At 41.4% G+C, this 72,089-nt stretch overlaps 1 protein-coding gene across 1 annotated transcript; it reads right to left on the bottom strand.

Annotated features, from left to right (window-relative positions):
• Positions 1 to 1,581: 1,581 nt before the first annotated feature.
• On the bottom strand, positions 1,582 to 57,608 carry LOC133537330 (nucleoredoxin-like). The gene is made up of 8 exons (XM_061878362.1): positions 57,534 to 57,608; positions 38,488 to 38,605; positions 31,653 to 31,789; positions 30,454 to 30,554; positions 30,273 to 30,379; positions 28,590 to 28,769; positions 23,843 to 23,967; positions 1,582 to 2,047 (listed from the first exon to the last, which is right to left on the bottom strand). The coding sequence occupies exons 1-8, from the start codon at positions 57,606 to 57,608 to the stop codon at positions 1,865 to 1,867; spliced, it is 1,026 nt and encodes a 341-aa protein (XP_061734346.1). The 3' UTR covers positions 1,582 to 1,864.
• Positions 57,609 to 72,089: the final 14,481 nt, after the last annotated feature.

Here is a 72,089-nt window from a genome sequence, read left to right on the forward strand (position 1 = left end):
ATATGTATATATATATATATATGTATGTATGTATGTATATCAAATAAAAACGGTCTAAAATATGTTGCCAAAGATGTTTCAGATATTGTAGATGATTTTGCACTGCAGGGAGGTTTTTGTGTTCACCTTTTGTTATTTTATAACTTTGTAATTAGTATTGAAGGATTAATCTGCATTTTCAGATGGCTCCAAAAAATAATTTGAGTGTATCCAGTTTAAAAAAAAAAAAAAAAAAATTCTCACAAATGGACATTCTTATGTGTGACAGGTGTAAAAGATCACTGAGAATAAAGAATAAACTTGTTATTGTGACACTGGAGAACTTTGTAGGAAGTAGTGTGCTTCAGAAACTGCAGGGTTCCTGGTTTGAATCCCACATTCTCCACCCGGTCACTGCTATTATGTGCTTGGACAAGTCATGCGCTTACCACCCTGATCCCCCTGCTGAGGACAATGTGTTAAATCCACATCCGCGTGACAATAATCCTGATCTTTCCCTCTTTTCAACTCTAGTCAAGTTTTTCTTTCCTTCCTCAGGTCATTATTTTGTAGATTCTCACATTCTCCTGGAGCCAATCCACAAACAAACCAAAGACAAGGACGTGTACACACCACATCTTTGTGGTGTCATGACACCACAAAGATGTGGGGTCATGCACTATGACATGTGCACACCACATCTTTGTGGGGTCATGCACTATGACATGTGCACACCACATCTTTGTGGTGTCATGCACTATGACATGTGCACACCACATCTTTGTGGGGTCATGCACTATGACATGTGCACACCACATCTTTGTGGGGTCATGCACTATGACATGTGCACACCACATCTTTGTGGGGTCATGCACTATGACATGTGCACACCACATCTTTGTGGGGTCATGCACTATGACATGTGCACACCACATCTTTGTGGGGTCATGCACTATGACATGTGCACACCACACCTGGAAGAGCTACCTTTATTATTCATGCACGACAGCCATGTTTGACTTTTGAATAAGTGTGAAGCCATGACTGGAGGAGGATTACTACACTTCATGTCCACCTGTCACCAGTGGACCATACCTGTCACCAGTGGACCATACCTGTCACCAGTGGACCATACCTGTCACCAGTGGACCATACCTGTCACCAGTGAACCAGACCTGTCACCAGTGGACCATACCTGTCACCAGTGGACCATACCTGTCACCAGTGGACCATACCTGTCACCAGTGGACCATACCTGTCACCAGTGGACCATACCTGTCACCAGTGAACCAGACCTGTCACCAGTGGACCAGACCTGTCACCAGTGAACCAGACCTGTCACCAGTGGACCATACCTGTCACCAGTGGACCATACCTGTCACCAGTGAACCAGACCTGTCACCAGTGGACCAGACCTGTTAGTCATGGACCAGACCTGTCAGTCGTGGACCAGACCTGTCAGTTGTGGACCAGACCTGCCACTAGTGGACCAGACCTGTCAGTCGTGGACCAGACCTGTTAGTCGTGGACCAGACCTGTCAGTTGTGGACCAGACCTGCCAGCACTCTTTGTAGTCTACTTAAAAGAGAGCGTGACAAGAACTGCTGCAATCACTTTATTCCTTGTTGAAAGTCCAAGTGCCAGAAGGCAAAATAGAAATGAGTAAGTAGGTCCGCTGGGCTCCAGAATCCAGAAGTGATGATGTCATGGAGTGGGCGGGGCATGAATATATTACTGTAGGGAGTGTAGTCAATGCAAGGCACCACAGGAGGAGAGACTCCATGGAGGCAAAGAAAAGAGCTAAAAAGTCAATAAAAAAGTGAAGGAGGATGATGATGATGAAGAATCAAGTCCACTATCGTCTTCATATTTGGACTTCTGGGATTCAGATCGGCTCTGGTTTCAGCTTCTCGGCCAGAAAGTCGCCAACAAACTTCTCCACCACCGCCGGCGTGATTTCCTCCACGTCACGGACGTACTTGGCCCGGGCTGACATGTCAAGTATGGTGAGCAGCGGTGCGGCCTCCGGCAGGTTGGTGTAGTCCCGCAGAGAGTCACTCATGTCGTCCTGAGGGGGGACAGTGAGAGGGTGAATGAGACACCGAGGGGTTAACAGTGAGAGGGTGAATGAGACACTGTGGGGGGACAGTGAGAGGGTGAATGAGACACTGAGGGGTTAACAAGGAGAGGGTGAATGAGACACTGAGGGGGGACAGTGAGAGGGTGAATGAGACACCGAGGGGTTAACAGTGAGAGGGTGAATGAGACACTGTGGGGGGACAGTGAGAGGGTGAATGAGACACCGAGGGGTTAACAGTGAGAGGGTGAATGAGACACTGTGGGGGGACAGTAAGAGGGTGAATGAGACACTGAGGGGTTAACAAGGAGAGGGTGAATGAGACACTGAGGGGGGACAGTGAGAGGGTGAATGAGACACTGAGGGGTTAACAAGGAGAGGGTGAATGAGACACTGAGGGGGACAGTGAGAGGGTGAATGAGACACTGAGGGGTTAACAAGGAGAGGGTGAATGAGACACTGAGGGGGGACAGGGAGAGGGTGAAAGACACAGAGGGGTTAACAAGGAGAGGGTGAATGAGACACTGAGGGGGGACAGTGAGAGGGTGAATGAGACACTGAGGGGTTAACAAGGAGAGGGTGAATGAGACACTGAGGGGGGACAGTGAGAGGGTGAATGAGACACTGAGGGGTTAACAAGGAGAGGGTGAATGAGACACTGAGGGGGGACAGTGAGAGGGTGAATGAGACACTGAGGGGTTAACAAGGAGAGGGTGAATGAGACACTGAGGGGGGCCAGTGAGAGGGTGAATGAGACACTGAGGGGTTAACAAGGAGAGGGTGAATGAGACACTGAGGGGGGACAGTGAGAGGGTGAATGAGACACTGAGGGGTTAACAAGGAGAGGGTGAATGAGACACTGAGGGGGGACAGTGAGAGGGTGAATGAGACACCGAGGGGGGGCAGTGAGAGGGTGAATGAGACACTGAGGGGTTAACAATGAGAGGGTGAATGAGACACTGAGGGGGGACAGTGAGAGGGTGAATGAGACACCGAGGGGTTAACAGTGAGAGGGTGAATGAGACACTGTGGGGGGACAGTGAGAGGGTGAATGAGACACTGAGGGGTTAACAAGGAGAGGGTGAATGAGACACTGAGGGGGGACAGTGAGAGGGTGAATGAGACACTGAGGGGTTAACAAGGAGAGGGTGAATGAGACACTGAGGGGGGACAGTGAGAGGGTGAATGAGACACCGAGGGGGGACAGTGAGAGGGTGAATGAGACACTGAGGGGTTAACAATGAGAGGGTGAATGAGACACTGAGGGGGGACAGTGAGAGGGTGAATGAGACACCGAGGGGTTAACAGTGAGAGGGTGAATGAGACACCGAGGGGTTAACAGTGAGAGGGTGAATGAGACACTGTGGGGGGACAGTGAGAGGGTGAATGAGACACTGAGGGGTTAACAGTGAGAGGGTGAATGAGACACTGAGGGGGAACAATGAGAGGGTGAATGAGACACTGAGGGGGGACAGTGAGAGGGTGAATGAGACACTGAGGGGTTAACAAGGAGAGGGTGAATGAGACACTGAGGGGGGACAGTGAGAGGGTGAATGAGACACCGAGGGGGGACAGTGAGAGGGTGAATGAGACACTGAGGGGTTAACAATGAGAGGGTGAATGAGACACTGAGGGGGAACAATGAGAGGGTGAATGAGACACTGAGGGGGAACAATGAGAGGGTGAATGAGACACTGAGGGGGAACAATGAGAGGGTGAATGAGACACTGAGGGGGAACAATGAGAGGGTGAATGAGACACTGAGGGGGAACAATGAGAGGGTGAATGAGACACTGAGGGGGAACAATGAGAGGGTGAATGAGACACTGAGGGGGAACAGTGAGAGGGTGAATGAGACACTGAGGGTGAATGAGACACTGAGGGGGAACAGTGAGAGGGTGAATGAGACACTGAGGGGGAACAGTGAGAGGGTGAATGAGACACTGAGGGGGAACAGTGAGAGGGTGAATGAGACACTGAGGGTGAATGAGACACTGAGGGAACAATGGTGACTTATTCCTGCCTCACTAAGATGATTATTCTCCTGCTTCAGTTTGTCTGAACACATTCAGCACTTCATGTTCAAAGATGGACTTCTTCTCAACAATCAATCATTCAATGTTTACTTATATATCTCTAAATCACAAATGTCTCAAAGGGCTGCACAAGCTACAACCACACCCTTGGCTCAGATCCCACATCAGGGCAAGGAAAAACTCAACGCAATGGGATGACAATGAGAAACCTTGGAGGGGACCGCAGATGTGGTGCAATGGACGTCAAGTGGATCTAACATAATAGTGAGAGTCCAGTCCATAGTGGATCTAACATAATAGTGAGAGTCCAGTCCATAGTGGATCCAACATAATAGTGAGAGTCCAGTCCATAGTGGATCTAACATAATAGTGAGAGTCCAGTCCATAGTGGATCTAACATCATAGTGTGAGAGTCCAGTCCATAGTGGATCTAACATAATAGTGTGAGAGTCCAGTCCATAGTGGATCTAACATAATAGTGAGAGTCCAGTCCATAGTGGATCTAACATAATAGTGTGAGAGTCCAGTCCATAGTGGATCTAACATAATAGTGTGAGAGTCCAGTCCATAGTGGATCTAACATAATAGTGTGAGAGACCAGTCCATAGTGGATCTAACATAATAGTGAGAGTCCAGTCCATAGTGGATCTAACATAATAGTGTGAGAGTCCAGTCCATAGTGGATCTAACATAATAGTGTGAGAGACCAGTCCATAGTGGATCTAACATAATAGTGAGAGTCCAGTCCATAGTGGATCTAACATAATAGTGTGAGAGTCCAGTCCATAGTGGATCTAACATAATAGTGAGAGTCCAGTCCATAGTGGATCTAACATAATAGTGAGAGTCCAGTCCATAGTGGATCTAACATAATAGTGAGAGTCCAGTCCATAGTGGATCTAACATAATAGTGTGAGAGTCCAGTCCATAGTGGATCTAACATAATAGTGTGAGAGTCCAGTCCATAGTGGATCTAACATAATAGTGAGAGTCCAGTCCATAGTGGATCTAACATAATAGTGTGAGAGTCCAGTCCATAGTGGATCTAACATAATAGTGTGAGAGTCCAGTCCATAGTGGATCTAACATAATAGTGTGAGAGTCCAGTCCATAGTGGATCTAACATAATAGTGTGAGAGACCAGTCCATAGTGGATCTAACATAATAGTGAGAGTCCAGTCCATAGTGGATCTAACATAATAGTGTGAGAGTCCAGTCCATAGTGGATCTAACATAATAGTGAGAGTCCAGTCCATAGTGGATCTAACATAATAGTGTGAGAGTCCAGTCCATAGTGGATCTAACATAATAGTGTGAGAGTCCAGTCCTTAGTGGATCTAACATAATAGTGAGAGTCCAGTCCATAGTGGATCTAACATAATATTGTGAGAGTCCAGTCCATAGTGGATCTAACATAATAGTGAGAGTCCAGTCCATAGTGGATCTAACATAATATTGTGAGAGTCCAGTCCATAGTGGATCTAACATAATAGTGAGAGTCCAGTCCATAGTGGATCTAACATAATAGTGAGAGTCCAGTCCATAGTGGATCTAACATAATAGTGTGAGAGTCCAGTCCTTAGTGGTTCTAACATAATAGTGTGAGAGTCCAGTCCATAGTGGATCTAACATAATAGTGTGAGAGTCCAGTCCTTAGTGGATCTAACATAATAGTGTGAGAGTCCAGTCCATAGTGGATCTAACATAATAGTGAGAGTCCAGTCCATAGTGGATCTAACATAATAGTGAGAGTCCAGTCCATAGTGGATCTAACATAATAGTGAGAGAGTCCATTCCTTAGTGGATCTAACATAATAGTGTGAGAGTCCAGTCCATAGTGGATCTAACATAATAGTGTGAGAGACCAGTCCATAGTGGATCTAACATAATAGTGAGAGTCCAGTCCATAGTGGATCTAACATAATAGTGAGAGTCCAGTCCATAGTGGACCTTGAGTTGAACACTGGTCTAAGATGTCCCTAAGACATCATACTGACTTCATTTATAAACTCCTTTAAAAAGAAGCACAGTTGCAGAACAAAGAAATAAGAGACAGACTACAAATAACATAATAAAATACAGATTGAAAAAGTAAACACAAATGATCTTAAGAACAATTTGTTAGATAAAATCAGTTAAAAAGTTCAAAACAATGAGTGATTCCATTGTGTGACTGAATGTGTTCCGGCACATTCTTTCTACTGTTTGTCTGCAGTGTTTGAATACTAAATATTCTGCTGATGTACAGTTTGAATCTACAGTGAAGTCTTCATGAGGGATAACATGCATGTACAGTATATGACACGCATGTACAGTATATAACATGCATGTACAGTATATGACACGCGTGTACAGTATATGACACGCATGTACAGTATATGACACGCATGTACAGTATATGACACACATGTGCAGTATATGACACGCGTGTACAGTATATGACACGCATGTACAGTATATGACACGCATGTACAGTATATGACACGCATGTACAGTATATGACACGCATGCACAGTACATGACACGCATGTACAGTATATGACACACATGTACAGTATATGACACGCATGTACAGTATATGACACATATGTACAGTATATGACACGCATGTACAGTATATGACACGCATGTACAGTATATGACACGCATGTACAGTATATGACACACATGTACAGTATATAACACGCATGTACAGTATATGACACGCATGTACAGTATATGACACATATGTACAGTATATGACACACATGTACAGTATATAACACGCATGTACAGTATATGACACGCATGTACAGTATATGACACATATGTACAGTATATGACACACATGTACAGTATATAACACGCATGTACAGTATATGACACGCATGTACAGTATATGACACATATGTACAGTATATGACACGCATGTACAGTATATGACACGCATGTACAGTATATAACACGCATGTACAGTATATGACACGCACGTACAGTATATGACACATATGTACAGTATATGACACGCATGTACAGTATATGACACGCATGTACAGTATATGACACATATGTACAGTATATGACACGCATGTGCAGTATATGACACGCATGTACAGTATATAACACGCATGTACAGTATATGACACGCATGTACAGTATATGACACGCATGTACAGTATATAACACGCATGTACAGTATATGACACGCATGTACAGTATATGACACGCATGTAGAGTATATGACACGCATGTACAGTATATGACACGCATGTACAGTATATGACACGCATGTACAGTATATGACACGCATGTACAGTATATGACACGCATGTACAGTATATGACACGCATGTACAGTATATGACACGCATGTAGAGTATATGACACGCATGTACAGTATATAACACACATGTACAGTATATGACACGCATGTACAGTATATGACACGCATGTACAGTATATAACACGCATGTACAGTATATAACACGCATGTACAGTATATGACACGCATGTACAGTATATGGCACACATGTACAGTATATGACACATATGTACAGTATATGACACACATGTGCAGTATATAACACGCATGTACAGTATATGACACGCATGTACAGTATATGACACGCATGTACAGTATATAACACGCATGTACAGTATATGACACGCATGTACAGTATATGACACGCATGTACAGTATATAACACGCATGTACAGTATATGACACGCATGTACAGTATATGACACGCATGTACAGTATATGGCACGCATGTACAGTATATGACACGCATGTACAGTATATACCATGCATGTACAGTATATAACACGCATGTACAGTATATGACACGCATGTGCAGTATATAACACGCATGTACAGTATATAACACGCATGTACAGTATATGACACGCATGTACAGTATATAACACGCATGTACAGTATATGACACGCATGTACAGTATATGACACGCATGTACAGTATATGACACGCATGTACAGTATATGACACGCATGTACAGTATATACCATGCATGTACAGTATATGACACGCATGTACAGTATATGACACGCATGTACAGTATATGACACACATGTACAGTATATGACACACATGTACAGTATATAACACGCATGTACAGTATATGACACGCATGTACAGTATATGACACATATGTACAGTATATGACACGCATGTACAGTATATGACACGCATGTACAGTATATGACACGCATGTACAGTATATGACACATATGTACAGTATATGACACGCATGTACAGTATATGACACGCATGTACAGTATATACCATGCATGTACAGTATATGACACGCATGTACAGTATATGACACGCATGTACAGTATATGACACGCATGTACAGTATATGACACACATGTACAGTATATGACACACATGTACAGTATATGACACGCATGTACAGTATATGACACGCATGTACAGTATATGACACGCATGTACAGTATATGACACGCATGTACAGTATATAACACACATGTACAGTATATGACACGCATGTACAGTATATGACACGCATGTACAGTATATAACACGCATGCACAGTATATGACACGCATGTACAGTATATGACACGCATGTAGAGTATATGACACGCATGTACAGTATATAACACGCATGTACAGTATATGACACGCATGTACAGTATATGACACACATGTACAGTATATGACACGCATGTACAGTATATGACACGCATGTACAGTATATGGCACGCATGTACAGTATATGACACACATGTACAGTATATGACACACATGTGCAGTATATAACACGCATGTACAGTATATGACACGCATGTACAGTATATGACACGCATGTACAGTACATGACACGCATGTACAGTATATGACACGCATGTACAGTATATGACACGCATGTACAGTATATGACACGCATTTACAGTATATGACACGCATGTACAGTATATGACACGCATGTACAGTATATAACATGCATGTACAGTATATGACACGCATGTACAGTATATAACATGCATGTACAGTATATGACACGCATGTACAGTATATGACACGCATTTACAGTATATGACACGCATGTACAGTATATGACACGCATGTACAGTATATGACACGCATGTACAGTATATGACACACATGTACAGTATATGACACGCATGTACAGTATATGACACGCATGTACAGTATATAACATGCATGTACAGTATATAACATGCATGTACAGTATGTAACATGCATGTACAGTATATAACATGTATGTACAGTATACGACACGCATGTACAGTATATGACACGCATGTACAGTATATAACATGCATGTACAGTATATGACATGCATGTACAGTATATAACATGCATGTACAGTATATAACATGCATGTACAGTATATAACATGCACGTACAGTATATAACATGCACGTACAGTATATAACATGCATGTACAGTATATAACATGCATGTACAGTATATGACATGCATGTACAGTATATAACATGCATGTACAGTATATGACACGCATGTACAGTATATGACACACATGTACAGTATATGACACGCATGTACAGTATATGACACGCATGTACAGTATATGACACGCATGTACAGTATATGACACGCATGTACAGTATATGACACGCATGTACAGTATATGACACGCATGTAGAGTATATGACACGCATGTACAGTATATAACACACATGTACAGTATATGACACGCATGTACAGTATATGACACGCATGTACAGTATATAACACGCATGTACAGTATATAACACACATGTACAGTATATGACACGCATGTACAGTATATGGCACACATGTACAGTATATGACACATATGTACAGTATATGACACATGTGCAGTATATAACACGCATGTACAGTATATGACACGCATGTACAGTATATGACACGCATGTACAGTATATAACACGCATGTACAGTATATGACACGCATGTACAGTATATGACACGCATGTACAGTATATAACACGCATGTACAGTATATGACACGCATGTACAGTATATGACACGCATGTACAGTATATGGCACGCATGTACAGTATATGACACGCATGTACAGTATATACCATGCATGTACAGTATATAACACGCATGTACAGTATATGACACGCATGTGCAGTATATAACACGCATGTACAGTATATAACACGCATGTACAGTATATGACACGCATGTACAGTATATAACACGCATGTACAGTATATGACACGCATGTACAGTATATGACACGCATGTACAGTATATGACACGCATGTACAGTATATGACACGCATGTACAGTATATACCATGCATGTACAGTATATGACACGCATGTACAGTATATGACACGCATGTACAGTATATGACACACATGTACAGTATATGACACACATGTACAGTATATAACACGCATGTACAGTATATGACACGCATGTACAGTATATGACACATATGTACAGTATATGACACGCATGTACAGTATATGACACGCATGTACAGTATATGACACGCATGTACAGTATATGACACATATGTACAGTATATGACACGCATGTACAGTATATGACACGCATGTACAGTATATACCATGCATGTACAGTATATGACACGCATGTACAGTATATGACACGCATGTACAGTATATGACACGCATGTACAGTATATGACACGCATGTACAGTATATGACACACATGTACAGTATATGACACACATGTACAGTATATGACACGCATGTACAGTATATGACACGCATGTACAGTATATGACACGCATGTACAGTATATGACACGCATGTACAGTATATAACACACATGTACAGTATATGACACGCATGTACAGTATATGACACGCATGTACAGTATATAACACGCATGCACAGTATATGACACGCATGTACAGTATATGACACGCATGTAGAGTATATGACACGCATGTACAGTATATAACACGCATGTACAGTATATGACACGCATGTACAGTATATGACACACATGTACAGTATATGACACGCATGTACAGTATATGACACGCATGTACAGTATATGGCACGCATGTACAGTATATGACACACATGTACAGTATATGACACACATGTGCAGTATATAACACGCATGTACAGTATATGACACGCATGTACAGTATATGACACGCATGTACAGTACATGACACGCATGTACAGTATATGACACGCATGTACAGTATATGACACGCATGTACAGTATATGACACGCATTTACAGTATATGACACGCATGTACAGTATATGACACGCATGTACAGTATATAACATGCATGTACAGTATATGACACGCATGTACAGTATATAACATGCATGTACAGTATATGACACGCATGTACAGTATATGACACGCATTTACAGTATATGACACGCATGTACAGTATATGACACGCATGTACAGTATATGACACGCATGTACAGTATATGACACACATGTACAGTATATGACACGCATGTACAGTATATGACACGCATGTACAGTATATAACATGCATGTACAGTATATAACATGCATGTACAGTATGTAACATGCATGTACAGTATATAACATGTATGTACAGTATACAACACGCATGTACAGTATATGACACGCATGTACAGTATATAACATGCATGTACAGTATATGACATGCATGTACAGTATATGACATGCATGTACAGTATATAACATGCATGTACAGTATATGACATGCATGTACAGTATATAACATGCATGTACAGTATATAACATGCACGTACAGTATATAACATGCATGTACAGTATATAACATGCATGTACAGTATATGACATGCATGTACAGTATATAACATGCATGTACAGTATATGACATGCATGTACAGTATATGACATGCATGTACAGTATATAACATGCATGTACAGTATATAACATGCATGTACAGTATATGACACGCATGTACAGTATATAACATGCATGTACAGTATATAACATGCATGTACAGTATATGACATGCATGTACAGTATATAACATGCATGTACAGTATATGGCTCAACTGTAACTCCTAAACCAAACATGCAGGATGTCTAATAATGCATGAAATATTGTATCATTGTGAGTTCTACTTGGAACATGTGCTTCTATGAGGTTTGCAAACACAATTAGTTTTTTTACTCAACATAAATGTTCTTAAAATCCTGAGATAATACATTTGAAACAATAAACAAATCGTTTCAAAGATAACTCCTAAACCAAACATTCAATATGTCTAATAATGACTGGAATAATGTATCTTTGTGAGTTCTACTTGGAACATTTGCTTTTGTAAGGTTTGCAAACACACAAACTAGTTTTGATGCAATATGACAGCAATGTTCTTAGAATCCTGACAAAATGCATTTAAGCAATAAAAAGTAGTTTGGAGGATCTCTGCTAACCAACCATGCAAGATATATATTGTTAAATACAAACCCCGTTTCCATGTGAGTTGGGAAAGTGTGTTAGATGTAAATATAAACAGAATACAATGATTTGCAAATCATTTTCAAACCATATTCAGTTGAATATGCTACAAAGACAACATATTTGATGTTCAAACTCATAAACTTAATTTTTTTTTGCAAACAATAATTAACTTAGAATTTCATGGCTGCAACACGTGCCAAAGTAGTTGGGAAAGGGCATGTTCACCACTGTGTTACATCACCTTTTCTTTTAACAACACTCAATAAACGTTTGGGAACTGAGGAAACTAATTGTTGAAGCTTTGAAAGTGGAATTATTTACCATTCTTGTTTTATGTAGAGCTTCAGTCCTTCAACAGTCCGGGGTCTCCGCTGTCCTATTTTACGCTTCATAATGCGCCACACATTCTCAATGGGAGACAATGGTCAATGGTCTGGACTACAGGCAGGGCAGTCTAGTACCCGCACTCTTTTACTACGAAGCCACGCTGTTGTAACACGTGACTTGGCATTGTTTTGCTGAAATAAGCAGGGGCGTCCATGATAACGTTGCTTGGATGACAACATATGTTGCTCCAAAACCTGTATGGACCATTCAGTATTAATGGTGCCTTCACAGATGTGTAAGTTAGCCATGCCTTGGGCACTAATACACCCCCATACCATCACACATGCTGCCTTTTACACTTTGCACCTACAACAGTCCTGAAGGTTTTTTTCCTCTTTGGTCCGGAGGACACCACATTCACCGTTCCCCAAAAACATTTTGATATGTGGACTCGTCAGACCACAGAACACTTTTCTACTTTGCATCAGTCCATCTTAGGTGAGCTCGGACCCAGCCAAGCCGGCGGCGTTTCTGGGTGTTGTTGATAAATGGCTTTGGCTTTGCATAGTAGAGTTTTAACTAGCACTTAAAAATGTAGCAACAAACTGTAGTTACTGACAGTGGTTTTCTGAAGTGTTCCTGAGCCCATGTGGTGATATCCTTTAGAAATTTATGTCGCTTTTTGATGCAGTACCGCCTGAGGGATCAAAAGTTGTAATATCATCGCTTACGTGCAGGGATTTCTCCAGATTCTTTGAACCTTTTGATGGTATTACGGACCATAGATGGTGAAATTCCTAAATTCCTTGGAATAGACCGTTGAGAAATGTTGTTCTAAAACTGTTTGACAATTTGCTTACAAAGTGGTGACCCTCACCCCATCCTTGTTTGTGAATTACTTAGCATTTCATGGAAGCTGTTTTTATAGCCAATCATGGCACCCACCTGTTCCCAATTAGCCTGCACACCTGTGGGATGTTCCAAATAAGTGTTTGATGAGCATCCCTCAACTTTATCAGTATTTATTGCCACCTTTCCCAACTTCTTTGTCACGTGTTGCTGGCATCAAATTCTAAAGTTAATGATTATTTGCAAAAAAAAAACGTTTATGAGTTTGAACATCAAATATGTTGTCTTTGTAGCATATTCAACTGAATATGGCTTGAAAAGGATTTGCAAATCATTGTATTCTGTTTATATTTACATCTAACACACTTTCCCAACTCATATGGAAACGGGGTTTGTATGCCAGCGTCTAAAAGCCAGGAGCAAACATGGCATCAGAAGTTACAGAATGTGCAGCATTGCAGTGTCAAAGCTCTGAAAGTTTTTAACATCCATTAAGAACAATTCAAGATCAGACTACAAATATGCAGTAATAGAGTGTTAGTGAACAACTCACCTAAGTGTCCAGAACCTTCAGAAAGAAGCAATATAGATGACTGATAACAGAGGGCAATATTCGAGTATAATATTGCAATAAAAGTCTGCATCATGCTTCCTGTCATCCCTAAACATGTCAGCATTGCAGCCTCTGGTTGCCATAGTTACAACAATCAAGTGAGCCAGCAGCTTTTAAAGCAGCATGAACGTTGTCATGAATTATTCAGGTTAAATAAAGACTGTCCACCTTGGAAGAGAAATATTATTGCAGTCACAAATGCATTTGTAACTATTAATAATGATAATAACAATAATAATACATTTGACTTTTTAGGAACCTTTCTGGGCACTCAAGGACACCGTAGACAATCAGAAGAATAAAAAGAACAAAGATGTCAGGACCAGGTGTGCTTAGAAGGTGTGGTGGTGATGAGTCCAAAGAAGAGGGTGGACAGTGGAAATAAGGACGGTGATGAGCAGGTGAGGGCGTGGCCACATGGAGCAGGTCAGAGGTCATGGACAGCTTTCAAAGTGAGGAGACTGATTAGAACGTGTGTTTGATGGCGAGTCAGTGGACTTGAGGATTGAAGAGCTTCTGCTGAGTTTGACTAGAAACGTGGGCTTTGTCTAGTGAGCAGTGTGCTAGTCCAGGTGAGAGGTGAGCAGTGTGGTAGTCAAGGTGAGAAGTGAGCAGTGTGCTAGTCCAGGTGAGAGGTGAGCAGTGTGGTAGTCCAGGTGAGAGGTGAGCAGTGTGGTAGTCCAGGTGAGAGGTGAGCAGTGTGCTAGTCCAGGTGAGAGGTGAGCAGTGTGCTAGTCCAGGTGAGAGGTGAGCAGTGTGCTAGTCCAGGTGAGAGGTGAGCAGTGTGGTAGTCCAGGTGAGAGGTGAGCAGTGTGGTAGTCCAGGTGAGAGGTGGCCCGTGTGCTAGTCCAGGTGAGAAGTGAGCAGTGTGCTAGTCCAGGTGAGAGGTGAGCAGTGTGCTAGTCCAGGTGAGAGGTGGCCCGTGTGCTAGTCCAGGTGAGAAGTGAGCAGTGTGCTAGTCCAGGTGAGAGGTGAGCAGTGTGCTAGTCCAGGTGAGAGGTGGCCCGTGTGCTAGTCCAGGTGAGAGGTGAGCAGTGTGCTAGTCCAGGTGAGAGGTGAGCAGTGTGCTAGTCCAGGTGAGAAGTGAGCAGTGTGCTAGTCCAGGTGAGAGGTGAGCAGTGTGCTAGTCCAGGTGAGAGGTGGCCAGTGAGGTAGTCCAGGTGAGAGGTGAGCAGTGTGCTAGTCCAGGTGAGAGGTGGCCCGTGTGCTAGTCCAGGTGAGAAGTGAGCAGTGTGCTAGTCCAGGTGAGAGGTGAGCAGTGTGGTAGTCCAGGTGAGAGGTGAGCAGTGTGGTAGTCCAGGTGAGAGGTGAGCAGTGTGCTAGTCCAGGTGAGAGGTGGCCAGTGAGGTAGTCCAGGTGAGAGGTGAGCAGTGTGGTAGTCCAGGTGAGAGGTGAGCAGTGTGGTAGTCCAGGTGAGAGGTGAGCAGTGTGCTAGTCCAGGTGAGAGGTGAGCAGTGTGCTAGTCCAGGTGAGAGGTGAGCAGTGTGGTAGTCCAGGTGAGAGGTGAGCAGTGTGGTAGTCCAGGTGAGAGGTGAGCAGTGTGCTAGTCCAGGTGAGAGGTGAGCAGTGTGCTAGTCCAGGTGAGAGGTGAGCAGTGTGGTAGTCCAGGTGAGAGGTGAGCAGTGTGCTAGTCCAGGTGAGAGGTGAGCAGTGTGGTAGTCCAGGTGAGAGGTGAGCAGTGTGGTAGTCCAGGTGAGAGGTGAGCAGTGTGCTAGTCCAGGTGAGAGGTGAGCAGTGTGCTAGTCCAGGTGAGAGGTGAGCAGTGTGGTAGTCCAGGTGAGAGGTGAGCAGTGTGGTAGTCCAGGTGAGAGGTGAGCAGTGTGCTAGTCCAGGTGAGAGGTGAGCAGTGTGCTAGTCCAGGTGAGAGGTGAGCAGTGTGGTAGTCCAGGTGAGAGGTGAGCAGTGTGCTAGTCCAGGTGAGAGGTGAGCAGTGTGGTAGTCCAGGTGAGAGGTGAGCAGTGTGGTAGTCCAGGTGAGAGGTGAGCAGTGTGGTAGTCCAGGTGAGAGGTGAGCAGGTAAAAGTCACTGTGTTGCAGGTCTGACTTGCTAACTCTGCTGGCTATGAAGATTGGAGATGATGAAGGTGAAGAGGAAGAGGAAGAGGAATGTTGTGTGTAAAAGACACACACTCACTTTAGGTAACACACTGAATTGTGCAGAAAACAAAACCAAACCAGAAAGATTTATCTAGAAGACAACAAATATTTAATTGCAAGTCTAATTGTCATGTGTCAGTCAGCCAAGAACCCAGACCCTCTGCTGGGCCATCTTGTGCTGCTCAACAGTCAACTGCCTGATAGGTGTGTGTGTGTGTCTGTTTGTGTGTGTGTGTGTGTGTGTGTGTGTGTGTGTGTGAGTGGGTGAGGGTGTGTCTATCTGAGAGTGTGTCTGTTATCCATACACTTATGTAAAAGGGAATCCATCCTATTTGTGTCCCACATCAACCTTCTTAAAGACAGTGACTTGACTATAAAAGTGGGTGACATCGTTATCACCAGGAAGGATGAGATCACCTACCTAGGTTCCATTCTAGAGGCTAATCTGTCCTGTGATAAAATGGCAACCAAGGTGATCAAAAAGGTCAACCAAAGAACGAGATTCCTCTACAGAATCTCCTCTCTGGTCAACAAAAGCACCTTGAGGATTCTAGCGGGAACTCTCATTCAACCCTTCTTCGATTACGCTTGCACCTCCTGGTACCCCAGCACCTCCAAAACCCTCAAATCTAGACTCCAAACATCCCAGAACAAGCTAGTCAGGTTACTTTTAGACCTCCACCCCAGATCACACCTCAATCCAACCCACTTCTCCAAAGTGGGCTGGCTCAGGGTGGAGGACAGAGTCAAACAACTTGCACTGAGCCTAGTCTATAAAATCCGCTACACCTCCTTGATACCGAAGTACATGTCAAACTACTTCCTTAACGTAAATGACCGCCATAACCACAACACCAGGGGGAGCTCCACAAACCACGTTAAACCCAGATTCCGATCTAACAAAGGTCTTAACTCATTCTCTTTCTATGCCACATCAATGTGGAATGCACTCCCAACAGGTATAAAAGTAAGTGCATCTCTATATTCCTTCAAAAGCGCTCTAAAACAACACCTCCAGGCAACTTCAACCCTTTCCTAATACCCTCCTCCATTCACATCCCATCTCCCCGGATTATAAATAACCTAATGTAAATAATCAAATGTACTTCTAATGTATATACTTGTTCTTATGCTATGTGAACTCACTATGTTCTCTGCTGGCTGTACATATCCTACTAAGTCACACCTACACTAGATGGATGGATGGATGGATGGATGGATAGATAGATGGATAGATGGATAGATGGATAGATGGATAGATGGATAGATGGATAGATGGATAGATGGATAGATGGATAGATGGATAGATGGATAGATGGATAGATAGATAGATAGATAGATAGATGGATAGATGGATAGTACTTTACTGATTCCTTCAGGAAAATGAAAATTCCAGCAGCAGTGGAATTGTTTCAATGTCCACATTTCTCTGTTGATGCAATTGTTGATGACTGAAGTACTGATATCAACTAAAGCTCCTCATCCCACCCCCCGGATTGTAAATAATGTCAATAATTCAATGTACATACTATGATGATTAACTTGTGTGATGACTGTATTATGTTGATAGTATATATTTGTACCATGAAAACGTGGACCCCGACTTAAACAAGTTGAAAAACTTATTGGGGTGTTACCATTTAGTGGTCAATTGTACGGAATATGTACTGTACTGTGCAATCTAATAATAAAAGTATCAATCAATCAATCAATTTTGTGTGTCTGTGAGAATGTGTGAGTGTATGTGACAGTGTGAGTGTGTGTGTGTGAGAGTCTATCTGGGTGTCTGTGAGTGAGTGTGTGTGTGTGTGTGTGTGTGTGTGTGTGTCTGAACAGAAAGGTGAGACAAGCCTCAGACAGGAAGTGAGATCTGATCAGAAAATAAAAGTCTACAGGAAATGAAAGCCATCTGTGTGGAAGTAGTCCAGAGTGCCACCTGGCTCTCATTAGTAGTCCACAAGGTCACATGAAGGTCACATGACGACCAACTTGTACAACAAAACTAGTTATTTTAGTGTATATAAAACGTTGGAGGGTTTTGAAGTTGTCCTTAGAGACTTTGAAGTCTACAACAGAGACTCCCATTAGCTGCATCTTGCAAGTTGTTTTAATCATCTTGAAAATCCTAAAAAAACAAAACGAAGACGTGTGTTCTTGTCTTTGTAATGATTATGAACAATGGGCAAAATTGAAAGAAAGTTTAGTTCCCTTTAAGAGATCTACATACGAGTCGATGGTGATGTCATTGATCTACAGACTAGTCAATGGTGATGTCACTGATCTACAGACTAGTCGATGGTGATGTCATTGATCTACAGACTAGTCAATGGTGATGTCATTGATCTACAGACTAGTCAATGGTGATGTCATTGATATACAGACTAGTCGATGGTGATGTCATTGATATACAGACTAGTCAATGGTGATGTCATTGATATACAGACTAGTCAATGGTGATGTCACTGATCTACAGACTAGTCAATGGTGATGTCACTGATCTACAGACTAGTCAATGGTGATGTCACTGATCTACAGACTAGTCGATGGTGATGTCACTGATCTACAGACTAGTCGATGGTGATGTCATTGATCTACAGACTAGTCAATGGTGATGTCATTGATATACAGACTAGTCAATGGTGATGTCACTGATCTACAGACTAGTCGATGGTGATGTCATTGATCTACAGACTAGTCAATGGTGATGTCACTGATCTACAGACTAGTCAATGGTGATGTCACTGATCTACAGACTAGTCAATGGTGATGTCACTGATCTACAGACTAGTCAATGGTGATGTCACTGATCTACTGACGAGTCGATGGTGATGTCATTGATCTACAGACTAGTCAATGGTGATGTCATTGATCTACAGACTAGTCAATGGTGATGTCATTGATCTACAGACTAGTCAATGGTGATGTCACTGATCTACAGACTAGTCAATGGTGATGTCATTGATCTACAGACTAGTCAATGGTGATGTCACTGATCTACAGACTAATCAATGGTGATGTCACTGATCTACAGACTAGTCAATGGTGATGTCACTGATCTACAGACTAGTCAATGGTGATGTCATTGATCTACAGACTAGTCAATGGTGATGTCACTGATCTACAGACTAGTCAATGGTGATGTCACTGATCTACAGACTAGTCAATGGTGATGTCATTGATCTACAGACTAATCAATGGTGATGTCACTGATCTACAGACTAGTCAATGGTGATGTCATTGATCTACAGACGAGTCAAAGGTGATGTCATTGATCTTGCTGACAGAGACAGAGTTTAGAATAAAGACCCATTGTGAGCACAGTTGTACTCATTCAGTGTATTATTAATACAACAAGAACAAGTGTGGGATTCTTTGTTTGGCCACTCTGTTCAACAGACTGATGTGTGGGAAAATAGTCTGATTGTTGTCCAACAATGAAGGCATCACAGTACTATCTAACTTGGTCCAGGGGAGATTAGAGAAGGTCTTCATGCTTGAGTGCAAAAACACATATGTGTGCTCTTTTATGTACATGTGTGTAATATTTGTGAGACATTGGTGATTACAGGCAAGATAAAAACCTTGGTCTTGTCTCAGCAGCTGACAGGAGAAGGTGCAAAATAGCCAGAGGTGGTTTACCTGCCAGGTGTGTGTCACACTGCTCTTCATGCACAACACTGATATACATGAAATAAATAATGTTGAGTATGAGGTCTACTTTCTGGAAGGCACTATGTACTCAAGTGTGCCACAAAAGGAATGACATCATGGTGTGGCTTCCATCATACTCAGTAAAAGGGTCATACTTAAGTTTTGTTTGTAAAAGTAAAAGACTTCCTTGTGGTCGACATAACATGTGATGCTCAAAATGTTGCATGGATGATGTTTTACACATCTTCAAGTCTCTTCAGGATGCGCCGTTTTGTGGGCCGTCTTACTTACGTGCCTCCACTTGGACAGCACCTTCGCCCCATCATCTTTGTTGTAGTGTTTAGCACTTCTATAGTGAGTTTAGTGACAGATATAAGTAAGAACTTGACACTACTTTATATTACAAATGTATGTTTTACTGTTTAAGGTTCGTTTTAGTGCTTCCATGGTGAGTTTAGTGACAGATATAAGTAAGAACTTGACACTACTTTGTATTAGAAATGTCAACAGTGGAGGATGAATCTTCAACATGAGGAAGAAGCTTATCGACTACGGTGTTGACACAGACTACAATGGCGAATGCACTCCCATTTCCGGGACTTATGCAAATCTCAAATACACATATCAGCAGGTACCAGAAGGTAGGAATAGTTGGTTTTGACAAAACACCTGATAACATGTCTCCTAATAGTGCCATTTTGGGGTCCTTATACACACACCATAATACCATATGTTGAAGCATAGTACAATTATGTCTGACTACCATTGCTGCAACGCTCCAACAATCTAACAGCTTTGTACCTTACCAAAGTTTTACTAAAATGTTTTGACAGATTTTTGAGTGCTGTGTGTAATGTTCTGTATTCCCAGTGAAACACCAAAGTTTTGGTCTTGCTTGCTTACCAGTACTTGCTAGCGTCATTTATTGAATAGGCGTCAACTCATAGTGACTGCCATCTATTGGTCACACTAATCATTACACCATGCATCACAGCCAGACTTCATACATATATAATGTATAAGCGGTAGAAACTGGATGGATAATATACGTATATATATATATATATATATATACATACACACACACACACACACACACAAACTACGTTTCCATATGAGTTGGGAAATTGTGTTAGATGTAAATATAAACAGAATACAATGATTTGCAAATCCTTTTCAAGCCATATTCAGTTGAATATGCTACAAAGACAACATATTTGATGTTCAAACTCATAAACGTTTTTTTTTTGCAAATAATCATTAACTTTAGAATTTGATGCCAGCAACACGTGACAAAGAAGTTGGGAAAGGTGGCAATAAATACTGATAAAGTTGAGGGATGCTCATCAAACACTTATTTGGAACATCCCACAGGTGTGCAGGCTAATTGGGAACAGGTGGGTGCCATGATTGGCTATAAAAGCAGCTTCCATGAAATGCTAAGTAATTCACAAACAAGGATGGGGTGAGGGTCACCACTTTGTAAGCAAATTGTCAAACAGTTTTAGAACAACATTTCTCAACGAGCTATTGCAAGGAATTTAAGGATTTTACCATCTACGGTCCGTAAAATCATCAAAAGGTTCAGAGAATCTGGAGAAATCACTGCACGTAAGCCATGATATTACGGACCATTGATCCCTCAGGCGGTATGGCAACAAAAACCGACATCAGTGTGTAAAGGATATCACCACATGAGCTCAGGAACACTTCATAAAACCACCGTCAGTAACTACAGTTGGTCGCTACATCTGTAAGTGCAAGTTAAAACTCTACTATGCAAAGCCAAACACATTTATCAACAAAACCCGGAACACCGCCGGCTTGGCTGGGCCCGAGCTCACTTAGGATGAACTCATGTAAAGTGGAAAGGTGTTCTGTGGTCTGACGAGTCCACATTTCAAATTATATTTGGAAACTGTGGACGTGGTGTCCTCCAGAACAAAGAGGAAAATAACCATCCAGACTGTTATAGGTGCAAAGTGTAAAAGCCAGCATGTGTGATGGTATGGGGGTGTATTAGTGCCCAAGGCATGGCTAACTTACACATCTGTGAAGGCACCATTAATGCTGAAAGGTCCATACGTTGTCATCCAAGCAACGTTATCATGGACGCCCCTGCTTATTTCAGCAAGATAAGTTTTACAACAGCGTGGCTTCGTAAAAAAAGATTGCGGGTACTTTCCTGGCCCGCCTGCAGTCCAGACCTGTCTCCCATGGAAAATGTGTGGTGCATTATGAAGTGTAAAATAGGACAGCGGAGACCCCGGACTGTTGAAGGACTGAAGCTCTACATAAAACAAGAATGGGAAAGAATTCCACTTTCAAAGCTTCAACAATTAGTTTCCTCAGTTCCCAAACGTTTATTGAGTGTTGTTAAAAGAAAAGGTGATGTAACACAGTGGTGAACATGCCTTTCCCAACTACTTTGGCACGTGTTGCAGCCATGAAATTCTAAGTTTATTATTTGCAGAAAAAAAATAAAGTTTATGAGTTTGAACATCAAATATGTTGTCTTTGTAGCATATTCAACTGAATATGGGTTGAAAAGGATTTGCAAATCATTGTATTCTGTTTATATTTACATCTAACACCATTTCCCAACTCATATGGAAACGGGGTTTATATATATAGATGTATATATATACATCTATATATATATATATATATATCTATATATATGTATATATATATAGATATATATATATATATATTCATAGATATATATATATATATATATATACATATATATATATAAGGTGCACTTTGTATATGTATGAAGAAGTCTGGCTGTGATGCATGGTGTTTATATATATATATATCACTACATTGAAGTAAGGTGTTGTTTTTCGTACATCACGCTGCAAACTTTAATTCCAAAATTAAACATATTGTTGAAGCTCCCTGACACTGTCAATCAAGACTAAACATTTTGATTGCAGCTGTTGCATGTGAAGTATACATCATCAACATGTCTTCATGTTGAATGTGAAGTATACATCATCAACATGTCTTCATGTTGCATGTGAAGTATACATCATCATCATGTCTTCATGTTGCATGTGAAGTATACATCATCAACATGTCCTCATGTTGCATGTGAAGTATACATCATCAACATGTCTTCATGTTGCATGTGAAGTATACATCATCAACATGTCTTCATGTTGCATGTGAAGTATACATCATCATCATGTCTTCATGTTGCATGTGAAGTATACATCATCAACATGTCTTCATGTTTGCATGTGAAGTATACATCATCAACATGTCTTCATGTTGCATGTGAAGTATACATCATCAACATGTCCTCATGTTGCATGTGAAGTATACATCATCATCATGTCTTCATGTTGCATGTGAAGTATACATCATCAACATGTCTTCATGTTGCATGTGAAGTATACATCATCATCATGTCTTCATGTTGCATGTGAAGTATACATCATCAACATGTCTTCATGTTTGCATGTGAAGTATACATCATCAACATGTCTTCATGTTGCATGTGAAGTATACATCATCATCATGTCTTCATGTTGCATGTGAAGTATACATCATCATCATGTCTTCATGTTGCATGTGAAGTATACATCATCAACATGTCCTCATGTTGCATGTGAAGTATACATCATCATCATGTCTTCATGTTGCATGTGAAGTATACATCATCATCATGTCTTCATGTTGCATGTGAAGTATACATCATCAACATGTCCTCCTGTTGAGCTGACTGAAGGTTTGACACAGAGTATATTCGACTTAGTCTTCTGTCTCACCTCTCCGGCCACGAAGAAGAGCAATGGCGTCTCTTCCTCCTGTTCTTTGTACTTGGCCATCAGCTTCTCAGCGAGAGGTTGGATCAGCTGCTTGGCCGGCTCCAGCTCGCCTGCCTCCTCGGCGTCTTCAGTCAGGCAGGAAAAGCAGGAGAGAGTGAAAGTGAGAGCAAGTGGAAGATGAAGATGAGCTCTGCACACGTTACAAGGATGTAGAGCAGCTCTCCTCTTTATTCATTAAAAAACTGCTTTCAAAGTCTGATGATATTTCCCCCGTCTCTCTAAACATCCATCCTTTATTTACTGTAGCTACACTTAACTTTCATATTTAATGTGCTATATATCCACCTAAATACACTTGGTCAACAGCCATACAGGTCACACTGAGGGTGGACGTATAAACAACTTTAACACTGTTACAAATATGCACCACACTGTGAAGCCACACCAAACAAGAATGACAAACACATTACGGGAGAACATCCGCACCGTAACACAACAAACACAACAGAACAAATACCTACAACCCCTTGCAGCACTAACTCTCGCGGGACGCTACAATATAGACCCCCGCTACCCTCTACCTCAATGCTCTTCATTCTCACACCTTTTCCACACCAACATTCATCTATTCATTCTTATTCTTCTTCTCCATATTTTGGCGCTCTACCTTCCACAATGAGAATCAGCTCCTCCAAGTCCGAGTCCATGGTTCTCGCCCGGAAAAGGGTGGAGTGCCATCTCCGGGTTGGGGAGGAGACCCTGCCCCAAGTGGAGGAGTTCAAGTACCTAGGAGTCTTGTTCACGAGTGAGGGAAGAGTGGATGGTGAGATCGACAGGTGGATCGGTGCGGCGTCTTCAGTAATGCGGACGTTGTATCGATCCATTGTGGTGAAGAAGGAGCTGAGCCGGAAGGCAAAGCTCTCAATTTACCAGTTGATCTACGTTCCCATCCTCACCTATGGTCATGAGCTTTGGGTCATGACCGAAAGGACACGATCCAGGGTAAATGAGTTTCCTCCGCGGTGTGGTGGGTCTCTCCCTTAGAGATAGGGTGAGAAGCTCTGCCATCCGGGAGGAACTCAAAGTAAAGCCGCTGCTCCTCCACATGGAGAGGAGCCAGATGAGGTGGTTCGGGCATCTGGTCAGGATGTCACCCGAACGCCTCCCTAGGGAGGTGTTTAGGGCACGTCCGACTGGTAGGAGGCCAAGGGGAAGACCCAGGACACGTTGGGAAGACTATGTCTCCCGGCTGGCCTGGGAACGCCTCGGGATCCCCCGGGAGGAGCTAGACGAAGTGGCTGGGGAGAGGGAAGTCTGGGCTTCACTGCTTAGGTTGTTGCCCCCGCGACCCGACCTCATATAAGCAGAAGATGATGGATTGATGGATGGATACCTTCCACATTTTAAATCTGATTCAAAGCTTTCCAACTTCAAACTGTTCAGCCTATTCGAAAATCCCAGGCTTTCCTTTGACAAATTCCAAAAATCTGGGACATTTTTACCAATCAAAATGATTTGGCCATTTTTCTAACTTCCACCATTCCCACATTCTTCAACTAATTCAAACTATTCCACCTTCAACACATTCCACCATCCTGGAATTCAAACTTCCCTTTTTCCAAGTAAAAAAAAAAAATTCCAATATTTTCCAGAATTCCTGTTTTTCCAAAGCTTTATTTCCACCCTTTTTTGGCGACTACGTCGTCCACATTTTTCAACCCACTTCAACCTTTCCACCGTCCTCTTAACAATTCCTCTTAATCAGGACCAAAAACAAAGTTGTTTTTTGAACTGGAAACATTTCAGTTTTTTCCCCACAAATTTCAGGAATTCTGTGATACCATTTCTCATTTCAACATGTTACTACTTCAACATTTCTCCACGGATTTCAACAATTTCAACACCAAACCTTTCAACTCGTTCAGACCATTCAAGTTTTTTTTTTACCATTTTCAAAAAAATTCCCAATTTTTCGGGGAAATTCCCATTGAAATGAATGAGACATTTTTCAAACTTCCACAATTCCCACATTCTTCAACACATTCCACCTTTCACACATTCCAGCATTCTGGAAATTCAAACTACCCTTTTTCCAAGTTCAAAAAATTCCCAGAATTCCCCAATACCATTTACTACCTCCACATTTCTTGCCCAATTTAAACAATTCTAACACCAACCAATTCAGCTCATTTAGGATATTTATGCTCCTAATCATTTTTTAAAAATCCTGCTTTTCCCAAAATTCCCCAAAATCCAGGAAGTTCCCATTGAAATGATTGGGACATTTTTCCAAGTAGCACAAATCCCACATTTTTCAACCTATTCAAACAACACATTCCACTCATACTGGAAATTCAAAGTCTCCTTTTTCCAAGTTCCAAAAAATTCCAGGGTTTTCCAGTATTCCTGTTTTTCCAAAGCCCTATTTCCACTCTTTTTTTGGCGACTATTCCGTCCACATTTTTCAACACATTTCAACCATTCCACCGTCAAAACCTTCCTCTTAATCAGGACCAAAAACAAAGTTGTTTTTTGAACTGGAAAAATTCCGTTTTTTTCCCAAAAATCCAGGAATTCCGTAATACCATTTCTCATATCAACATGTTAACGCTTCAACATTTCTCTGCGGATTTGAACAATTTCAACACCAACCCTTTCATCTCATTCAGACCATTCAAGTTTTTTTGACCATAACCAAATTCACAATTTTGGGGGGGAAATTCTTATTGAAATGAATGAGACATTTTTCAAACTTCCACAATTCCCACATTCTTCAACACATTCCACCTTCAACACATTCCAGCATTCTGGAAATTCAAACTACCCTTTTTCCAAGTTCAAAAAATTCCCAATATTCCCCAATACTATTTACTACCCAACATTTCTTGCCCACCAACCAATTCAGCTCATTTAGGACATTTATGCTCCTAATCATTTTTTAAAAATCCTGCTTTTCCCAAAATTCCCAAAAATCCAGGAAGTTCCCATGGAAATGAATGGGGCATTTTCCCAAGTTGCACAAATCCCACATTTTTCAACCTATTCAAACAACACATTCCACTCATCCTGGAAATTCTAACTTTCCCTTTTCCAAGTCAAAAAAATTCCAGGGTTTTCCAAAATTCCTGCTTTTCCAAAGCCCTATTTCCACTCTTTTTTGGCGACTACTCCGTCCACATTTTTCAACGCATTTCAACCATTCCACCGTCAAAACATTCCTCTTAATCAGGACCAAAAACAAAGTTGTTCTTGAACTGTAAAAATTCCAGTTTTTTTCCCAAAATTCCAGGAATTCCATTTCTCATTTGAACATGTTACTACTTCAACATTTCTCCACGGATGTGAACAACTTCAACAGCAAACATTTGAACTCATTCAGACCATTCAAGTTTTATTTTTTTTTAACCATTTTCAAAAAAATTCCCGCTTTTCCCATAATTCCCAATTGTTGACGGGAAATTCCCGATGAAATGAATTTAAAATTTTTCAAACTTCCACATTCCAGCATTCTGGAAATTCAAACCCTTTTTCCAAGTTCAAAAAAATTCCCAGAATTCCCCAATACCATTTACTACCTCAACATTTCTTGCTCAATTTAAACAATTCTAAAACCAACCAATTTAGCTCATTTAGGATATTCATGCTACTAATCATTTTTTTAAATCCCACTTTTCCCGAAAATCCCAAATTTCCAGGAAGTTCCCATTGAAACGAATGGGACATTTTTCCAAGTTGTACAATTCCCACATTTTTCAAGCTGTTCAAACCATTCCACCTTCAACACAATTCATACTTCCCTTTTTCCTAGTTGTAAGAATTCCAGGATTTCCCAGAATTCCTGCTTTTCCAAAGCCGTATTTCCACTCTTTTTTTGGCGACTACTCCTTCCACATTTTTCAACACATTACAACCATTCCACCGTCAAAACATTCCTCTTAATCAGGAGCAAAGACAAAAATGTTTTTTAAACTGGAAAAATCCTATTTTTTTCCCAAAATTCCAGGAATTCCGTGGTACCATTTCTCATTTGAACATGATACTACTTCAACATTTCTCCGCGGATTTGAACAATTTCAACACCAACCATTTCAACTCCTTCAGACCATTCAAGTTTTTTTTACCACTACCAAATTCCCATTTTTGGGGGGGGGGAAATTCTTATTGACATTTTTAAAACTTCCACAATTCCTACGTTCTTCAACCCATTCAAACCATTTCCATCTTCAACACATTCCAGCATTCTGGAAAGTCAAACTATCCTTTTTCCAAGTTCCAAAAATACCCAAAATTCCCCAATACCATTTACTACTTCCACATTTCTTGCCTGATTTAAACAATTCTAACACCAACCAATTCAGCTCATTTAGGACATTCATGCTGCTAATCATTTTTAAAAAATCCCGCTTTTCCCAAAATTCCAGGAAGTTCTTATGGAAATGAATGGGACATTTTTCCAAGTTGCACAATTCCCACATTTCTTAAGCTATTCAAACCATTCCAACATCAACACTTTCCACTCATCCTGGACATTCAAACTAACACTTTCCCAAGTTCCAAATTTCCTGGAAATTCAAGCTCTTCAACATTCCATCCATACTACTTTCTGTCAGCATTTTGGTTGAGTTCAAGTTCAACATTGGAGCATTCACACGCAATCCCTTCTGGAACGGCCTCTCCTGGTTGTTAGTGATGATTGTGCTGAAGGTGCTTAGTTGTGTGCTGGAAGAGGAATGCTGGCCAGACTTACCCACAAACAGGACGAGACAGGGCCCGTCATGGAGCTGTGCGGCGTTGGACTCGCTGAGCTCCAGCACGGGCCGAGGGTGCCAGGGGAAGAGACGGCATTCCGGGTCGTTTAGCACCTCCACCCGGCCTTGTCGTGTGATCATGTGACCCTCCGCGTCCAACAGGATCAGGGTGGGGATACCTAGGGAGGAATGGCTCCTTCACTTCATGCAAGAACTTTTATGACAAGCATGCGGTTTCCATGGAATGAGCATCTTTGTAAGAAATGTTTTCAAGCTATGGCAATGAAATCTGCCTCGGTGACACGCTCAAACTGACACCAGGGAGCAGTCCGGGGGAATCGATCCCGCGGCCCATTCCCTGCACATTTGGAAGTAGTCGCTGGCCATGATCACAATCTGTCAGGCTTATCAGAAGCAGACAAGAACCAGGAGCGCAGTGAGGGCTGGTCTTGTCAAGTGCAGTCCAACATTCCTCACATACTTGGAAGGATAAGCCAGGTATGCCTTGCTCAATAATGCAAGGCATAGTTGGAAGTAGAGGAAAAGGTATGACTCTCTTATATCAACCTTATTTTTCCACTGACATGAACATATTTTCCTTGAACGGTAACTGCACTTTTTTTTGGAATATTGCCTATCGTTCACAACACGTCTTATTTTTGAATTAGGATTTTAATTAAAGATTATTAAAAAAAACGCTCGGAAGATGCAGCGAATGGGAGTCACTGTTGTAGCCTTGAAAGTCCTCTAAAACAACTTTAAAACCCTCCAACGTTTTCTATACACACTAACATTACTACTAAAAACAAAACGCGTGTGTGTTTGTGTTCTAATCATGACTTGGTAACAGACAACAAAGACCACTATATTTGGACAAATGAGGATTCACTATCTTATATTTTAGAAGCTGAAAATACAGAGGATGAACTGCTGCACAAAAGAGGAGTGAGACGTTGGAGCAAACAGAAGCCGAGAGAGTGAGGTCGGCACGACACGAAACTGTAAATGTGGAATTTGGAGACAAGCCAATTTGATATAAATGGCATGCCTACCCCAAATAAACCAGAAAAAAGCACCCCCGGCCAGCTGGACCAAACAGACAACAGTCCATGGTGAGGGTCACTTTATATTGATCATGACACACGCAGCATGTCATGTGTGTCATGACAGATAGCATATACTGTTTAGCTAGCTGTGTACAAACAAATCCTAAAATGTGGGCTAACACTTGAAAGATACTGTAATATGACGTCATGTTTTTCACTCAGTACAGATTGTCCGTTCACAGTGTTGACCTGCCTGTAGTCCAGACATTGAAAATGTGTGAAGGCTAAAATGAGGCAGGAGACTGTTGAACAACTTAAGCTGTACATCAAGCAAGAATGGGAAAGAATTCCACTTCAAAAATGTGTCTCCTCAGTTCCCAAACCTGCACTGAGTGTTGTTCAAAGGAAAGGCCATGTAACACACTGGTAAAAATGCCTTTTTTGCAATGTGTTGCTGCCGTTAAATTCTAAGTTTTCTTGATTATTAGCAAAAAAACACAAAGTTTGTCAGTGTGAAGATGAAATATGTTGTCTTTGCAGTCTATTCAATTAAATATAAGTTGAAAAGGATTTGTTGTATTCTCTTTTTATTTAGCAATTACACAAGGTGACTATACTTAAAAAGCACATCATTACCTTGAATCCCATAAAGCCTGTTGAGTCGTGATCGTCGAGCCTCGTCTGAATACGGCACTGCCAACCAGGGCATTTCACTGAAGTACTGCTTGAAAGACTCTTCGGACCTAGAGAGTTGTGTGACAGGGTGAAGTGTGAAGAGTGAACACACACCTGAGACCCAGCATGCACTTCTTCCTACCTGTCGGCGCTGACGAACACTATCTCAAACTTTTGACCCGACTCTTTCACCGTGCGATACGAGTCCACCAAGACACGGGTCAAACTGCGGCAGGGTGGGCACTAGTGGAAAAGAACAACGCTGGAACAAGTCAATTATTTCTGATCCTGACTGTACTAGAAAGGTTTGCAGGGCACAAGAGAGCTGCTTTACGGAGACTGTTGAGATGACATCATTGCGCCACAGCAGAGCCTTTTCATGTTGTCACTAGACTTGCAAACTTCCGGGACAATTCAATGTTGGAAACTTTCCATGGGAATTAACGGGAATATATGGAAATTAACAGGAATTAACGGGAATAAACATTGAATGCATCATGCTAGATCTTGCAGCATGACTATTTGCTAAGACAACCAGATTTCATGTAAAGTCAGTTGAATTTCAACCCAGCACTGTGCATTCCTCCATCACATGCTGGGATAATTGCCAGCATGCTCCACACCACAGCAGGACTATTGAGGCCACACTACTATTTGAGCCAAGGACTTCATCCAGTCAGGTAAGTGTTGATGATAAATTAATTAGTGCCCCGGCGGCTATTCAAGGAAATACTATTCAAGGAAATACTATTCAAGGAAATACGGTAGGTTCAAAAAATCTTTGTGCAATTTCATAAATCTGTAATCCTTGCAATGACATATTTCACCACTTGGAGGCGTAGACACAAAAGAAAGTGAGGGCCAATGTATTCTTCACACACTTGGAGAGTTTGGCTCAAGCAGATAAGCAGCAAGTTTCTAATGATTATGTTGACAGCATAACCTCAATAAGATCAACCTTAAAGGGGTGTGTGGTGTGTGTTTGGTCCCACATTCCACACTTGACCTACATTTCTAGGTCAGCTTTCTCTATAATCCATAACACTTTCATCAATGACTTCAATATAAGTGGCTAGAATCTGGTCGGGCCAGCTTGGTCAATATGAAGCTCAACAGTTGTGTGCTCATTGTCCAGCACTGCTCAGTCCCCAGCTTCACTGGCAGCCTCCCAGCAGAAAGACAATAGGCGGATGTGCTGCCTGTGAACCATGGCCCTGAAGACCAATGGCCAGCAAAGGACAACCAGCACCACCTCCTCCACCTTCCTGTTCCACTTCTTCTTCTGCGGCCTCCCCTCAGGCCAGGCTGGCTGTGATTGGCTGAGGGTGAGGCAACACTCACCCAGTGTGCAGAGAAGTAGACTCCCACGTAGTGGCCCTCCAGACTGCTGGTGTCTGTCGTCTGCCTGTTGTTGTTCCTGAGCAGAGGCCCCGCCACCACCTCTGCAAACGGCTTCGGCCCCCAGGGGAACTCCAGGCCTGGAGAGGATCAGAGGGTAGTATTAGCGTGCATAGGACCATAGCTACTGGCTGAGATTTCAGCTTTCAAGAGTCAACATCAACTGTCATGTCAGAAGATGTGAAAGATTTGAGCACATTTGGATCCCTTCCTCTATAACAGGGGTCGGCAACCCGCGGCTCTTTGATCACTCAAGTGTGCTCAGCTGCAACCTTGCTTACCTTCCCAAATTTACAGGGAGATTTCTGACCTCAGTGCCTTTCACTAAAATTGTCTGAGTTTTACATACTGCGATTTTCACTCGGACAGCAACATTGAGGGCGGGCCGCGATGGCATTACCCATAACATCTTCTAATACATGTCGTTGTGCCCGCTGTCACATAACACCGTGTGCGTGCCGGCCGGTCACGTATCCCTTGTGACCTCTTTACAATCCTCGAGCGATTGCAAGGCATTCTTGATCAACAGCCATGCAGGTTACACGGAGAGTTGTGATATAAACAACTTTAACACTCTTACTAATATGCACCACACTGTGAACCCACACCAAACAAGAATGACAAACACATTTCGGGAAAACATCCGCACCGTAACATAAGATAAACACAACATAACAAATACCCAGAATCCCATGCAGCGCTGACTATTCCCGGCTACATTACACACCCTGCTAGCACCAAACCCCGCCCCCCTCAACCGACGCAGGAGGGGGCGGGGATGGAGGGGTGGATCGGTGGTAGCGGGGTGTGTAATGTAGCCGGGAAGAGTCAGTGTTGCATGGGATTCTGGGTATTTGTTATGTTGTGTTTATCTTGTGTTACAGTGCGGATGTTTTCCCGAAATGTGTTTGTCATTCTTGTTTGGTGTGGGTTCACAGTGTGGTGCATATTTGTAACAGTGTTAAAGTTGTTTAAACTGGCACCCTCAGTGTGACCTGTATTGCTGTTGAACAAGTATGCCTTGCAATCACTTGTGTGCGTCTACAGAAGCTACATACAACACGTGACCTGACTGCTAAGCTGTTTGTACAATTTGTGGAGGGCACTGAAGACAGTGTTAATGTCCGAGGGAATAGTCACTCTGTAACCCGCGAGTCTCCCGGACAAATTGGGAGGAATTGTATGCATGATGCTAATAAGTGGCATCCATATAAAACTCACTGACTGCACTAACATCAAATCTTCTTATTTAATTGCGGGCCGCAATTAAATATGAAGTCTGAGACCCCTGGTTTATAGTACATAGCACAGAGTAAAACAACCCTCTGTATACAGTGTTATTTCATTATATAGTTCAAGAGTCTTGTGGCTCCCATTATTTTCTTTATTTTGTGAAACAGGTCAGAATGTCTCTGAGTGGTAAAGGTTGCTGACCCCTGCTCTATAAGATAGCACCTAAAGAGCAGAACTAGACACCCTGCAGCCCAATGAATGATCAAATCTTTGTGACGACTGCAATGAAAGGACAAGCACGTCAATAAAAAGACAAAAGCAGAACATATTTATGCTGCTTTCAAGCTTTCACAAATCTCCTTCTTGGAGCCGACACACCTGACAATAGTTTGTTTGTTAACAGATCATTCTTTTTTGACCCATCCATTGGAATAACTTCATCAAGACAATGCCGATTTAGCACTTTTAAATTGTAGAATAGAATAGAATAGATCTTTATTGTCATTGCACAAGTACAACGAGATTAAATTTTTCGGTACAGTCCCGCTAAGTGCAGACATTTGTTAGAGGGGAGGACAAGACGAGACCACCAACGGATCAGCCAGGTACGGCGCTCCTTAAAAAAGGTGAGAAAAGGGTGACATTGGGAGAGGGGGGGATATCAGTCTAAGGCTAGACCCTCAGGAGGGGTCCAGACTGAGTCCAGGAATAAAAATCCTCACATAGCATAGCACACATTTAGACATGGTATGTATATCACACCAACTTACAACAGAGGGAGGGCTGGGTTTGAGGAGACCCGCTGCCGCTGTATAGCGCTGCTCAGCCATCCACAGCCCCAGAGGAATTAAGCGGTGGTGAAGGCGTTGATTTCAAGGGTGGGGGTCATGTGTGCATGTATGCTCAATTAACTTGGGTGAGATGATGAATGTTTTTGTATGGACTGAGGCCGATCAAAGTTCGACTCCAGGTGTTGCTGACAAGAAGGAAGGTCAAAAGCGTCTATCTTTGAGGAGTCCTTGGGAGATTTTCATCAGAACAGCCTGTTCCTGATTGTGTCAAGACCATTCAAGGGAGTCAAATCGTAGATTAAGATGTTGTTTTTCTTCGAGCAGTCCAAACAATGACTTGCCTGCTCTGTTGTCCGTGCTGGATCTCTCAAATACAATTTAGTTATTCCTTCTCAGCAAACTTCTCCAAGATGAGATCCATTTTGCGATTCAAATCAGAAATCGCTCCAGTCTGTGTTCCCACAGCCCGACCCAATCCTTGAATTGCGTTGAACAGCCGTTGGGCCCCTTGAGTGGATGCCGTCGTCTTCCGAAGTTGTCGATACACCAGAGCAATACCCAGCCCAATCAGCAGGTGCCCCGCGATCACAGCTCCAAATAGGTAGATGTCTTCCACGTCCTCCATGGAAAGGGCTGAGAGGCACATGATCCTCCATGAGTTCCAGGAGTCCCGCACGTACCCCGCAGCGATGGTTCCATCAGGGCAGCCAGGCTCCCCCGAACCTCTTTTCCTTGTTGAAAAGACTGTCAATTGCGTCGAGAGTCCAGTTGATCATATTCATGTTTAATATTTAGATTAGAGGACAGCGCAAAGAAAAAGGCTTTAGAAAAGTTCAGACAAAGACAAGACGCAGAGAGCAAGCAGGGTAGGAGGGAGCGGAGAGAACTGCGACCGTCCTCACCAGAGGCAAGACAGAAGTTGAAAAGGATCCCATGGACTGGTGCTGAAGAAAGGTGCGGGCCGCCCTTCAGGTTGTACAGGTACGGCCATATAATCTCACTAAAACACTAGTAACACAATAAGCAGGTAATGGATCGTTCCCACTATATAGTCTTTTTTTTTCCTAGTCCTTCACTCTCACTTTCCTCATCCACAAATCTTTCATCTGCGCTCAAATTAATGGGGAAATCGTCGCTTTCTCGATCCGAATCGCTCTCGCTGCTGGTGGCCATGATTGTAAACAATGTTCAGATGTGAGGAGCTCCACAACCCGTGACGTCACGTGCACATCGTCTGCTACTTCCGGTACAGGCAAGCCTTTTTTATTAGCGACCAAAAGTTGCGAACTTTATCGTCGATGTTCTCTACTAAATCCTTTCAGCAAAAATAGGCAATATGGCGAAATGATGAAGTATGACACATAGAATGGAGCTGCTATCCCCGTTTAAATAAGAACATCTCATTTCAGTAGGCCTTTAAAGTAATATAAAGTATCGTAGTTTCCAGAGGTAGTCAAATGTCGATGCTATATTTTTAACCTTTATTGCCAATTTTATGCTAAGAACTGACCCAGTTCCCTCTTTTACACATTCTTTTGTCTCCAGACTTTACTGGCAGACACACCACAACACTCTGCCAGTACACTTTCAGAAAAAATTAACATCTAAATATAACCAAACAAAAATAAAACATTACCACCAGCAAGTCGTTACAGTATGAATGAATTAGGGCTGGCAGATATATGGAATATACTGGATATATGGAATATACTGGATATATGGAATATACTGGATATATGGAATATAGTGGATATATGGAATATACTGGATATATGGAATATACGGAACATACTGGATATATGGCGGGTTTGTCTCTGTGCGATACAGAAAATGACTGTATGGTGATATTGGAGTATACCTTCTCACGCAGTTGTTTTTAGCTGCTATCATCACACTACAGGCTCTTCTCACTCTCTTGTCTCTGCTTCTCTCAGAGACATAAAACAAGCGCACCTTCTTACATACATCACATATGTCACATACGTACACGCCCTCGCGGAGAAGCGAAGTAGCAGCAAGGTAAGGTTAGCTGTGGTGCTAGCGGAGTGGTGCGAGTGGTAAAATGAGGGAAAGAAGGTGCAAATCTGGTAACAAATGCAGGAAGAATTAATTCTGAAGCAAAACAGCAGGGGTCCATTGTCTGGCGGTGGTTTGGCTTCAAGCAGGAAGATGTTGAACAGACAACCGTAATATGTCAAGTATGCGGCAAAAGCGTTGCTACAAAAAGTAGCATTACTGCTAATATGTAGCATCATTTGAAAAGTCACCCGCTAGAGAATGAAGAGTGTCTACTCCGCATGTCAACATCTCATGCTGGTGCCACACCAACAAAATGCCCAAGCAACCATTTCCACATCAACACCGTATGAAACAAATATTCAACAACAGAAGGAGATAACGTCTGCAGGAACCTACCACATAGTGAAGGACATACACTATTTGATTTCCTATTATGCAGCTCATTTTTATTTAACACTTATTGAAATATCTTGTGTGACATCATGCACAAAAGTGCACTTTATTTGTTTGAAACTATTGTAGTGGTGTTCTGTACAAAAAGTGCACTTTAATTGAGTGTTGTTTTGATATGTCATCTTAGTGACATCATGCACAAAAGTGCACTCATAGCTTGTTTTAAAATGTCTCTGACAATCTTGCACTTTGTTTGGAAATGACATGAATGTTTGTGCCACTGTGTAATATAGAAACTTACATCATGTGTTGTCTTCATTATATCACTTATATAAGACTTGTAAAGTCATTTTGATAGTAGGCTAATATAGACACTTACATCATGTGTTGTCTTCATTATATCACTTATATAAGACTTTTAAAGTCATTTTGATAGTAGGCTAATATAGACACTTACATCATGTGTTGTCTTCATTATATCACTTATATAAGACTTTTAAAGTCATTTTGATAGTAGGCTAATATAGACACTTACATCATGTGTTGTCTTCATTATAACACTTATATAAGACTTTTAAAGTCATTTTGATAGTAGGCTAATATAGACACTTACATCATGTGTTGTCTTCATTATATCACTTTTACTCTATATCATAGTGGGAAACACATGATTAATCACTTTGACTCAGAAGTGTGAGGTGAGTGGGTGTGTCAGAAAGGTGAGGTGAGTGGGTGTGTCAGAAGGGTGAGGTGAGTGGGTGTGTCAGAAGGGTGAGGTGAGTGGGTGTGTCAGAAGGGTGAGGTGAGTGGGTGTGTCAGAAGGGTGAGGTGAGTGGGTGTGTCAGAAGTGTGAGGTGAGTGGGTGTGTCAGAAGTGTGAGGTGAGTGGGTGTGTCAGAAAGGTGAGGTGAGTGGGTGTGTCAGAAGGGTGAGGTGAGTGGGTGTGTCAGAAGGGTGAGGTGAGTGGGTGTGTCAGAAGGGTGAGGCGAGTGGGTGTGTCAGAAGGGTGAGGTGAGTGGGTGTGTCAGAAGGGTGAGGTGAGTGGGTGTGTCAGAAGGGTGAGGCGAGTGGGTGTGTCAGAAGGGTGAGGTGAGTGGGTGTGTCAGAAAGGTGAGGTGAGTGGGTGTGTCAGAAGGGTGAGGTGAGTGGGTGTGTCAGAAGTGTGAGGTGAGTGGGTGTGTCAGAAGTGTGAGGTGAGTGGGTGTGTCAGAAGTGTGAGGTGAGTGGGTGTGTCAGAAGGGTGAGGTGAGTGGGTGTGTCAGAAGGGTGAGGTGAGTGGGTGTGTCAGAAGGGTGAGGTGAGTGGGTGTGTCAGAAGGGTGAGGTGAGTGGGTGTGTCAGAAGGGTGAGGTGAGTGGGTGTGTCAGAAAGGTGAGGTGAGTGGGTGTGTCAGAAGGGTGAGGTGAGTGGGTGTGTCAGAAGGGTGAGGTGAGTGGGTGTGTCAGAAGTGTGAGGTGAGTGGGTGTGTCAGAAGTGTGAGGTGAGTGGGTGTGTCAGAAGTGTGAGGTGAGTGGGTGTGTCAGAAGGGTGAGGTGAGTGGGTGTGTCAGAAGGGTGAGGTGAGTGAATGTGTCAGAAGGGTCAGGTGAGTGGGTGTGTCAGAAGGGTGAGGTGAGTGGGTGTGTCAGAAGGGTGAGGTGAGTGGGTGTGTCAGAAAGGTGAGGTGAGTGGGTGTGTCAGAAAGGTGAGGTGAGTGGGTGTGTCAGAAGGGTGAGGTGAGTGGGTGTGTCAGAAGGGTGAGGTGAGTGGGTGTGTCAGAAGGGTGAGGTGAGTGGGTGTGTCAGAAGGGTGAGGTGAGTGGGTGTGTCAGAAAGGTGAGGTGAGTGGGTGTGTCAGAAGGGTGAGGTGAGTGGGTGTGTCAGAAGGGTCAGGTGAGTGGGTGTGTCAGAAGGGTGAGGTGAGTGGGTGTGTCAGAAGGGTGAGGTGAGTGGGTGTGTCAGAAAGGTGAGGTGAGTGGGTGTGTCAGAAGGGTGAGGTGAGTGGGTGTGTCAGAAGGGTGAGGTGAGTGGGTGTGTCAGAAGGGTGAGGTGAGTGGGTGTGTCAGAAGGGTGAGGTGAATGGGTGTGTCAGAAGGGTGAGGTGAGTGGGTATGTCAGAAGGGTGAGGTGAGTGGGTGTGTCAGAAGGGTGAGGTGAGTGGGTGTGTCAGAAGTGTGAGGTGAGTGGGTGTGTCAGAAGGGTGAGGTGAGTGGGTGTGTCAGAAGGGTGAGGTGAGTGGGTGTGTCAGAAGGGTGAGGTGAGTGGGTGTGTCAGAAGGGTGAAGTGAGTGGGTATGTCAGAAGGGGGGGGTTGAGTGGGTGTGTCAGTGGTTGGACGTTTGGTTAGGTGTGCACTTTGGTGGCTCACCTTTGGGGTCGTCTCTAACCACCAGTAAACCGTTCCGACACACCACCTTCCCTGTGGAGGTATCCACGAACACCAGGGAGGGGATACTGGTGACCTTGTACTTGTTCCACAGCTTCATCTGCGAAAAAGAAAACATGAGTCAGTATTGAAAAAGGTATGTTCTCACCATTGCAGATTAATAACATATTAATAAACATGACTTTGAGACGACTCAACCAAAAAGCTAGTAGCAAATTGTGTTCCCCCAAAGACTGTGTGACGTCGATACCTTGAGTTAAGATAATCACCTCCCTTAAGTCAATACACTCCAATCCCTAATATCTCAAGTATCATCATCTGCTATTAAGGCTGAGTATCAAGTATCATCATCTGCTATTAAGGCTGAGTATCAAGTATCATCATCTGCTATGAAGGCTGAGTATCAAGTATCATCATCTGCTATTAAGGCTGAGTATCAAGTATCATCATCTGCTATTAAGGCTGAGTATCAAGTATCATCATCTGCTATTAAGGCTGAGTATCAAGTATCATCATCTGCTATTAAGGCTGAGTATCAAGTATCATCATCTGTTATTAAGGCTGAGTATCAAGTATCATCATCTGCTATTAAGGCTGAGTATCAAGTATCATCATCTGCTATGAAGGCTGAGTATCAAGTATCATCATCTGCTATTAAGGCTGAGTATCAAGTATCATCATCTGCTATTAAGGCTGAGTATCAAGTATCATCATCTGCTATGAAGGCTGAGTATCAAGTATCATCATCTGCTATTAAGGCTGAGTATCAAGTATCATCATCTGCTATTAAGGCTGAGTATCAAGTATCTTCATCTGCTATTAAGGCTGAGTATCAAGTATCATCATCTGCTATTAAGGCTGAGTATCAAGTATCATCATCTGTTATTAAGGCTGAGTATCAAGTATCATCATCTGCTATGAAGGCTGAGTATCAAGTATCATCATCTGCTATTAAGGCTGAGTATCAAGTATCATCATCTGCTATTAAGGCTGAGTATCAAGTATCATCATCTGCTATTAAGGCTGAGTATCAAGTATCATCATCTGTTATTAAGGCTGAGTATCAAGTATCATCATCTGTTATTAAGGCTGAGTATCAAGTATCATCATCTGCTATTAAGGCTGAGTATCAAGTATCATCATCTGTTATTAAGGCTGAGTATCAAGTATCATCATCTGCTATTAAGGCTGAGTATCAAGTATCATCATCTGCTATTAAGGCTGAGTATCAAGTATCATCATCTGCTATTAAGGCTGAGTATTAAGTATCATCATCTGCTATTAAGGCTGAGTATCAAGTATCATCATCTGCTATTAAGGCTGAGTATCAAGTATCATCATCTGCTATTAAGGCTGAGTATCAAGTATCATCATCTGCTATTAAGGCTGAGTATCAAGTATCATCATCTGCTATTAAGGCTGAGTATCAAGTATCGTCATCTGCTATTAAGGCTGAGTATCAAGTATCATCATCTGTTATTAAGGCTGAGTATCAAGTATCATCATCTGCTATTAAGGCTGAGTATCAACTATCATCATCTGTTATTAAGGCTGAGTATCAAGTATCATCATCTGCTATTAAGGCTGAGTATCAAGTATCATCATCTGCTATTAAGGCTGAGTATCAAGTATCATCATCTGTTATTAAGGCTGAGTATCAAGTATCATCATCTGCTATTAAGGCTGAGTATCAAGTATCATCATCTGCTATTAAGGCTGAGTATCAAGTATCATCATCTGCTATTAAGGCTGAGTATCAAGTATCATCATCTGCTATTAAGGCTGAGTATCAAGTATCATCATCTGTTATTAAGGCTGAGTATCAAGTATCATCATCTGTTATTAAGGCTGAGTATCAAGTATCATCATCTGTTATTAAGGCTGAGTATCAAGTATCATCATCTGCTATTAAGGCTGAGTATCAAGTATCATCATCTGCTATTTAGGCTGAGTATCAAGTATCATCATCTGCTATTAAGGCTGAGTATCAAGTATCATCATCTGCTATTAAGGCTGAGTATCAAGTATCATCATCTGTTATTAAGGCTGAGTATCAAGTATCATCATCTGCTATTAAGGCTGAGTATCAAGTATCATCATCTGCTATTAAGGCTGAGTATCAAGTATCATCATCTGTTATTAAGGCTGAGTATCAAGTATCATCATCTGCTATTAAGGCTGAGTATCAAGTATCATCATCTGTTATTAAGGCTGAGTATCAAGTATCATCATCTGTTATTAAGGCTGAGTATCAAGTATCATCATCTGCTATTAAGGCTGAGGATCAAGTATCATCATCTGCTTTTTAGGCTGAGTATCAAGTATCATCATCTGCTATTAAGGCTGAGTATCAAGTATCATCATCTGTTATTAAGGCTGAGTATCAAGTATCATCATCTGTTATTAAGGCTGAGTATCAAGTATCATCATCTGTTATTAAGGCTGAGTATCAAGTATCATCATCTGCTATTAAGGCTGAGTATCAAGTATCATCATCTGTTATTAAGGCTGAGTATCAAGTATCATCATCTGCTATTAAGGCTGAGTATCAAGTATCATCATCTGTTATTAAGGCTGAGTATCAAGTATCATCATCTGCTATTAAGGCTGAGTATCAAGTATCATCATCTGCTATTAAGGCTGAGTATCAAGTATCATCATCTGCTATTAAGGCTGAGTATCAAGTATCATCATCTGCTATTAAGGCTAAGTATCAAGTATCATCATCTGTTAAGGCTGAGTATCAAGTATCATCATCTGCTATGAAGGCTGAGTATCAAGTATCATCATCTGCTATTAAGGCTGAGTATCAAGTATCATCATCTGCTATTAAGGCTGAGTATCAAGTGTCATCATCTGCTATTAAGGCTGAGTATCAAGTATCATCATCTGCTATTAAGGCTGGGTATCAAGTATCATCATCTGCTATGAAGGCTGAGTATCAAGTATCATCATCTGCTATTAAGGCTGAGTATCAAGTATCATCATCTGTTATTAAGGCTGAGTATCAAGTATCATCATCTGCTATTAAGGCTGAGTATTAAGTATCATCATCTGTTATTAAGGCTGAGTATCAAGTATCATCATCTGCTATTAAGGCTGAGTATCAAGTATCATCATCTGCTATTAAGGCTGAGTATCAAGTATCATCATCTGCTATTAAGGCTGAGTATCAAGTATCATCATCTGCTATTAAGGCTGAGTATCAAGTATCATCATCTGTTATTAAGGCTGAGTATCAAGTATCATCATCTGCTATTAAGGATGAGTATCAAGTATCATCATCTGCTATTAAGGCTGAGTATCAAGTATCATCATCTGTTATTAAGGCTGAGTATCAAGTATCATCATCTGCTATTAAGGCTGAGTATCAAGTATCATCATCTGCTATTAAGGCTGAGTATCAAGTGTCATCATCTGCTATTAAGGCTGAGTATCAAGTATCATCATCTGCTATTAAGGCTGAGTATCAAGTATCATCATCTGTTATTAAGGCTGAGTATCAAGTATCATCATCTGCTATTAAGGCTGAGTATCAAGTATCATCATCTGCTATTAAGGCTGAGTATCAAGTATCATCATCTGCTATTAAGGCTGAGTATCAAGTATCATCATCTGCTATTAAGGCTGAGTATCAAGTATCATCATCTGCTATTAAGGCTGAGTATCAAGTATCATCATCTGTTATTAAGGCTGAGTATCAAGTATCATCATCTGTTATTAAGGCTGAGTATCAAGTGTCATCATCTGCTATTAAGGCTGAGTATCAAGTATCATCATCTGCTATTAAGGCTGAGTATCAAGTATCATCATCTGATATTAAGGCTGAGTATCAAGTATCATCATCTGCTATTAAGGCTGAGTATCAAGTATCATCATCTGCTATTAAGGCTGAGTATCAAGTATCATCATCTGCTATTAAGGCTGAGTATCAAGTATCATCATCTGCTATTAAGGCTGAGTATCAAGTATCATCATCTGTTATTAAGGCTGAGTATCAAGTATCATCATCTGCTATTAAGGCTGAGTATCAAGTATCATCATCTGCTATTAAGGCTGAGTATCAAGTATCATCATCTGCTATTAAGGCTGAGTATCAAGTATCATCATCTGTTATTAAGGCTGAGTATCAAGTATCATCATCTGCTATTAAGGCTGAGTATCAAGTATCATCATCTGCTATTAAGGCTGAGTATCAAGTATCATCATCTGTTATTAAGGCTGAGTATCAAGTATCATCATCTGTTATTAAGGCTGAGTATCAAGTATCATCATCTGTTATTAAGGCTGAGTATCAAGTATCATCATCTGTTATTAAGGCTGAGTATCAAGTATCATCATCTGTTATTAAGGCTGAGTATCAAGTGTCATCATCTGCTATTAAGGCTGAGTATCAAGTATCATCATCTGCTATTAAGGCTGAGTATCAAGTATCATCATCTGTTATTAAGGCTGAGTATCAAGTATCATCATCTGCTATTAAGGCTGAGTATCAAGTATCATCATCTGCTATTAAGGCTGAGTATCAAGTATCATCATCTGCTATTAAGGCTGAGTATCAAGTATCATCATCTGCTATTAAGGCTGAGTATCAAGTATCATCATCTGTTATTAAGGCTGAGTATCAAGTATCATCATCTGCTATTAAGGCTGAGTATCAAGTATCATCATCTGCTATTAAGGCTGAGTATCAAGTATCATCATCTGTTATTAAGGCTGAGTATCAAGTATCATCATCTGCTATTAAGGCTGAGTATCAAGTATCATCATCTGCTATTAAGGCTGAGTATCAAGTATCATCATCTGTTATTAAGGCTGAGTATCAAGTATCATCATCTGTTATTAAGGCTGAGTATCAAGTATCATCATCTGCTATTAAGGCTGAGTATCAAGTATCATCATCTGCTATTAAGGCTGAGTATCAAGTATCATCATCTGTTATTAAGGATGAGTATCAAGTATCATCATCTGCTATTAAGGCTGAGTATCAAGTATCATCATCTGCTATTAAGGCTGAGTATCAAGTATCATCATCTGCTATTAAGGCTGAGTATCAAGTATCATCATCTGTTATTAAGGCTGAGTCAATGATGATTCTATGTTGTCCTGAATAATTTGGAGCTAATCCTCCTTTTTCATGTCCCATTTAAAGCAGAAGTTTCATTGGCAGCAAAACAGGCCCAGAGCATAATGTGTAGTGATACTGTGTGTAGTGATACTGTGTGTAGTGATACTGTGTAGTGATACTGTGTAGTGATACTATGTAGTGATACTATGTAGTGATACTGTGTAGTGATCGTGTGTAGTGATACTGTGTAGTGATACTGTGTAGTGATAATGTGTGTAGTGATACTGTGTAGTGATACTGTGTAGTGATACTATGTAGTGATACTGTGTAGTGATCGTGTGTAGTGATACTGTGTAGTGATATTGTGTAGTGATACTGTGTAGTGATACTGTGTAGTGATTCTGTGTGTAGTGATAATGTGTAGTGATAATGTGTAGTGATAGTGTGTAGTGATACTGTGTAGTGATACTGTGTAGTGATACTGTGTAGTGATAGTGTGTAGTGATACTGTGTAGTGATATTGTGTAGTGATACTGTGTAGTGATACTGTGTAGTGATTCTGTGTGTAGTGATACTGTGTAGTGATAATGTGTAGTGATACTGTGTAGTGATAATGTGTGTAGTGATACTGTGTAGTGATACTGTGTAGTGATACTGTGTAGTGATACTGTGTAGTGAAACTGTGTAGTGATAGTGTGTAGTGATACTGTGTAGTGATACTGTGTAGTGATACTGTGTAGTGATACTGTGTAGTGATAATGTGTAGTGATAGTGTGTAGTGATAGTGTGTAGTGATAGTGTGTAGTGATAGTGTGTAGTGATACTGTGTAGTGATAGTGTGTAGTGATAGTGTGTAGTGATACTGTGTAGTGATCGTGTGTAGTGATACTGTGTGTAGTGATACTGTGTAGTGATACTGTGTAGTGATACTGTGTAGTAATCGTGTGTAGTGATACTGTGTAGTGATACTGTGTAGTGATACTGTGTGTAGTGATACTATGTAGTGATACTGTGTGTAGTGATACTGTGTAGTGATCGTGTGTAGTGATACTGTGTAGTGATCGTGTGTAGTGATAATGTGTAGTGATACTGTGTAGTGATAGTGTGTAATGATAGTGTGTAGTGATAGTGTGTAGTGATACTGTGTGTAGTGATAGTGTGTAGTGATACTGTGTATAGTGATAGTGTGTAGTGATACTGTGTGTAGTGATAGTGTGTAGTGATACTGTTTGTAGTGATAGTGTGTAGTGATAGTGTGTAGTGATACTGTGTAGTGATACTGTGTAGTGATACTGTGTGTAGTGATACTGTGTAGTGATACTGTGTAGTGAAACTGTGTAGTGATAGTGTGTAGTGATACTGTGTAGTGATACTGTGTAGTGATACTGTGTAGTGATTCTGTGTGTAGTGATACTGTGTAGTGATAATGTGTGTAGTGATACTGTGTAGTGATACTGTGTAGTGATACTGTGTAGTGATCGTGTGTAGTGATAATGTGTAGTGATAATGTGTAGTGATAGTGTGTAGTGATAGTGTGTAGTGATACTGTGTAGTGATTCTGTGTGTAGTGATACTGTGTAGTGATAATGTGTAGTGATACTGTGTAGTGATAATGTGTGTAGTGATACTGTGTAGTGATACTGTGTAGTGATACTGTGTAGTGATACTGTGTAGTGAAACTGTGTAGTGATAGTGTGTAGTGATTGTCTGTAGTGATACTGTGTAGTGATACTGTGTAGTGATACTGTGTAGTGATTCTGTGTGTAGTGATACTGTGTAGTGATAATGTGTAGTGATACTGTGTAGTGATAGTGTGTAGTGATAGTGTGTAGTGATACTGTGTAGTGATAGTGTGTAGTGATACTGTGTAGTGATACTGTGTAGTGATACTGTGTAGTGAAACTGTGTAGTGATAGTGTGTAGTGATACTGTGTAGTGATACTGTATAGTGATACTGTGTAGTGATACTGTGTAGTGATACTATGTAGTGATCGTGTGTAGTGATACTGTGTAGTGATACTGTGTAGTGATACTGTGTAGTGATCGTGTGTAGTGATACTGTGTAGTGATACTGTGTAGTGATACTGTGTGTAGTGATACTATGTAGTGATCGTGTGTAGTGATACTGTGTAGTGATACTGTGTAGTGATACTGTGTAGTGATCGTGTGTAGTGATCGTGTGTAGTGATAATGTGTAGTGATAGTGTGTAATGATAGTGTGTAGTGATAGTGTGTAGTGATACTGTGTGTAGTGATAGTGTGTAGTGATACTGTGTGTAGTGATACTGTGTAGTGATAGTGTGTAGTGATACTGTGTGTAGTGATACTGTGTAGTGAAACTGTGTAGTGATAGTGTGTAGTGATTCTGTGTAGTGATACTGTGTAGTGATACTGTGTGTAGTGATACTATGTAGTGATCGTGTGTAGTGATACTGTGTAGTGATACTGTGTAGTGATCGTGTGTAGTGATAATGTGTAGTGATACTGTGTAGTGATAGTGTGTAGTGATAGTGTGTAGTGATACTGTGTGTAGTGATACTGTGTGTAGTGATACTGTGTAGTGATACTGTGTAGTGATACTGTGTAGTGATACTGTGTGTAGTGATACTGTGTAGTGATAGTGTGTAGTGATACTGTGTAGTGATACTGTGTAGTGATTCTGTGTGTAGTGATACTGTGTAGTGATAGTGTGTAGTGATAGTGTGTAGTGATACTGTGTAGTGATACTGTGTAGTGATACTGTGTAGTGATACTGTGTGTAGTGATACTGTGTGTAGTGATAGTGTGTAGTGATATTGTGTAGTGATACTGTGTAGTGATACTGTGTAGTGATTCTGTGTGTAGTGATACTATGTAGTGATCGTGTGTAGTGATACTGTGTAGCGATACTGTGTAGTGATACTGTGTAGTGATACTGTGTAGTGATACTGTGTAGTGATTGTGTGTAGTGATACTGTGTAGTGATACTGTGTAGTGATACTGTGTGTAGTGATACTATGTAGTGATCGTGTGTAGTGATCGTGTGTAGTGATACTGTGTAGTGATACTGTGTAGTGATCGTGTGTAGTGATAATGTGTAGTGATAATGTGTAGTGATAATGTGTAGTGATAGTGTGTAGTGATAGTGTGTAGTGATACTGTGTGTAGTGATAGTGTGTAGTGATACTGTGTGTAGTGATACTGTGTAGTGATAGTGTGTAGTGATAGTGTGTAGTGATAGTGTGTAGTGATACTGTGTAGTGATACTGTGTAGTGATAGTGTGTAGTGATACTGTGTGTAGTGATACTGTGTAGTGATAGTGTGTAGTGATACTGTGTGTAGTGATACTGTGTAGTGATACTGTGTAGTGATTGTGTGTAGTGATACTGTGTAGTGATACTGTGTAGTGATAGTGTGTAGTGATAGTGTGTAGTGATAAATAAATAAATGATAAATGGGTTGTACTTGTATAGCGCTTTTCTACCTTCAAGGTACTCAAAGCGCTTTGACACTACTTCCACATTTACCCATTCACACACACATTCACACACTGATGGAGGGAGCTGCCATGCAAGGCGCCAACCAGCACCCATCAGGAGCAAGGGTGAAGTGTCTTGCTCAGGACACAACGGACGTGACGAGGTTGGTACTAGGTGGGATTTGAACCAGGGACCCTCGGGTTGCGCACGGCCACTCTCCCACTGCGCCACGCCGTCCCACTGTGTGTAGTGATAGCGTGTAATGATCGTGTGTAGTGATCGTGTGTAATGATAATGTGTAGTGATAGTGTGTAGTGATACTGTGTAGTGATTGTGTGTAGTGATACTGTGTAGTGATACTGTGTAGTGATAGTGTGTAGTGATAGTGTGTAGTGATACTGTGTGTAGTGATACTGTGTAGTGATAGTGTGTAGTGATACTGTGTAGTGATACTGTGTGTAGTGATACTGTGTAGTGATAGTGTGTAGTGATACTGTGTGTAGTGATAGTGTGTAGTGATACTGTGTAGTGATAGTGTGTAGTGATACTGTGTGTAGTGATACTGTGTAGTGATAGTGTGTAGTGATAGTGTGTAATGATAGTGTGTAGTGATAGTGTGTAGTGATAGTGTGTAATGATAGTGTGTAGTGATACTGTGTAGTGATAGTGTGTAATGATAGTGTGTAGTGATAGTGTGTAATGATAGTGTGTAGTGATAGTGTGTAGTGATACTGTGTTTAGTGATAGTGTGTAGTGATAGTGTGTGGTGATACTGTGTGGTGATAGTGTGTAGTGATAGTGTGTAGTGATAGTGTGTAGTGATAGTGTGTAGTGATAGTGTGTAGTGATACTGTGTAGTGATAGTGTGTAGTGATAGTGTGTAGTGATAGTGTGTAGTGATAGTGTGTAATGATAGTGTGTAGTGATACTGTGTGTAGTGATACTGTGTAGTGATAGTGTGTAGTGATACTGTGTGTAGTGATAGTGTGTAGTGATACTGTGTAGTGATAGTGTGTAGTGATACTGTGTGTAGTGATACTGTGTAGTGATACTGTGTGTAGTGATAGTGTGTAGTGATACTGTGTAGTGATAGTGTGTAGTGATACTGTGTGTAGTGATACTGTGTAGTGATAGTGTGTAGTGATAGTGTGTAATGATAGTGTGTAGTGATTGTGTGTAATGATCGTGTGTAGTGATAGTGTGTGTAGTGATACTGTGTAGTGATAGTGTGTAGTGATAGTGTGTAATGATAGTGTGTAGTGATTGTGTGTAATGATCGTGTGTAGTGATAGTGTGTAGTGATAGTGTGTAATGATAGTGTGTAGTGATAGTGTGTAGTGATAATGTGTAGTGATAGTGTGTAGTGATAGTGTGTAGTGATAGTGTGTAATGATAGTGTGTAGTGATAGTGTGTAGTGATACTGTGTAGTGATACTGTGTAGTGATACTGTGTAGTGATAGTGTGTAGTGATACTGTGTAGTGATACTGTGTGTAGTGATAATGTGTAGTGATACTGTGTGTAGTGATAGTGATAGTGTGTAGTGATAGTGTGTAGTGATAGTGTGTAATGATAGTGTGTAGTGATAGTGTGTAGTGATAGTGTGTAATGATAGTGTGTAGTGATAGTGTGTAGTGATAATGTGTAGTGATAGTGTGTAATGATAGTGTGTAGTGATAGTGTGTAGTGGTAGTGTGTAGTGATAGTGATAGTGTGTAGTGATAGTGTGTAGTGATAGTGTGTAATGATAGTGTGTAGTGATAGTGTGTAGTGATAGTGTGTAATGATAGTGTGTAGTGATACTGTGTAGTGATAGTGTGTAGTGATACTGTGTGTAGTGATAATGTGTAGTGGTAGTGTGTAGTGATAGTGATAGTGTGTAGTGATAGTGTGTAATGATAGTGTGTAGTGATAGTGTGTAGTGATAATGTGTAGTGATAGTGTGTAATGATAGTGTGTAGTGATAGTGTGTAGTGGTAGTGTGTAGTGATAGTGATAGTGTGTAGTGATAGTGTGTAATGATAGTGTGTAGTGATAGTGTGTAGTGATAGTGTGTAATGATAGTGTGTAGTGATACTGTGTGTAGTGATAATGTGTAGTGGTAGTGTGTAGTGATAGTGATACTGTGTAGTGATAGTGTGTAGTGATACTGTGTGTAGTGATACTGTGTAGTGATACTGTGTGTAGTGATAGTGTGTAGTGATACTGTGTAGTGATAGTGTGTAGTGATACTGTGTGTAGTGATACTGTGTAGTGATAGTGTGTAGTGATAGTGTGTAATGATAGTGTGTAGTGATTGTGTGTAATGATCGTGTGTAGTGATAGTGTGTGTAGTGATACTGTGTAGTGATAGTGTGTAGTGATAGTGTGTAATGATCGTGTGTAGTGATTGTGTGTAATGATCGTGTGTAGTGATAGTGTGTAGTGATAGTGTGTAGTGATAGTGTGTAGTGATAGTGTGTAGTGATAATGTGTAGTGATAGTGTGTAATGATAGTGTGTAGTGATAGTGTGTAGTGATAGTGTGTAATGATAGTGTGTAGTGATAGTGTGTAGTGATACTGTGTAGTGATACTGTGTAGTGATACTGTGTAGTGATAGTGTGTAGTGATACTGTGTAGTGATACTGTGTGTAGTGATACTGTGTAGTGATACTGTGTGTAGTGATAGTGATAGTGTGTAGTGATAGTGTGTAGTGATAGTGTGTAATGATAGTGTGTAGTGATAGTGTGTAGTGATAGTGTGTAGTGATAGTGTGTAATGATAGTGTGTAGTGATAGTGTGTAGTGATAATGTGTAGTGATAGTGTGTAGTGGTAGTGTGTAGTGATAGTGATAGTGTGTAGTGATAGTGTGTAGTGATAGTGTGTAATGATAGTGTGTAGTGATAGTGTGTAGTGATAGTGTGTAGTGATAATGTGTAGTGATAGTGTGTAATGATAGTGTGTAGTGATAGTGTGTAGTGGTAGTGTGTAGTGATAGTGATAGTGTGTAGTGATAGTGTGTAGTGATAGTGTGTAATGATAGTGTGTAGTGATAGTGTGTAGTGATAGTGTGTAATGATAGTGTGTAGTGATACTGTGTAGTGATAGTGTGTAGTGATACTGTGTGTAGTGATAATGTGTAGTGGTAGTGTGTAGTGATAGTGATAGTGTGTAGTGATAGTGTGTAGTGATAGTGTGTAATGATAGTGTGTAGTGATAGTGTGTAGTGATAATGTGTAGTGATAGTGTGTAATGATAGTGTGTAGTGATAGTGTGTAGTGGTAGTGTGTAGTGATAGTGATAGTGTGTAGTGATAGTGTGTAATGATAGTGTGTAGTGATAGTGTGTAGTGATAGTGTGTAATGATAGTGTGTAGTGATACTGTGTGTAGTGATAATGTGTAGTGGTAGTGTGTAGTGATAGTGATACTGTGTAGTGATAGTGTGTAGTGATACTGTGTGTAGTGATACTGTGTAGTGATACTGTGTGTAGTGATAGTGTGTAGTGATACTGTGTAGTGATAGTGTGTAGTGATACTGTGTGTAGTGATACTGTGTAGTGATAGTGTGTAGTGATAGTGTGTAATGATAGTGTGTAGTGATTGTGTGTAATGATCGTGTGTAGTGATAGTGTGTGTAGTGATACTGTGTAGTGATAGTGTGTAGTGATAGTGTGTAATGATAGTGTGTAGTGATTGTGTGTAATGATCGTGTGTAGTGATAGTGTGTAGTGATAGTGTGTAGTGATAGTGTGTAGTGATAGTGTGTAGTGATAATGTGTAGTGATAGTGTGTAGTGATAGTGTGTAATGATAGTGTGTAGTGATAGTGTGTAGTGATAGTGTGTAATGATAGTGTGTAGTGATAGTGTGTAGTGATACTGTGTAGTGATACTGTGTAGTGATACTGTGTAGTGATAGTGTGTAGTGATACTGTGTAGTGATACTGTGTGTAGTGATAATGTGTAGTGATACTGTGTGTAGTGATAGTGATAGTGTGTAGTGATAGTGTGTAGTGATAGTGTGTAATGATAGTGTGTAGTGATAGTGTGTAGTGATAGTGTGTAGTGATAGTGTGTAATGATAGTGTGTAGTGATAGTGTGTAGTGATAATGTGTAGTGATAGTGTGTAATGATAGTGTGTAGTGGTAGTGTGTAGTGATAGTGATAGTGTGTAGTGATAGTGTGTAGTGATAGTGTGTAATGATAGTGTGTAGTGATAGTGTGTAGTGATAGTGTGTAATGATAGTGTGTAGTGATACTGTGTAGTGATAGTGTGTAGTGATACTGTGTGTAGTGATAATGTGTAGTGGTAGTGTGTAGTGATAGTGATAGTGTGTAGTGATAGTGTGCAGTGATAATGTGTAGTGTTCCAACTGAATGATTGTTGTTGGCTATTTTTAAAAGAGTGTCACAGTAAAGAATGACTGAAGAAGAGAGTTATGTTTTCCACAGCAGGAAATGTTTGGTCCAAGTCACTACAGAGCCTTTCAACAACATCAAATCATTAGTCATGAGAAAGGTGTCACACAGGCACACTCTGAATTTTCCTGCTGTCACTTCCATTAGTCAAGAGAAAAGTGTCACACAGGCACACTCTGAATGTTCCTGCTGTCACTTCCTTTAGTCAAGAGAAAAGTGTCACACAGGCACACTCTGAATGTTCCTGCTGTCACTTCCTTTAGTCAAGAGAAAAGGGTCACACAGGCACACTCTGAATGTTCCTGCTGTCACTTCCTTTAGTCATGAGAAAAGTGTCACACAGGCACACTCTGAATGTTCCTGCTGTCACTTCCTTTAGTCATGAGAAAAGTGTCACACAGGCACACTCTGAATGTTCCTGCTGTCACTTCCTTTAGTCAAGAGAAAAGTGTCACACAGGCACACTCTGAATGTTCCTGCTGTCACTTCCTTTAGTCATGAGAAAAGTGTCACACAGGCACACTCTGAATGTTCCTGCTGTCACTTCCTTTAGTCAAGAGAAAAGTGTCACACAGGCACACTCTGAATGTTCCTGCTGTCACTTCCTTTAGTCATGAGAAAAGTGTCACACAGACACACTCTGAATGTTCCTGCTGTCACTTCCTTTAGTCATGAGAAAAGTGTCACACAGGCACACTCTGAATTTTCCTGCTGTCACTTCCATTAGTCAAGAGAAAAGTGTCACACAGGCACACTCTGAATGTTCCTGCTGTCACTTCCTTTAGTCAAGAGAAAAGTGTCACACAGGCACACTCTGAATGTTCCTGCTGTCACTTCCTTTAGTCAAGAGAAAAGGGTCACACAGGCACACTCTGAATGTTCCTGCTGTCACTTCCTTTAGTCAAGAGAAAAGGGTCACACAGGCACACTCTGAATGTTCCTGCTGTCACTTCCTTTAGTCAAGAGAAAAGTGTCACACAGGCACACTCTGAATGTTCCTGCTGTCACTTCCTTTAGTCAAGAGAAAAGTGTCACACAGGCACACTCTGAATGTTCCTGCTGTCACTTCCTTTAGTCAAGAGAAAAGTGTCACACAGGCACACTCTGAATGTTCCTGCTGTCACTTCCTTTAGTCATGAGAAAAGTGTCACACAGGCACACTCTGAATGTTCCTGCTGTCACTTCCTTTAGTCATGAGAAAAGTGTCACACAGGCACACTCTGAATGTTCCTGCTGTCACTTCCTTTAGTCAAGAGAAAAGTGTCACACAGGCACACTCTGAATGTTCCTGCTGTCACTTCCTTTAGTCATGAGAAAAGTGTCACACAGGCACACTCTGAATGTTCCTGCTGTCACTTCCATTAGTCATGAGAAAAGTGTCACACAGACACACTCTGAATGTTCCTGCTGTCACTTCCTTTAGTCGTGAGAAAAGTGTCACACAGGCACACTCTGAATGTTCCTGCTGTCACTTCCTTTAGTCATGAGAAAAGTGTCACACAGACACACTCTGAATGTTCCTGCTGTCACTTCCTTTAGTCAAGAGAAAAGTGTCACACAGGCACACTCTGAATGTTCCTGCTGTCACTTCCTTTAGTCAAGAGAAAAGTGTCACACAGGCACACTCTGAATGTTCCTGCTGTCACTTCCTTTAGTCAAGAGAAAAGTGTCACACAGGCACACTCTGAATGTTCCTGCTGTCACTTCCATTAGTCAAGAGAAAAGTGTCACACAGGCACACTCTGAATGTTCCTGCTGTCACTTCCTTTAGTCAAGAGAAAAGTGTCACACAGGCACACTCTGAATGTTCCTGCTGTCACTTCCATTAGTCATGAGAAAAGTGTCACACAGACACACTCTGAATGTTCCTGCTGTCACTTCCTTTAGTCGTGAGAAAAGTGTCACACAGGCACACTCTGAATGTTCCTGCTGTCACTTCCTTTAGTCATGAGAAAAGTGTCACACAGACACACTCTGAATGTTCCTGCTGTCACTTCCTTTAGTCAAGAGAAAAGTGTCACACAGGCACACTCTGAATGTTCCTGCTGTCACTTCCTTTAGTCAAGAGAAAAGTGTCACACAGGCACACTCTGAATGTTCCTGCTGTCACTTCCTTTAGTCAAGAGAAAAGTGTCACACAGGCACACTCTGAATGTTCCTGCTGTCACTTCCTTTAGTCATGAGAAAAGTGTCACACAGGCACACTCTGAATGTTCCTGCTGTCACTTCCTTTAGTCATGAGAAAAGTGTCACACAGGCACACTCTGAATGTTCCTGCTGTCACTTCCTTTAGTCAAGAGAAAAGTGTCACACAGGCACACTCTGAATGTTCCTGCTGTCACTTCCTTTAGTCATGAGAAAAGTGTCACACAGGCACACTCTGAATGTTCCTGCTGTCACTTCCTTTAGTCAAGAGAAAAGGGTCACACAGGCACACTCTGAATGTTCCTGCTGTCACTTCCTTTAGTCAAGAGAAAAGTGTCACACAGGCACACTCTGAATGTTCCTGCTGTCACTTCCTTTAGTCATGAGAAAAGTGTCACACAGGCACACTCTGAATGTTCCTGCTGTCACTTCCTTTAGTCATGAGAAAAGTGTCACACAGGCACACTCTGAATGTTCCTGCTGTCACTTCCTTTAGTCAAGAGAAAAGTGTCACACAGGCACACTCTGAATGTTCCTGCTGTCACTTCCTTTAGTCAAGAGAAAAGTGTCACACAGGCACACTCTGAATGTTCCTGCTGTCACTTCCTTTAGTCATGAGAAAAGTGTCACACAGGCACACTCTGAATGTTCCTGCTGTCACTTCCTTTAGTCATGAGAAAAGTGTCACACAGGCACACTCTGAATGTTCCTGCTGTCACTTCCTTTAGTCAAGAGAAAAGTGTCACACAGGCACACTCTGAATGTTCCTGCTGTCACTTCCTTTAGTCATGAGAAAAGTGTCACACAGGCACACTCTGAATATTCCTGCTGTCACTTCCATTAGTCATGAGAAAAGTGTCACACAGACACACTCTGAATGTTCCTGCTGTCACTTCCTTTAGTCGTGAGAAAAGTGTCACACAGGCACACTCTGAATGTTCCTGCTGTCACTTCCTTTAGTCATGAGAAAAGTGTCACACAGACACACTCTGAATGTTCCTGCTGTCACTTCCTTTAGTCAAGAGAAAAGTGTCACACAGGCACACTCTGAATGTTCCTGCTGTCACTTCCTTTAGTCAAGAGAAAAGTGTCACACAGGCACACTCTGAATGTTCCTGCTGTCACTTCCTTTAGTCAAGAGAAAAGTGTCACACAGGCACACTCTGAATGTTCCTGCTGTCACTTCCTTTAGTCATGAGAAAAGTGTCACACAGGCACACTCTGAATGTTCCTGCTGTCACTTCCTTTAGTCATGAGAAAAGTGTCACACAGGCACACTCTGAATGTTCCTGCTGTCACTTCCTTTAGTCAAGAGAAAAGTGTCACACAGGCACACTCTGAATGTTCCTGCTGTCACTTCCTTTAGTCATGAGAAAAGTGTCACACAGGCACACTCTGAATGTTCCTGCTGTCACTTCCTTTAGTCAAGAGAAAAGGGTCACACAGGCACACTCTGAATGTTCCTGCTGTCACTTCCTTTAGTCAAGAGAAAAGTGTCACACAGGCACACTCTGAATGTTCCTGCTGTCACTTCCTTTAGTCAAGAGAAAAGGGTCACACAGGCACACTCTGAATGTTCCTGCTGTCACTTCCTTTAGTCATGAGAAAAGTGTCACACAGGCACACTCTGAATGTTCCTGCTGTCACTTCCTTTAGTCAAGAGAAAAGTGTCACACAGGCACACTCTGAATGTTCCTGCTGTCACTTCCTTTAGTCAAGAGAAAAGTGTCACACAGGCACACTCTGAATGTTCCTGCTGTCACTTCCTTTAGTCAAGAGAAAAGTGTCACACAGGCACACTCTGAATGTTCCTGCTGTCACTTCCTTTAGTCAAGAGAAAAGTGTCACACAGGCACACTCTGAATGTTCCTGCTGTCACTTCCTTTAGTCATGAGAAAAGTGTCACACAGGCACACTCTGAATGTTCCTGCTGTCACTTCCTTTAGTCATGAGAAAAGTGTCACACAGGCACACTCTGAATGTTCCTGCTGTCACTTCCTTTAGTCAAGAGAAAAGTGTCACACAGGCACACTCTGAATGTTCCTGCTGTCACTTCCTTTAGTCATGAGAAAAGTGTCACACAGGCACACTCTGAATGTTCCTGCTGTCACTTCCATTAGTCATGAGAAAAGTGTCACACAGACACACTCTGAATGTTCCTGCTGTCACTTCCTTTAGTCGTGAGAAAAGTGTCACACAGGCACACTCTGAATGTTCCTGCTGTCACTTCCTTTAGTCATGAGAAAAGTGTCACACAGACACACTCTGAATGTTCCTGCTGTCACTTCCTTTAGTCAAGAGAAAAGTGTCACACAGGCACACTCTGAATGTTCCTGCTGTCACTTCCTTTAGTCAAGAGAAAAGTGTCACACAGGCACACTCTGAATGTTCCTGCTGTCACTTCCTTTAGTCAAGAGAAAAGTGTCACACAGGCACACTCTGAATGTTCCTGCTGTCACTTCCTTTAGTCATGAGAAAAGTGTCACACAGGCACACTCTGAATGTTCCTGCTGTCACTTCCTTTAGTCATGAGAAAAGTGTCACACAGGCACACTCTGAATGTTCCTGCTGTCACTTCCTTTAGTCAAGAGAAAAGTGTCACACAGGCACACTCTGAATGTTCCTGCTGTCACTTCCTTTAGTCAAGAGAAAAGGGTCACACAGGCACACTCTGAATGTTCCTGCTGTCACTTCCTTTAGTCATGAGAAAAGTGTCACACAGGCACACTCTGAATGTTCCTGCTGTCACTTCCTTTAGTCAAGAGAAAAGTGTCACACAGGCACACTCTGAATGTTCCTGCTGTCACTTCCTTTAGTCATGAGAAAAGTGTCACACAGGCACACTCTGAATGTTCCTGCTGTCACTTCCTTTAGTCAAGAGAAAAGTGTCACACAGGCACACTCTGAATGTTCCTGCTGTCACTTCCTTTAGTCATGAGAAAAGTGTCACACAGGCACACTCTGAATGTTCCTGCTGTCACTTCCTTTAGTCATGAGAAAAGTGTCACACAGGCACACTCTGAATGTTCCTGCTGTCACTTCCTTTAGTCATGAGAAAAGTGTCACACAGGCACACTCTGAATGTTCCTGCTGTCACTTCCTTTAGTCAAGAGAAAAGTGTCACACAGGCACACTCTGAATGTTCCTGCTGTCACTTCCTTTAGTCAAGAGAAAAGTGTCACACAGGCACACTCTGAATGTTCCTGCTGTCACTTCCTTTAGTCATGAGAAAAGTGTCACACAGGCACACTCTGAATGTTCCTGCTGTCACTTCCTTTAGTCATGAGAAAAGTGTCACACAGGCACACTCTGAATGTTCCTGCTGTCACTTCCTTTAGTCAAGAGAAAAGTGTCACACAGGCACACTCTGAATGTTCCTGCTGTCACTTCCTTTAGTCATGAGAAAAGTGTCACACGGGCACACTCTGAATGTTCCTGCTGTCACTTCCATTAGTCATGAGAAAAGTGTCACACAGGCACACTCTGAATGTTCCTGCTGTCACTTCCTTTAGTCAAGAGAAAAGTGTCACACAGGCACACTCTGAATGTTCCTGCTGTCACTTCCTTTAGTCATGAGAAAAGTGTCACACGGGCACACTCTGAATGTTCCTGCTGTCACTTCCATTAGTCATGAGAAAAGTGTCACACAGGCACACTCTGAATGTTCCTGCTGTCACTTCCTTTAGTCAAGAGAAAAGTGTCACACAGGCACACTCTGAATGTTCCTGCTGTCACTTCCTTTAGTCAAGAGAAAAGTGTCACATTGTGTGAGTGCTGGCTTCCATCACAGGACAACTTCATATTCCTCCAAGCAGTTTAGCTCTCAGACACTTCAGGAAAAAAAAAGTCTCCTGACTACAAAGCCCAACCTGAACCCTCCAGCAGCACTTTACTGTCCTGCAGTCTTCCTGACCCCTCTTTACCGCCCCACCTTGCCAGGTGTGTCATGGCAGCACTTTCCTCCTGGCTTGTCCTCCACCAACCGCCAGATCCACTCTGAGAGGACAAAGTCCCTGCAAGACCACGGCCATGGACCCCGGCTTGATTGAAAAGCACCAACATTTATCCTCCTGCCCAGACGGCTGATAAATTGCCTTTTCAATTAACCCCCCCGGTGCCGACACCTTTTACCGCTAGTCCTGTTGCCTTGGCAACCCCCCCCGCATTGTTAATAATTCAGTAATAAATGAATGGTCTTGGGAAGAGAAGCAGGTGTCAGAGTGCTTTAGGGGGAATGTGGGGGGGGGGGGGTGTCCCCTCCGTGAATAGACCCCCTAAGTCCTAGCCGGGTCTTTGTATGGACTAAAGAGCGGAACATGGGGGGGTCTGTAGTGTCATAAAAGGAGCGTCACTTCCCGCTTTATTGTCTCTCAGGCTTACATTCTGCAAGGTCAAAGATCACCATGGGGGGGGCGGGGGGGGGGGGGGGCATTTATACACCTCTTTGCATACCCAAAACCTTATTTGATTGTCTATCTTTTATTTCTTATCTCCATCCCAAACAGTTCTGACTCCATCCTTGGTGTGTCTGGAACAGTGCTTGGATCTTAAAACAGGTCAAGTATTGGACTTCTTTGAAGTTATGAGATTGTTTCCCCCCCACAGCTCATGGAGGATCAGTACAAACGTGCACTGACATACAAGAGAAGCACAGACCACATCTCCAAATAGATAGATGGATAGTACTTCATTGATTCCTTCAGGAAAAATTAAAATAGCAATAAAAGAATAGTAAATATTGGGTTTCACTATGTAAAGTGCTTTGAGTCACTAGAGACAAAGCGCTATATAAATATAATTCACTTCACTTCAATCAATAACAGAGAAGCATTTCCTCATTCCAAGGATAACTAGTACAACAACAACAACACCCGGAAATGTGTCTCTTGACCTGAACTCTAATAAGTAAAGTCCCTTGGGTGAATAATGTAAAGTCACAACACCGGTATGTTTTAGTGCTTTCATGGTGACTTTACTGATCGATATAAGTAAGAACTTGACACTACTTTATATTGGGAATTTATGTTTTAGTGTTTTAGGTATGTTTTTACTTCACGGTGGCAGAGGGGTTAGTGCGTCTCACAATACGAAGGTCCTGAGTAGTCAGGGTTTAATCCCGGGTTCAGGATCTTTCTCTGTGAATGCGTGGGTTGCCTCCGGGTACTCTGGCTTCCTCCCACCTCCAAAGACATACACCTGGGGATTGGCCCCTCCCACCTCCAAAGACATGCACCTGGGGATTGGCCCCTCCCCTCCCACCTACAAAAACATGCACCTGGGGATAGGCCCCTCCCACCTCCAAAGACATGCACATGGGGATAGGCCCCTCCCACCTCCAAAGACATGCACCTGGGGATTGGCCCCTCCCACCTACAAAAACATGCACCTGGGGATTGGCTCCTCCCACCTCCAAAGACATACACCTGGGGATTGGCCCCTCCCACCTCCAAAGACATACACCTGGGGATTGGCCCCTCCCACCTCCAAAGACATACACCAGGGGGTTGGCCCCTCCCACCTCCAAAGACATGCACCTGGGGATAGGTTGATTGGCAACACTAAATGGTCCCTAGTGTGTGAATGTTGTCTGTCTCTCTGTGTTGGCCCTGTGATGAGGTGGTGACTTGTCCAGGGTGTATGCTGCCTTCCGCCCGATTGTAGGCACCAGCGCCCCCCGCGACCCCAAAGGAAATAAGTGGTAGGAAAATGGACAGATGGAAGGTATGTTTTTAGGTAGGTTTACTGACAGATATAAGTAAGAACCTTAAACTACTTTATATCAGAGATGTATGTTTTAGTGTTTTAAGTATGTTTTAGTGATTTCATGGTGAGTTTACTGACAGATATAAGAAAGAACTTGACACTACTTTATACTAGAAACTTGACACTACTTTATAATAGAAATGGCAACAGTGGAGGATGAATGTCACATAACAAGAAGAAAGAGAAAAAGAAGAAACTTATGGACTGAGGCGTTGATGCTGAAGGTTTTGTGTGCAACATGCTACAATAAAACAAAATAGAAAAAGCAACAATATAGTTCTACATAGTTCACCTACCCAGTGGCCTAGTGGTTGGAGCAGGGGCGCTCACACTTTTTCTGCAGGTGAGCTACTTTTCAATTGACCAAGTCGAGGAGATCTACCTCATTCCTATTTATAATTTATATTTATTTATTTATGAAAGAGACATTTTTGTTATCAAGTTAATGGTGTTTAATGATAATACAAGCATGTTTAACACACATAGATTCCTTTCTTTCATGAAGACAAGAATATAAGTTGGTGTATTACCTGATTCTGATGACTTGCATTGATTGGAATTAGACAGTGGTGCTGATAACGTCCGCATTTTCAAATGGAGGAAAAAAAAAGTCCTCCTTTCTGTCCAATACCACATGAAAGTGGTTGGATTTGGCATCTCATTTGTCCAACTTGCATACTCCTTTTTAAACACTTTGTTATGAGAGTAGCATATGTGTGTGGCCCTTTAATGTCTGGCAGCAGGTGAGTGACGTCAGTGAGTGTGCGGGTGGGCAAGCAAGTGAGAAAGAATACATTGGCATCAAACTCCGTAGCTTGCTAGCTTTCTGAGACTCTTATTTTGTTAGCAGAGGCAGGATGAAACAGGTCTTTTATGGTGAAGACAGGAACTGTGCAGTCGGTCTTTAGAGTTTTGACAGTAGGTACGGAGTCTCTAGAAATAAAATGTGTTTCTCTGCGTCCGCCCTGTTAGTGATTTTTTTCTTAAATATGAGCTGGCAGCAGCCAGCGTCATCTCACAAGATCCTCGGGTGCCGAGAATGTCAAACAACTGACGAAAGTGAAGTCTTGGTATGATTGATGATTGCTCATTTTTATGTACATTTTTTAATGCCTAGCTTGAGATCGACTGACACACCCTCTGAGATCGACCAGTCGATCGCGATCGATGTAATGGGCACCCCTGGGTTAGAGTGTCCACCCTGAGTTCAAACCCCGGCCGAGTCATACCAAAGACTATAAAAATGGGAGCCATGACCTCCCTGCTTGGCACTCAGCATCAAGGCTTGGAATTGGGGGTTAAATCACCAAAAATTATTCCCGGGCGTGGCCACTGCTGCTGCTCACTGCTCCCCTCACCTCCCAGGGAGTGAACAAGGGGATGGGTCGAATGCAGACAACAAATTTCACCACACCTAGTGTGTGTGTGTGTGTGTGTATGACAATCATTGCTACTTTAACTTAACTTAAACTCTGAAATGCTGTCTGGATTTGTCCAAGTGAGTTGCAGCAACAACCATGTTGGGCACACTCACCCCGGATTTCTACCGGATGCGGAAGTTTGGCCCGGCGTTGTGGTTTTTGTCCGCATGTGCCTTCACTGAGACCTTTTCCCGCTCCTAAAAGACCTGCACAGAGCTGTGAGGGGCAGCATGTTCCTACTAGTCACAGTCCTGTCCCTCAACTCTTCATGCAACACCAAGTTGGCCCAATGGAAGGTTGGAACCTGAACCATCATGAAAGTATGTTTGTGACATTAACTGACACTTGACATCCTGCCCATTAAGCTGTTTCCTCTCCTTGTCATGAAAAAGTCACATCTGCTTAGTGTTTTTATAGCCCAGTGGTCTCTCCCAGGCAACACTCACTCCAACTCCTCTTCTCCTGCAAGCACACATGCAATGTTTCTGATTTCATGCCGACACTAAACCACTCTCACACACTTAAGTCACTTCATAGGCTACATCCAGGTTCACAGAGAAGGACTAAAAGGGTGTTACTAAGCAAAACAAACTGCTCTTACGGGCTGCCATGTGGTGACTCATGAGTTAATATCCCACCATGGAGGACATATTTACAGGAGCTAAAGCTGCAGTTATGCTTCTGACAATCCTGAAGCATCAAGGAGTAGGACTATCCAGGACTAGCTGCAGTGTGCTCAAACAACCACTGGGGAGCATGGGTGAGCAGACAATACTGTATCATCTCTATCTCCTGCCGATTTATCAGGTGGGTAGTGCATTCTTCACAGTCAGGGGTATCAACATCCAGGCCCGCGGGCCAGATGAATGATCAATGCACCGCCGGAATGATATTTGATTAGTATTACACTCCAGCAGTGTTGGTGGTAGGAATTTTCAAATGAGACCCCATCAAGTCATAAAAATAGGGTCCCAGAGTAAGTTTTTGAGGAGCCACTGTTTTGGAAACAAATAATAAATGTAGGCATTATCCTGTTATATCTCCCATTCTATATTGTGTTCTACACTATCCTGTTGTATCTCACATTCTGGAAAAAGGTTGCCATAAACGTTATTTCATTTATTAAAGAAATAATACGAAATAAAACAATTTTTTTTGCATATGTAAATGTATTCAGTTCTAAACATTCATTCACTTCAATCAATCAATCAATCAATCAATCAATCAATCAATCAAATCAACCAATGTTTACTTATATAGCCCTAAATCACAAGTGTCTCAAAGGGCTGCACAAGCCACAACGTCATATACTAATGTGAGCTTTTTAAACATAAGACCATTGTCTCCCAAAACGTTATTAGTTAGTGAGGTCATTAGAGACAACAATCTTAACGAAACCTGGCTCAAACCAGACATTTTTTTTGCACCGAATGAGGCATCTCCTCCTAACTATACGAATGCACATATTGCCCGTCCCCTGAAAAGAGGTGAGGGTGAGTGGTGGAGGGGTCGCACTAATATACAATGAAAACCTTACCCCCAACCTATGTAATAAATATAAATCATTTGAGGTGATTACTATGAGGTCTGTTGCACCGCTGCCTCTCTACCTGGCTGTTATCTATCGCCCCCCCAGGGCCCTATTCAGACTATCAGTGAGTTCTCAGAGTTTGTTGCTGATCTAGTGACGCACGCCGACAATATAATTATAATGGAGGACTTTAATATCCATATGAATACCCCACCGGACCCTCTGTGCGTGGCGCTCCAGACTATAATTGGTAGCTGTGGTCTTACACAAAAAAATAAATGAACCCAGGCATCGCAACGGTAATACAATTCACTTCCTTCTTTCCTTCATTGGTCTAAACTTTTTTTTTTTTTTTTTTTTATTTTCATTGCAATATTTTCAGAATTTTATTAAAGTAAGACAAAGAAAACAATCTGAAATTGTCTTTAATTTTTAAGTTGAATGCCATGATTTTATTAGTCCGGCCCGCGTGTGCACATATGTTCCTCGGTGGGGCCCCTGTGCTAAAATGACTTTGACACCCCTGATCTAAGTGAAGGAAAAGGCAAAAACTAACCCACACCCACTATTAGGACACACTTCGCCCAAACCAGTTGTGTGGAATTTGAGACTTTAGTGGCATATTTTCCCTTCGTTACCGCAGCAAATATCTCAACGTATGGTAGAAGTTTCTCTCTGTGTGTGTGTGTGTGTGTTCTTATATTTCTACCCTTCTTGAGACATCAAGAAGGAAAAGTATCTTCTATAGGAGGACCGGTGAATAAGTTAGGACCAAAATTATGGTCCCAATACAAAAAACCATCCATCAAAGTGAGGGTGGTCCCAAAAAGGAGGGATTTTTCAAACTGGCTGTGTGTCGCTTTTAACAGTGCTCCCCCTCTGGTCAACATATGAAATAACAAGTGTGTGTAAGAAATTGAAATGCGCCCCCTTTGGCCAAAATTAATAAAAAAATTAAAAATAAATATGTATATAGAGACATACTGTGATAACTTGAAGTAAATAATGTAAAAAAAAACAATTTGAAACAAAAAATGTAAATCTTTTTTAATTGTTCTTCTCACAGTGTCAACTTTTTTCCTACAAATATTGCAATATTTTCCTGTAATATTGCAAACATTTCTTGTAAAATTATTACTTTTTAACGCAAAACGGCAACTTTTGCCATATCAAATTCTGACTTATCACAATATCGCCAATTTCTTGGTTGTTTTTGTAAAACAGCGATATATTTTCAGTAAAATGATGACTTTTGTCATATTTTTGCCAAGTAAAATTCCGATTATTTTTATAACATTGCCAAAATTTTCAAGTTCCCTTCTAGAATTTTGACTTTTGTCGAGTAAAATTACGAGCCTTTTCATAAAATCTCCAAAATTTGAAGCTTTTCTTGTAAAACTGCGACTATTATCGAGTAAAATTCCAACTTTTATCATTACTTTGCACAAATGTTCAGTTTTTCTTGTAAAATGTTGACTTGTGCTGAGTAAAATGATGACTTTTATTAAAATACTGCCAAAATTCAAAGTTTCTCTTGTGAAATTCCAACTCATTATTCACAACAAGCTATTTTATATTTGCATAGTATGTATATATAATTCATGTTGTAAATACACATCTTTATATATCTAGAATAGGTGGTCCTAAAGAGGGAGGCTTTTGTCTCAGCTCTCAAGAAGGTAACACATACAACAATTTGCATGCAGTAATCAGAGCAAAGGGTGGCTATTTTGAAGAAACTAGAACATAAAACATGTTTTCAGTTATTTCACCTTTTTTTGTTAAGTCCATAACTCCACGTGTTAATTCATGGTTTTGATGTGACAATCTACAATATAAATAGTCATGGAAATAAAGATTGAATGAGGAGAAGGTGTGTCCATCACCTCCTGGTACCCCAGCACCTCCAAAACCCTCAAATCTAGACTCCAAACATCCCAGAATAAGCTAGTCCGGTTACTTTTAGACCTCCACCCCAGATCACACCTCACTCCAACCCACTTCTCCAAAGTGGGCTGGCTCAGGGTGGAGGACAGAGTCAAACAACTTGCACTGAGCCTAGTCTATAAAACCTCCCTGATACCGAAGTACATGTCAAACTACTTCCTTAACGTAAATGACCGCCATAACCACAACACCAGGGGGAGCTCCACAAACCACGTTAAACCCAGATTTCGATCTAACAAAGGTCTTAACTCATTCTCTTTCTATGCCACATCAATGTGGAATGCACTCCCAACAGGTATAAAAGTAAGTGCATCTCTATATTCCTTCAAAACAACACCTCCAGGCAACTTCAACCCTTTACTAATACCCTCCTCCATTCACATCCCATCTCCCCGGATTGTAAATAACCTAATGTAAATAATCAAATGTACTTCTAATGTATATACTTGTTCTTATGCTATGTGAACTCACTATGTTCTCTGCTGGCTGTACATATCCTACTAAATAAGACCTACACTAGATAGATGGATAGATAGATAGATAGATAGATAGATAGATAGATAGAGATAGATAGAGATAGATAGATAGATAGATAGTACTTTACTGATTCCTTCAGGAAAATTAAAATTCCAGCAGCAGTGGAATTGTTTCAATGTCCACATTTCTCTGTTGATGCAATTGTTGATGACTGAAGTACTGATATCAACCAAAGCTCCTCATCCCACCCCCCGGATTGTAAATAATGTAAATAATTCAATGTATATACTATGATGATTAACTTATATTTGTACCATGAATTGATGAAGGTGGACCCCGACTTAAACAAGTTGAAAAACTTATTGGGGTGTTACCATTTAGTGGTCAATTGTAGGGAATATGTACTGTACTGTGCAATCTACTAATAAAAGTATCAATCAATCAATCAAAGTTAACATTTTTCCAGCATTTAAAAAAAAAAAGTGTGCTTGTATCACATAAAACTTGTGAATGATCAGTGTGTGTGTGTGTGAAAACAGCTTTGCATAACAACTTGTTACTTTATTTTGCTAGTAAGGAGTGTTCTAATGAATGATCTTCATGTACGTCACAGCAGTTTTACTCATACTTTTGCTGTAAAGCTGCTTTTGATGCAGACAAGACATCTTTAAAAACCAGCAAGATCATTTCAGCGCACACGCGCGCGCGCACACACACACACACACACACACACACACACACACACACACACACACACACACACACACACACACACACACACACACACACACACACACACACACACACACACACACACACGTCCTATTTTCAGGGTGAAATCACCACTAACAAAGGGGTTGATTGACAGGGAAGGTTTGTGGGGTCAAAGTTGAAACCTTTTTATAGTGCGACAAGCACATTGTTTTTGTGACATATATGTTTTTGAATTTTCTTTTCAGTGAATAATGCATTCATCTTGAGGACACAATTCCTTAGCTATTAAAAACAATTATTCCCTTCCGTCTCTTTTGTTGTTTATAAAAAAAGTCAAAACAGTGATGTTTTTTGACATGGCTGATTATTTAAATACATCAATTATTTTTATTTATTCCTGATAAATACTTCAATATATTTCAAGATTTTAACCACATTTAGATCTTTGTCAGAACTAAATGAAAAGAATATTGAAACGAGGAGTGCGTAAACAGACTTTCAGGAAATGAAGCAAACATGGTGTCCAGATGAAGAAAAGATAAAAGCAACATATTATTTTCCAAGACATCTGCACTTTCCAAAGTCTGGAGCAGGATTGAAATGAGGAATGCAAGGAGGCTGTCCTATTAATGTGAGTCATGGAAGACCACAAACAGTCGTAAAACGGAGAGGAGCAAATACAATGAAGAGGATGCTCTCCAAACATGCAAACACTTACAAATTGGGGTAAAAAGAGAAAACAATCACAACCACATTAATACAAAATACAAATATGTTTATTGTATTTATTTATTGAGGTCTGTGTACACAAATATACATGATGTATACATACACATACGTATATATATACATATATATGCACATATTGCCCGTCCCCTTAATATATATATATAAGTCATATTCACACACTAGGGACCATTTAGTGTTGCCAATCAACCTATCCCCAGGTGCATGTCTTTGGAGGTGGGAGGAAGCCGGAACCCACGCATTCACAGGGAGAACATGTAAACTCCACACAGAAAGATCCCGAGCTTGGGATTGAACTCAGGACTGCAGGACCTTCGTATTGTGAGGCAGACGCACTAACCCCTCTTCCACCGTGATATGGTGTGTGTGTATATATATATTATATATATATATATATATATATATATATATATATATATACATACATATATACATACATACATACATACATACATACACACACGCGTATATGTATATTTTACAATTTCCTGGAGGAATCAATAAAGTACTATCCATCTATCTATCCACACACACACACACGCACACGCACACGCACCCACACCCACACCCACACACACAGTTCATAAATGGAGAATCCACTGTACATTTAAGTGAAAGAAGTATGTGATGTATAATAACAAACAACATTTGTAACACATTATCCTCTTTTAGCTCAGGAAGTCCAATCCTCAGTCAGTGCTATTTCTTTAAGGGCATTGGGTCCAGTATTGTTCCATTAGTCATCGAAGTAGTCTGTTAAAAATGATGGATGTGAGTAGATGCTCTGCACATGTTTTATTGCAATATGTGGTGTTAATAACACATATTCTGTCAGATACATGGCACTGCTCTATATTTCCATGTCAAAAGTGATAGTTTCACAGGAACATTTGCTGGAAACACTGGCCCAGTGCAGCCCTGACCTGGCCCACTAAAATGGTGGTCAGTATTCTTAGAAAAGTAGAGACCGCTGGTGTGTGAAATGATGTCTTGCAGCAGAGCAGAGCAGAGGAGATGATGAGGTTTATCAATCTAGGCCGACACATTACAGCCTTCCCATTATCTCCTGGAAGAGGCCCAGCCTAGATCGCTATCAGCCTGCTTCTCATTCCCATGTTTCTTTGCCACCTTTGCAGGCCTCTCAGTTCCTCCTCTCCTCTGTCCTTCCACAAACAAGGCTGAGTGCAGGAATGCACACCAGGGCGGTGAGGGGGAAGGTGAGGACAAAAGGTGACGGGCTGCACAATAATCCATGGAAAGCGGGGAGGGCATACTTGCTGAGGTATGTTCCAATACTGTTTGTCCCAATCAGGAAAATGGGATTCTGCTCTCAAATGTGACCCGGTTTTCCCAAACAGAACAATACAAAACAAGGAAGTACATCATTTTTTTTTTAGCAGATTTTCCTTTGCAATACTTTTTTAAGCACATCTTTTAGATCATTCAATATATTAAGTTAAAGTTAAGTTAAAGTAGCAATGATAGTCACACACACACTAGGTGTGATGAAATGTGTGTCCTGCATTTGACCCATCTCCGTGTTCACAACCTGGGAGGTGAGGGGAGCAGTGAGCAGCAGTGGTAGCCACGCCCGGGAATCATTTCTGATGATTTAACCCCCAATTCCAAGCCTTGATGCTGAGTGCCAAGCAGGGAGGTAATGGCTCCCATTTTTATAGTCTTTGGTATGAACTGACAACCTACCCATCTCAGGGCGGCTCTCTAACTGGAGATGAACTACGATCAAAGTACTGGACAGGACGTCGGAAATGTGTAAACAAAGTTGTACTTTACAAAACAAAAAAATGGTCGTAGAAAACAATCCTTTTATCTTGTTAACTGTCATTCATTCATTCATTCAACCGTAGGCTCGTAATGCTCAAACTCATTAACCACAATGCACCTGGCCCAGCTCTTTCTAACATCTAACAATCTCATTAACCACAATGCACCTGGCCCAGCTCTTTCTAACAATCTCATTAACCACAATGCACCTGGCCCAGCTCTTTCTTACAATCTCATTAACCACAATGCACCTGGCCCAGCTCTTTCTAACAATCTCATTAACCACAATGCACCTGGCCCAGCTCTTTCTAACAATCTCATTAACCACAATGCACCTGGCCCAGCTCTTTCTAACATCTAACAATCTCATTAACCACAATGCACCTGGCCCCACTCTTTCTAACATCTAACAATCTCATTAACCACAATGCACCTGGCCCCACTCTTTCTAACATCTAACAATCTCATTAACCACAATGCACCTGGCCCAGCTCTTTCTAACATGCGGTTTGCCGCAATGAATTGTGGACCATGCAGTATTTTACTTAACCCTTTGTTAGGCTATCAAGTAGAAAAGAAGTCAATTCAGTGTCAGTGTTTGTCAAATAACCTGCCTTCCGCCTGATTGTAGCTGGGATGGGCACCAGCGACCCCAAAGGGAAGAAGCGGTAGAAAATGGATGGATGTTTGTCAAATAATTAACATTAAATAAATGTATACATCAAATCAATTCCCTTTGAACTCCTTTCAACTGTAAATAATAATAGATGAGCTTATTAGCAATTAAATCAAGAATGCAGATTATGACTGATCATCACACATGAGTTGTATAACTCGTAAGTTACAACAATAACCAGTAGACCACTGAGTAGATATCTTATGAAACGTGGATATACTTCAGTCAACAGCACACATTCACTTATTGAAACATCTTAATTGGAATAAATGGCAGCATACTTAAGTACATTACCAAGATCATTTTGGCGTGCCTCGCGTCAGAGCAAGGCGGTGGTAGCATCATGGTGTGGGGCTGCATGTGTGCTAGCTAGCACTGGGAACCATTGAGGGAAGCCTGAATTCCAACATGTACGACGACACTTTTCCAAGATAGTAACCAGCTGACAAGAGCTTTGCTGAAGAAGATGAAGATGACAGAAGAGTCCAGAACTAAACCCAATCAAGCACCTGTGGGGAATCCTCCAGCAAAAGGAAGGTGGAGGAGAAGACCCGCTCTAACATCCTCACTCTCTTGTGTTACCAGCGGTGTCGACAACCCTGTCAGGGGTCAGTAAATCGATACCACTATACAAGATGTAATCTGACTACTCCAACTCGTGTCTCTTCAGAAGAAACTAAACCTATGCCTCATTATCCATATTTCTGTCAGCAAAACTTCCCCGAGCTGCACACACGTGATTCACCACAGTTCTACCTCAACTTACCTGCTCTATGCCTTCCACCATCCAGCTTGTGACTCCAAACTCTTCTATCTCAAATGAGTTCTGTCCATTGAAGTGAACTGAACCAATTTTCACATGCAATATTTCTTATCTAAAACAAACTTATAGATAAGAAATATTGTTTGAAAAAAATGTAATGACATGTAGAACAACTACAATAGTTTGATGAAATATTGTCATCTAATTGGGGGCTGCTTCTGTGTTGTGTAACAATAAGAACTCTTGATTGATTGAGACTTTTATTAGTAGATTGCACAGTTCAGTACATATTCAATAACACTCCAATAAGTTTTTCAACATGTTTAAGTCGAGTCCACCTTCATCAATTCCTGTTACTGTTGGTTATGTTGCCCACAAACCTCTTTGAACGTCAAAGTTCAACAAGAAAATGTACCAAAGTTTTTTGAGCTGACTGCCAAAACATGATTTGAATCATTAGTTTTTTTGATTTGGTCATCCGCTTATTCTCCTTCGCAGTAACTTTCTCAGTCCTCGTGGTTGTGAGGCAGGATTGTGTGGATTACTGGCTGCAAACAATGATGACTTCAATATCATTCTTATTTTCGCAACTTAAAGCATAACAAAAAGCATAACAAAAAGCATCTTAATATACTGGGAAATTGGGCTACACATAAATTCAGGTGCCAGATTTGTTTAATCCCCCAGCCTAGTTGTTAGCCCACGGCACACTAGTGAGATACAGTCTGGTGTGCCCTGGGAGATGATATCATTTCACCTAATTGGGTTAAAAATATTTTTTGTAAACTAGCAGTTATAATCCGCAAATGTGCCGTTGTTGTCGGTGCTGTCTAGAGCTCGGCAGAGTAACCGTGTTATTCTCTTCCATATCAGCAGGTGGCAGCAGGCAGCTAATTGCTTTGTAGAAGTTCCGGGAACAAGTCATGTGAGATAACGATGGTTTGTGGTGATCACAATATGCAGACGGCAGCGGGAGGCAGTGTGCAGGTAAAAAGGTGTCTAATCCTTAAACCAAAAATACACAAAAGGTGAGTGCCGCTAAGAAAAGGTATTGAAGCTTAGGGAAGGCTATGCAGAACGGAACTAAAACTGAACTGGCTGCAAAGTAAACAGAAACAGAACGCTGGACGACAGCAAAGACTTACTGTGGAGCAAAGATGGCGTCCACAAAGTACATCTGAACATGACATGACAATCAACAATGTCCCCACAAAGAAGGATAATTAAAAAGTCTTGATTGCAAAAACAGAGCAACAGCGGGGAATAGTGTTCAAGGAAGACATGAAACTGCTACAGGAAAATACCAACAAAGAAGAAAAAGCCACCAAAATAGGAGTGCGAGACAAGAAGTAAAACACTACACACAGGAAAACTGCAAAAACCTCCAAATAAGTCAGAATGTGATGTGACAGGGGGTGACAGTACACCTACTTTGAGACAAGACCTATATTGATACAGTACATCTACTTTGAGACAAGACCTATATTGATACAGTACATCTACTTTGAGACAAGACCTATATTGATACAGTACACCTACTTTGAGACAAGACCTATATTGATACAGTACACCTACTTTGAGACAAGACCTATATTGATACAGTACATCTACTTTGAGACAAGACCTATATTGATACAGTACACCTACTTTGAGACAAGACCTATATTGATACAGTACATCTACTTTGAGACAAGACCTATATTGATACAGTACACCTACTTTGAGACAAGACCTATATTGATACAGTACATCTACTTTGAGACAAGACCTATATTGATACAGTACATCTACTTTGAGACAAGACCTATATTGATACAGTACATCTACTTTGAGACAAGACCTATATTGATACAGTACATCTACTTTGAGACAAGACCTATATTGATACAGTACACCTACTTTGAGACAAGACCTATATTGATACAGTACATCTACTTTGAGACAAGACCTATATTGATACAGTACACCTACTTTGAGACAAGACCTATATTGATACAGTACATCTACTTTGAGACAAGACCTATATTGACACAGTACACCTACTTTGAGACAAGACCTATATTGATACAGTACACCTACTTTGAGACAAGCCCTATATTGATACAGTACACCTACTTTGAGACAAGACCTATATTGATACAGTACACCTACTTTGAGACAAGACCTATATTGATACAGTACATCTACTTTGAGACAAGACCTATATTGATACAGTACATCTACTTTGAGACAAGACCGACAGTATATTGATACAGTACATCTACTTTGAGACAAGACCTATATTGATACAGTACATCTACTTTGAGACAAGACCTATATTGATACAGTACACCTACTTTGAGACAAGACCTATATTGATACAGTACACCTACTTTGAGACAAGACCTATATTGATACAGTACACCTACTTTGAGACAAGACCTATATTGATACAGTACACCTACTTTGAGACAAGACCTATATTGATACAGTACATCTACTTTGAGACAAGACCTATATTGATACAGTACACCTACTTTGAGACAAGACCTATATTGATACAGTACATCTACTTTGAGACAAGACCTATATTGATACAGTACATCTACTTTGAGACAAGACCTATATTGATACAGTACATCTACTTTGTGACAAGGACTATAGTGATACATGCTTGGTTATGATTTAAATTCATATCCGACAACTTTT

The sequence above is a fragment of the Nerophis ophidion genome, linkage group LG18 (genome assembly GCF_033978795.1).
Source record: "Nerophis ophidion isolate RoL-2023_Sa linkage group LG18, RoL_Noph_v1.0, whole genome shotgun sequence".
Taxonomy (NCBI): Eukaryota; Metazoa; Chordata; class Actinopteri; order Syngnathiformes; family Syngnathidae; genus Nerophis; species Nerophis ophidion.

Coding starts and splice junctions, on each gene's coding strand:
- LOC133537330 (XM_061878362.1), bottom strand. CDS start 57,608: ATGGCCGTGGTCTTGCAGGGACTTTGTCCTCTCAGAGTGGATCTGGCG. Junction 38,606..57,533: donor GAGGACAAGCCAGGAGGAAA/GTGCTGCCATGA, acceptor TCTTTTTCGCAG/ATGAAGCTGTGGAACAAGTA. Junction 30,555..31,652: donor TCTACTTCTCTGCACACTGG/GTGAGTGTTGCC, acceptor CTTTTCCACTAG/TGCCCACCCTGCCGCAGTTT.